The sequence below is a fragment of the Adiantum capillus-veneris genome, chromosome 2 (genome assembly GCF_014529385.1).
Source record: "Adiantum capillus-veneris isolate H3 chromosome 2, ASM1452938v2, whole genome shotgun sequence".
In the NCBI taxonomy this organism is placed as follows: Eukaryota; Viridiplantae; Streptophyta; class Polypodiopsida; order Polypodiales; family Pteridaceae; genus Adiantum; species Adiantum capillus-veneris.
The window spans coordinates 166,307,924-166,380,012 of NC_140932.1; the positions used below are offsets into that span (position 1 = coordinate 166,307,924).

The following is a 72,089-nucleotide window of genomic DNA, read 5'->3' on the forward strand; positions in this document are numbered from 1 at the left end:
ATGGTCATACTCCTATAGTATTAGAGAAGATAATTTGGTGATGTTCCATACAAACTATTTTAATAATAATAACTTTGGACATTAACCCGAATAGTCATGTGAATGAATTGTATATGGGAGTAGAATATCATAATGTTGGCTTGAAAGTTTTTGGTAGAATTCACAAACGCACTCTCTTTTTTACATGTGTCAAAGTATATGTTGTGTTACCAAGATTAGCATATATACATAATGTCTATAGAGAACCTATTGTTAAGTGAAACCGCAAGACCATACAAAGCTTCTATCCAAGTTCATCCCAAGAAAGTACTTGATAGCTATCCATAAATATTTTCTTCAACAAAGAAAATAACGTCCTGGAGGGGAGGTTTTATGTAATCATGTTAATGTATAATGTGAGTTTGAAAGGAGGGGCTTTGAAATGTAAAAAATTCAGGTAATTTAACAGAGATACATTAAAATAATGGGTTTTATTCAATTTTGAAAAAAAAATCTAAAATAAAAATCATTTTATTCATTCAAACATATTAAAGAGAGATTATTTTAATACCCCATGAACGCACATTATATAGGGGGTATTGAATGATGAACCTCCGGAGATGACGTCATAGCCACATTAGAGCTAGGTGTAGACATACCAAATGTAAGTATGCTTTTAAGGTGACTTTGATTCACCAAGGGATCTAGGAAAGGGTTGAGACAAAGGAGACAATGGAGATGGCCTAGTTTAATTAAGCATTAGGTATGAAGGCTACCTTGTAAATTATCTCAACATAAAAATCACTCCTTAAATTAGCCTATATCACATATGTTCAAGAGATTATTAATACCTTTGAATCATGCTTAATTTACACGATGGGTGCACTCTTTCAAGAAACCTTACCAATTTGATACATACACAAATAAAATAGATACAATCCTTTCCCATTAACCCACTTGATTTAGTACAAATTTGTGGAAATGATACCCTGATATTAAAGCTCTACATGATGAAAAACAACTATATCTTATAGAGTCTTCCTCTTTCAGAAAGATTACAATGAAGTCATAGCTTGATAATTTAAGGCTTACCCAAAGATAACTTTTAAGGTATATTCTATCTTCAAAATTTAATTAATAAATATATCTATTCACCCATTTTAAATAATTACAAGTCCTAAAAAGTATCGTATAAAAATACCAATTTTCAATTTTGATTCTTATCTGATATAAAGGGGAGATCAGATTGAATCTTTCATGGATGCTTTGATTCTAGAATAGTAACTTATAAATTGCATGGTGTACAATGAACAATTAGAAGCACTAAGATGACTAAAAAAGCCACAATTCATAGTATCGAAGATAACTACAATTTACATTCATAGTCATAGGAATCATGTGGTTGAATTAGCTTGGAATGGTAGTTTATCAAACCAAAAAAAGAAACATATCTCAAAAAATGCAAAATAACATAGCATGGAAACTTAGAAAAAAATAAACTCTTACTAAAATAAATTTTCTTATCATTAACTTGAAAATAGAAAAGGTAACAAATTTTGAAATGTACAGTGCTTAAAATCCAAGAAATTAATTACTTTAAAATACTACAAGCAAGTCAACTTGACGATCTCAATTGTGGGAGAAAAAGAGAATCAAATGTCAAGTTTATTTATGCTTTAACTTTGTTTAAGAGCAACAGTGAAACCATTTTGAAAGAGCCACATGTCATTCAAAAATTTAATTTTCCTAGATTCAATTTTTGTTTCTAGCGTGTTTACTTCATTCACATTTTCTTTAGTATTCAATAACTTATCATTTATTTATTTGATGGTTCATGAGTCAAAATTTGTGTGTGTGTGTGTGTGTGTGTGTGTGTGTGAGAGAGAGAGAGAGAGAGGACCTAACACCAATTGAGGGCTACCCTTCCAAAAGAAACTATATTTATGACTCTTCTATATAAGACTAGAATTGAGTTCTCCAAGCTTGAAAGAGCATCAAATTCCTCTAGCATCTCATACTAATTATATTTAGAGTTTGATGACTCAATTGGGAAGCATCTCTCTCAAGGTGGATGAGGACATTACCACACTAATGCGGGAACTTTGCATGCTGGGTTCTCGTTTTCCATGTTTTTGAAGCTTCTTTAGACCGAAGGCTAGCCATTGATGATACAACTTTTGGAGGCACGCAGAGACACATTGAAGCTTTATGGTCTCTCAAAAGTCTTCATCTTCAAAAGCATAATTAAAGTGGCATAAAATTGAGGACCTTGCCAATGTCACCAAAGTCCTATCATGGGAGAAAAGGGTATTTGCCTTCCTCCATCCTTGAAATTCTTTAGATGACGAGCTCTCTTCCAAGCAATGTAAGAATGACGATGCCCTCTACACTTTCTTTGAAAGACAATTTACATATGTATGAATCACCGTCTGAGCTTTACCTTGGATGTCATGGAACTATCCTTGTCATCTACAAGAGAGAGTGCCAATCTTGCTCAAAAGAATTTCCTTGTTTAGTAATTGGAGGATAATTTAATGATTCAAGGAGTCTCTTCCTACCACTGGATCACTAGAATTGACCGTGAGTCTCTTCCTACCACTGGATCACTAGAATTGACCGTGATTCTTGTAGATGTGGACTTATTTGCATCCCAAAGCACACAAAATCTATTGGAATTAGTGCCCAAGTTGGGGGGACATATCACTTATCCTAAATGAACAACCAAAGAGGTAGGAAGTGTTTCCATGTGCGTGAAGATCCCATTATTTGCATCCAAACTGGACACCTATGGCGAATCAAACTATGGTAATCTTTAGTAAGTGCTCATGGCAATACATGTGTCAGTCTCTCTCTCTCTCTCTCTCTCTCTCTCTCTCTCACACACACACACACACACTTTTTTGTAAATCAATTTGATTTAACTTTCTGTGGGAAACCACAAAGAGAGGAAAACCCACCAAAAAGATGTACAAGGAAAGTCTCTCTCTCTCTCTCTCACACACACACACACACACATTCAAGCCAGTTTTTCACCATCCGCACTCCTTTAGGTACAATTTCTTTAAGGGCCAAGAGGAGAAATGTACACACACACACACACACACAAATTTATCAGAGCGCTTGAGCCTTGCATTCACCACTCGAAGCAAGCACGCTCCCTTAGCTGATTGCTCTCACAAAAGTAAGCATAGTTGTGACACAAAGCTGTAATTCTTTGAAACGAATTGGCACTGCAAGCTACATTTTCCATAGCTGAGCTGAATGGTTTATTGGCATGTGCCAGTAGCGCTATTAGGCCGAGAACTTTGGAAGACATTAACGTATTTTGTCCTTCAATGTAGCAGATATGAAACTTAGAAGCCATCTATTGTAAACCAATAAGATGCAGGGCTTGCACAAGTACTGTAGGCGATGGGGGGGAGAGGAGAGAGAGAGAGAGAGAGATTGATTGATTGCACAAACAACAAGGTGCATTGTTGAGATAAGAGAAATTCTCATCGGTTTCTCTACAATCAGCTCTTTTCCCGCATACTCTCACTTTGATTACTTACAAGAGTAGACTGATATTAAGTGCTCATAGGACTGCTGAGAGAAAGGGCTGCTTTTTTTGATGAAAATGCGGCAGGTGCATGATAATGGGGCGTCGTCATGGTATCACAGCCTTAAATCTGGATCGATACGACACTATACATGTGAAGAAACCTGCATCAACATGACAATGTTTAGAAACTATATCAAAAAGCAAAGAAAAAGTCGACCAAAACCAGTGAAGCCACCTTGTAAAGTGAAACTCGGCTTGGTGAGGGCCCCTGAAGTCAGGCTAGTTTGGATAACCAGCCGATCATCAAACTCATTCTACAGCATTGTATCGAAGCTCACAGCTTCCTTAATTGACATCTGGAAGCAGAATCTGCGCACCTCTCCAAGACTCTCCCTTATCTAATGTTATTGGAGAAAGAACTGTGCTGTAAGCGACTGATATGAAGGGCTTGTCTCCATCCGTGACTGGACTGGACACCACCAGGTTCTCAAACCCACGATTTTCAAAGAGTAAGGACCTTCGCAAACCCTGCAAAATTGTAAACAGCTGGGACATGGGCCTTATTCATTCATAACAGGCATTTCTTTAGAAACGCAGAACCAAACAAAGGAAAGAAACCTTAAAGCAAAGCAGCTCAGAGACAGCTCTCCATATTGATATCTTTCAATTCTCCAGAGACACTACTTGCTGGCCTGCCTGAGGCTTTTGTTAAGAGAGAAAATTTTTGCTACCCCTTCACAAGCTGCAGCAACCAATGATTGCCTTGCTTTGCATTGCAAGCTGTTGTCTCTTTCCTTATCAGCTAGACACAACTTTAGAACCACAGCATAAAGGGGTTTTTATATGCCATCATCATGACACAGACTTTTACTAAGGTTTCTGCCATGTAAGCCTCAGATGTATATATTATATAAAGGAGCATGCAAACGCCCACAAACACATACATTATTATCACTGATGAAATGAAGTTAGCCTCTGTCCCGTTTCTGATGAAGCCTTGGCCCTGTTGTCAAAGAAAATCAGAGCCTCTTGATCTCGTACTTTGCCCTACGCTTGGAAGAGCTCAGTACTCTCGTCCTCTTTATCCTGTGGTATCCCCTTAAAATCTGAGATCAATCCTCCTTTAGTCTAACCCTTCTCTTCTTGTCTCTCCTCTACTGCCTTCGCTGTCTCCACCTTGTCCACTGGACTTTCTTCCTTTATCAAGCACTTCGCTGCAATATGATTGGTCTCTCTACAAGTGTAGCACTTTCACCACTTACTGATCCCACTCTGCCTTCTCTTCTGATGTCAAACAAGGAACTTCTTCACCTTCTTCCTACACTTCCTCAACTCTATCCAACGGCTTCTCCTTACTCCTCATCTACAAAAGCCAATGATCCCATGAGCAAAGCATAGCCGTCCTGTGCATGGGCCATCATCCCTTGTATGCTCGCGACCTTCTACTTCAAGCAATACCTTTCCGACTCCAGAAGCAGACCGCAACAGTATAGCTCCATCTCGAGAGAGACCATCTAAAATGAAGCGAGGGGAAGAAAAGAACTCCAAAACCTCTGGTTGTACAATAAAAGAGCGTCGGTCTTCTTCATCCCTGGGCGCTTCCAAACTGTGAGAGTATGTGCCTCATAAGCAGGTGCCAACCATAGGACAGGCTGACGCAAACAACTGTTTGAATCCCACCCAAGTACCTGGTGCATGTCCATGAAGCAATAAAGTCAGCCACCACTGCCTCTCATTCCCCTTCGGAAAGAGGTAGCGTTTCTGATTTTGGAAGCTTCCCTGAAGTTGCCTCCTGAGAAAGCTGTGCCAAAGCTTTCGTTTCATCTCAAAAGTCCTAAAAAAGTATCCAACTTTACGTTCTGGCCTCCTTCCTTGAAATCTTTCTATGTCCCCCAAACCGTCAACTAATTGTACATGTTCGGTCTCAAAAGAAGGTCGCCTTCAAGGTTCAGTGGCAAAAGTAGCCCCAAAGGTTGGAGACATAACTCCTTATGCATCCTAGTACTCCCTAATCCCTCATGTGGGATATCCATAAGGGTATCCATGCATCTTGACATACCTCCATACATCCTTCCCATGGGTCTTGGCATCCCTGCTCCATCAGCACCAAACATCCCTGTGTTGTAAGGCCCAGAACCACTCTACCCATGCCATATGGTCCAAAGAGCACCAACACCAGTGTCATATGGTCCATATGCACCTCTACCTGCACCGTAAGCCCAGAAGCACAGGGAGATGTCGCAAGGTAACTCTTGATCGCCATATCAAAAAACGTTGTATTCCTGTCCACAAAGCCTGCATGTTTGCATGTGCACATATGCATCATCTGCTGTTGCATTTGTTGCTGAATCTCCTCATGTATCTTCCTCTAACTAACAATTGAGTTGGATCCCTTCTTATTGCTGGAATACTTGGATGCTTTTACCTTCATCTTGGTCTATGACTTGGGGTTTACGAATCCTCTCCATTGCCAATAAAAACGACACCCCAAACTACTACCCATGAAAATCGACCTAATGGTACATTTAGCTATTGTAGAAGACATGGACATAAAGTGGTAGATGTTATTGGAGATGGCATGGTCGTCAAAAGAAGCAGATCGTGATGGCTCACCTCAAACTAGGATAACGTCTAACCTTGCCGCTCCCAATGCCTAGGCCGAGATCTTAGCGCTAGCACTGCCCTTTAGCCTCTTCATTTGCCCCTTTAGCACCTCCTATGTCAGTTCCTTTTGACTTGGAGTGTTGCCGGTTTCTTGTCAACCTAGGCAACCTTTCTCATTTGGTTGGAGTGTTATGCTTCAAAGGGTGGTAGCTCTTCTCCACCTCTCTCCGCCGGCTTCATAAGTAGCCAATGGGTATGATACGCTCATCTTTTGCACTTCCATTATCTACTTCCGCAATTTATTTTGCTATTTGGCCGTTATTTTCAGCTTCAACCTCCACTACGGTCATCTTCACTTGGTGTTGGACGGTCGGTCGTTTTTGAGCACCGGGTCCTTTCTAGCTTGGCGCTCATTTTGGTTCTCTAGATTTGTTAGGACTTTTTTGTTTTGTTTTCGGAGTCGGGTAGGGCATGCCCGACCGCTCCCCTCATACACCAAAAAAATATAGAAGAAGAACGACCAGGACTATGCACCCGGAAACCAAAGGTAGACACTTTTGTCACTAGTTTCCTCTGGACTACGAGAGGCCAGAATTATCTACACTCTTAGGGCCATGACTAATCCCTTGAGAGACCCATTTCGCCAACTTGATTTGGGCGTGACAACAACCAAGTACCTCTGTTCAGAGGCCCAGGTACTGCGAGACTTGCTTTGGTCTTCCCTTTGGAGTTGCCTCCTCCAGGTAACTTATCGCTCACCTCACTAAACTACTTTTGAAACCCGACGGTTTTCCCCTAGGAAATGCCATACCCGTTGTTAGGTGCAGCGGAATGATTGTTTGCGCTTTGCTCAAGATGAGTGCTCCGAATTGTGCTCAAGGTTCCTTTTGTTCTTATGGAAGGTAGAGCCTTCCGTTCTTAGTGAGAGAATGCTATGATCACAACAAAGTGAATGGACACTGTACATACAAATGTATGAGACTGAGAGATAGAGAGAGAAGAGAGATATGACACCAAAGACGTAAAACCCTCCTCCAAAGGCCCCACTCTCGTCGGCGAGAGTGGTCTACTTATTGATTGCACAATCTGGTACAAATGGTATGCATGTGACTGATGCAAGTCTAGGCTATGTCGACGATGACGACGGTGATGACAAAATCGACCTAAGGGCTGAAATCTGCAATCTTTCTACTACTGTCCAAAAACGCTATGGGCTGAAATCTGCAAATCTTCTATTTGCTGAATTTCGACTCTATGTCGGTGACAATGTTGATGGCGACGATGCGACGACGACGCGCTGAAAAATGAAAACGCTGATCCTAGGGCTGATTCTGTCGCGATAGATCTGCAAAACGCTGAGGTTGCTGGCAGATGCAAAAACGCTAGGGCTTAAAATGAAGTCAGCTTTTCATGAAAAATCCGCATACATTCGTGCTCATTCATGAGCGAAACGTGCTAAACATACAATATGTCATGCCTAGGAAAAGGGATCACATAAGGACGTTGACTAAAATACAGGAAACGATCATGAATGAAACATTCGAACAATGCGTGCGTATCAATCATGCGAACACAAAATACTTCCTGTGATGGTTCTTTGGACCTAGGCTCGGGAGCCAAGATCAGTTCTTCCTGAATGATCGAATCCTCCTGTGGGGGTTCTTTGGACCTCGACTCGAAAGCCAAGATCGGTTCTTCGTGATTGATCAAATCTACAACGAGGTTAGCTTCGCTAGAAAAAGCATCCACAAACACATCATCCTTGTGAACAATCACATCATCTTCATGCAACTCATCATGCTTGTGAGAAATCACATCTTTATCATTCAAATCATCATGCAAATCATGTCTATCATGCTTTGGAGAAGAAGAGACTGAGAGAGTCTCCTTTTCCTGATTCTCTTACATCTGTGCAAAGATCAGAGCAGCTAGAGAGGAGGGATACAAGGCATATCACTAGGAAAGGTATTCTAAGTGATCAAGCAGGTTGTCCTAACTTATGGCTAAGTGACGAGGGGACCCCTAAGGACACAAGGAACTTAAAGCAAATGGCTGGCGTACAGAATCCCACATATAGCGCTGACTGTATGGATCTCCGCAATTCGCGCTGACTGTTCGTACGGCCTGCCGGAAATTGCACTGACAGCTTTTTGCAGACTTTGACGCCAAGTTGCTTTTGAACACTAACTGCTTTTGAGTTAGTGCTTTTGGGGCTTTGCTTTTGGGCATCCCTTACCTTCAAATAAGTGGGCAAGGCCTCACTTCTCAGAGCATTTGGACGCAAAGTCTGAGAGTGAGCACCTACCCACTCTCTTGTACTTTGAACACAGATTAATACAAAAAGAAATATGGAAAGGGGGTCTTTGGGACCAATACCTCTTGGCACGGAACTACGCCGGGCCGTGTCGACCTAATTGTGGATTGTAAATTGTCTCGAAGTGATCTCTGTTATGTCGAGGTAGAATCTTGACTTGATGTGTCCAAGTTTGTTACAGTGGTATTAGAGCGCGGCCAATTTCTCTTCTACCGGAAAATCCGATCCTTTACTTGCGGCACTTGTGGATTCCAACAGAAATCAATCGACTTCTTCTGCATCTGCGAATGCGGGAGGAGATCACGGAGAAGATTCTATGAGCAATCAGAGGAAGAGTACGGCCCACCTCGGCCTACTCAGTTCGAGATTGAAGAGATGGGACATCGACAATTGGTTGACGAGGCAACAAAGCAGATGATTAAAATTGCGAAGGATCCAAAATTTGCAAAATTTTGCCCCAGCAATCCCTCGCAGAAGTACACACCCAGTGGTGGCAGAAGGCCACAAAGCCACCCATCAAACCGGCACTCAAGAAACCTCCTTCTCCAAGGATGTTTACAAAGCAAGAATTAGAAGAGGTGGTTCACACACAGATTAGCCGACTTTTGGACGCAAACAAAAAATCCAAAAAGCACGATAAAAAGCATAAGAAAGGAATGGACTTCCCGGGTTGTTTGGGTCATCAATCTTCTTTTGCATCGGCGAGAAAGTAGAAGAAGCATGTACGATTTGAAGGACTACCCAGGTTCTTCTTCTTCTGACAGTCCTAGCTCTCCTGACTTGAGCGAAGAAGACAGAAAAGGCAAAAAGCGAAGCAAAAAGCAAAGCTTTGAAAAGGGCAAGAAAAAGGCGAAGAAGCGTAAATTTCGCCCAGTTTCTGACAGTCCTATAGGGGACTCGTCCTCAGACAGTTTGGACTCCGACGATCACATGTTTTATGCAAAGAAGAAGCATTTCCATAAAGCCAACCAATATGACTTCCTCGAAGATAAAAGCAAGAAAGTAAGAGAATTCAAAGAAGGTGGACAATCAATTAAGTTTGACTCTTTTTCTGGATTTCGAGATGCTCCCAAGGGCTTTGGCCTTCATACAGCAGTTTGACATAGCTTTCTCTAGAGGGCATTACTCAGAGAACTCCAAGATTCGGAGGGCTACATCTTTCTTCAAGGGAAATGCTCGAACATGGTGGTCCACCCTTCTATTGAGAAAGGAAGCTCCAGTTAAATGGTTGAAGTTTAAGAGGCTTTTAATTTCTTCTTGGCTGACTCGGGAGTATGAACGAGATATACAAACTGCTTGAAATCATCTTCGAATGACCAAGGGAGATTCTTTGGACACTTATTGCGATAGATTTCGGAGCTCTTTTCTACCAGCCTCTTCATTTAAGAAGGTCTCGTTCAAAGAACAGATTGAGCGGTTTTGCTGCGAACTTCCTACACAGATCCGAGACTACTGCTTGGAACAAAAGTCAAATTCTATTCAAGAATTGATGGGTCATGCGAAACGGGGTTTTGCCACACATTCGAGCAATCTGACTTACCCCACTGATGAGATCGGAGAACCCAACAGACTTCTAATAATGTAAGTAGAAAGAGGAAGAGTTCCCAAGAAAAGAAAGACAAGGATTCACGACCCCGACTCACTCTTCGAGAGAGGGCCAACTACATCAAAGAGGGGAAGTGTTTTGGATGCGGGGAACATGGGCACGTCTCCACGAAGTGCCCTAAAAAGGCACAGCAAGAACAGAATGAAGACAGGTCAGAGAGTTCAAGAGCAACTGAGGAACATGGCAGAAAAGGCAAGATGAAAGCAGGACTGGTTCCAAATTGCATGGATACTCACCCAAGCATGATTGATGAAAGTAAAGAACTTTGCCGAGCTTGGGGCAAAGTGAAAGATCAAGAAGCTGTCACGAACTGCTGACGTGTCAAAGCCCTGAAGAATGGAGCCAACTTGCAGATGCCGGCCAAGGGGCCTATACCCTAAGAAGAACAAGTAACAGAAGAAGAAGTCCTACCAACTTATGGGGACCCCGTCCGAGGGGGCCCCAAGTGACATAACGGATTAAAATAAAGCAGGACCTACACACAAAGGCTTGCGCATGAGCTGATGACGTGGCAGTTGTACGAACACTGCAGATTTTTTGATGGCTGATGACGTGGCAGACTGTACGGATCTCCGCGTTTTGCGCTGACTGTTGACGTGGCAATTGTACGGATTTTCGTGATTTACGATGGCAGCTTTTTGGCATTGCTTTTGAACCAGAAGCTTTTTGAGTTTGAAGGCTTTTCATGTAAACTGCTTTTCATAGGCCAAAGGCCTTTAAATATGTGCTAAGGGCTCATTCTTTGGCATGCCTCCTAGAGAAGGTGCAGAGTCTGGAGTACCGGCTTGTACTGAGTTGATGTGATATAAAGAAATACTGAAAGGGGCACCAAGGTTTGGGGCCAATACTCTCTGGGGTGGAATTCCGCCACTCCATGTCGCGTGTCGTCTCTCTTTTTTTGTTCAGTTGTTATTTGTAGTGCTTAAAGTTGTTCAATCTGTTCTTTTCTATTGGCACACACGGTGGTCGTCTTGTGACAACGGTATTAGAGCATCAGTCGTGTGCTTCTCTGAAAGCATCCCGGTCCTACCAAAGAGGAGACAAAGAAAACCAAAGACTGATGGAATTTTATTTTAAGTATCTTCGGCCCCCGACCCCGGGCTTATTTTATTTGAAGTATCTTCGGCCCTCGACCCCGCACTTATTCGCCACTCCCACCCTTCATAAATCGCACATCAGGCGCGCTTCCGTCTTCACCGCTCATGTCTTACAGGGCATAAGCCAAAAACATCACTTGCAAGAGGACTTAAGATTTGTTTCGAGTCACTATTTTTCTCAAAAGCAGTGCCAAGCAGATGTTGATGTCTATGGCTACCAAGCTGCACACTTCCAAGGACTTGGCAAGCTTTCAAGAAAAACTTTGCCCAAAGTTATATGGTTTCTGACATCTTCCTTTGGAGTGCAACTTCTGGCAGAGTGGGATATCCTGAAATGCTTGCCATGGAAACCCTAGCAGATTATAACTTAAAATTCCTCCACATCTCTTTGTAGATGTCTCTTCACGAGCAGATGACCTTGGAGGTCCAATGTGATTGCTATCTTGGGACTACCATCGCCGCCAAAGAAAACACTGTCTGTCCAAGAGCTGATGGACCATGCTGTGCTCGGCTACGACCTTATGGAATGAACCTAACCCTAATTTTTGGTGCAGGTTTTAGGATGGAAAGTCATTCGACTTTTTGAGCTCGACTGATGTTGAGAATGCTTTTTAAGTTTGAAAAATGTTTGAGAACTTGTTTGGTGATCTTGTTGGAATTTGTTTGAAATGGATGGTATCGGTTTTGAACCTGTTTTGGTGCCAATTTGAAATGTTCGACTTTGGTTTTACTACCATTGATTCATGATTTTACTCCCGGGTGGAGAAGTGAAAATACTGTTTTGGTATTGTTTGAACCTCGGAACGACGTAGGCCGATGCCTGGGGAGCGTTTCGTTCTATGTTTGAAAACCTCGGAACAACGTAGGCCGTTGTCTGGGGCAGCGTTCCGTTGTATGCTAGAAAACCTTCGAACCACGCACGCTGGTGCCTGGGGAACGTGATGGGAACCATGAAACCGGCCTGTAACCTTACTAAAGGGCGGTAAAATTAGGCTTTCACCCAATCTATACGTGTTTAACTTTACCTGTACTTTATGACACAAAGTAATTTATTCACGAATAGCGTGACTGGAATCCACAACTTGGTAGCTATAGTGCTCCTAAGTAGACAATGACACCTTGTTGGCCCCAAAGCTTGGCCCCTTTTGGTATTTCTTTATTCCAATTGAAACTTGGAGGAAAACCTGTAATCTTCTACAAGCTGTCCCACTTTTATTGGGCTGCAGATTTTCCTACTCTAGTCAAATTTCGGCAGCATAACGACAATAGAAGGCTTCAGAGACAAAATCGCCATGTAGCAGGTGCCTTTCTACGCACATTAGAGCGCTTTTACAAACCTGGCGAGAAAATACAGCACGCTGAATTCTCTGTTTTAGCCTTTGAAATGCACTAGAACACCTATTTAGCAGTTCCCTAGCTTCCCCGAAGCTCCTTGGACTTTTAGGCAAAAAAAGGGTCAAAACCCTAAGCCTGCAAAAATTACAGCAACCTATAATTCTCTGTTTTGAGCTACGTTTTGCGTGCCGAACGCACCTGTAGGTAGCCATTGAGATCCTGCAGGTGTAGGGCTACTTGCTCTTTGATTTAAATGAGATTTCTTGCGAGAAATCTCTCTAAATCAACTTGTACTTGCTCTAGATTAACAGTTAGCTAATCCGATACCTGTGCAAGAGGCTCTTGCCTCGGTAATCAAGCATAAATTTCGCCAGATGAATAGCCCTTGAGCTCGGCATCACGATTCTGTATTCAAAACGGGGAGGGTGCACGAGAGCGGAATCGTTTGTGCTACATAAGACAGAGGAGAAGCCAACCTTTCCATTAAAGTTGTGATCACCTGCACACTCTACTCACACATACACAATAGCTCACAATGAACTTAAATCAACCTCTTCTCTTGTTGAAATCGATTTTGGGCGCTCCCTTGCTGAGGTGTCCGTGCAATGGCTCACAGACTACCAAGTGTCCATTTTGTCCATTTGGTTTAAATCCTAGTACCCACCAACTTACGAAGTCTCGCCAAGGGGCCCAAATGACTAACTGAGCCTAGCCTCCCTTTTACTAGTCAGATTTCAGTGTTGATCGGCCCAGTCGTCTCGTAGCTGCCTAGCCTTGACTCTTGCGGGTGAAACTCTCGGCCATCAATCGTTTCACACTGGCCATGCAATGTTCGGGTATAGTGATTTCAAAAAGAGTCCCAAAAATTAAATAAAAATCAAAGGAAGGAAACCAACATATAAGGTTAGTGTTTGTCACAATCTCGTGAAATCCCGTGCTGGGACTTTGCTTTTCTTCATCTCCCTAAAGACTAAGAGTTAGAGGAGTGTTGTCTCTATCGGATTCATTGCAAGAACCCATGTGCTGCAGAAAAGGATCAGATCCTTCGGAGAAGAAGAATCGTCTGAGCTTTGATATCACTGTTACAGGCTTGGACACTCCAAGCGAGAAATCAGTCGCAACACACAAATAAAAATTGCAAATAACAGAACTTGGATAGAGAGAGACAGAAGAGGAGAGTCCACATGGAACATCGGAGTTCCATCCCTAGAGCCTTACTTGTGCCCCACAATTCAGCAAAAGGCAGACTAAGCATCTTTAAAATACTATTTTGCCTATAAAGCCGAGCCAAGATGTCAAAGAGCAATGAAGTCCAAGAGAAAATGCCCCAATAGGGGTGATGGAAACACAGATAAGGTGGCTAGCAATGAATTACACTACTATTCTAACTCCATTTCTAGGGGATGGGCGATACACCCACAAGAAACAGGACCCTAGAACTCTAGCACACCACATTGCCATGAGTAAAATCACTTATACAACAATTCTGTCTCTTCAAGGTGTTCTTACATCCAATGGTATGCCCCAAATGGCATAACTGATACACTAAACAGATTTCGGTATAATAGCTGCCTGATCTGCATTGTGTACCTTGCACAAACTCACACTGGTCTAAAAAGCCTAAACTTTGTACATATCATAGCTTATGAAAGCTTGAGCTCTATTTCTGACCATCATAAACAGAAACACACAAGCTTTGATAATTAAACATACACTTCAAGCAAATGGAGATCACTGATATTGACGAGAGTTATCTACGTTGAGTGAAAACAAATTTTTCAATGCTTTGATTCAATAAAACAATGCAATAATATATCTGTTCAGGATTTTCATATGTAACATGGATACACTATCTAATAAGCAACTCTTTTGCTTTGCCCAATCTAAAGACAAAGCATAAGAATTTGCAATACATCCAACAAAAGGTACATGAGTCAATCCGTAGTGAAGCCTTGACAGTACCACAAACATCAAACTCCTAGCTTGTCCACGGACACATAGGGCTGGATGTGTCACATGACATCCTCTCCTTTTCAAAGTGAGGTACTGGTACCGAACTGTATGGCGTCGAGGGAGATCGCCAACAACATCCGGAATCCTGGAAGGGACTCTTCACCGGCCCACTCTGATGTGTGGGTCGTGCGGTACTTGAACTTCATAAAGGTCTGCAACGCTTGCTTCTTTGGGCCGCGCCGAAAGCGACACAAAGTTTTTTGAGTTTCCTTTGATGCTTCAACTTCGTCGAGAGTCATGCTTCTTTCTTCTTCAAGAATCTCCGTGGCTGAAAATCCCTGAAACCATTTCCAACACACAACCATGAACATATCTATTCCATGTAAAGTGAGTGGAAAAAATCGTGTCTTCCTCAAAGACTGTGCATGCAATGTAGATAAACAAATAGATGGAGTGACAAACCGTTCATCAAACACATGCAAACAATGAGATCGAATCTTTCTCTTTTGATCTAGAGCAATCAACGGTGCCAATTCACAACGGAAATGCCCATGCTTCGTGCTCATACTTTCATGTGCTCGTTCTACGAATGTGTCATGCCAAGGAAGAGACATGGAATGTGACTTCCTTGAATGCATACTTTTCAGCTTTTCATGAACAATCCGCATACATTCGTGCTCATTCATGAGTCAACGTGCTCAACGTACGATATGTCATGCCTAGGAAAAGGGATCACATAAAGACGCTGACTAAAATATAGGAAACGATCACGAATGAAACACTCGAACAATGCGTGCGTATCAATCATGCGAATACATAATACTTCCTGTGAGGGTTCTTTGGACCTAGGCTCGAGAGCCAAGATCGGTTCTTCCTGAATGATCGAATAGTCCTGTGGGGGTTCTTTGGACCTCGACTCGAAAGCCAAGATCGGTTCTTCGTGATTGATCGAATCTACAACGAGGTTAGCTTCGCTAGAAAAAGCATCCACTAACACATCATCCTTGTGAACAATCACATCAGCTTCATGCAACTCATCATGCTTGTGAGAAATCACATCTTGATCATGCAAATCATCATGCTTGTGAGAAATCACAACTTGATCATGCAAATCATCATGCTTATCATTGTCAATCAAATCATCATCATGCAAATCATTGTCATTCAAATCATCATGCTTCTCACAATCATGCAAATCCTGTGTGTCATGCTTTGGAGAAGAAGAGACTGAGAGAGTCTCCTTTTCTTGAATCTCTTGCATCTGTGCCTGAGCTTGAGAAACGAGTCGCAAGAACTCTTCCCTGTATTGGTTGCTCTTTCCTTTGACGGCGGCTACAATTCTTTCTTGGTGTCTCCGCTCTATTTCTGCTCTTCTTTCTGCATGTCTGCGTTCCATTTCTGCCATTCTTTCTGCATTTCTTACTTCACGTTCTAACTTCCTTTCCATAAACATCTTGTGGAAAGCCTCCATAGGAGTTAGTGCAATCCTTGACATAGATGGGGAAGGTCAGAAAAACCTCCTGGTGGGGAAAATTCTTCTTCGCCTCTCTCATGCTCATCACCTCCAAGCAAAGTATCTATTCGCTTCGAGTGATGACCATTCTGAAGTCGTCGGTTCTTGTGGGTTCTTGTGGTCTTGGGTTCTTAAGTTCACGAGGAACTTGGGTTCTTGGGGATCTTGGGTTCTTAAGTTCACGAGGAACTTGGGTTCTTGGGTTCTTGAGGGTCTTGGGTTCTTGAGGTTTTCTTTCGCTTGCAAACCGCGTTTGAGAAGGATCTTCTCTTCACCCGAGTTCTACTCCTTTCCGTGGGCGCACCCCTTTGCGGCCTTGCGCTCACACCAAGGTTGCTTTTTCCCACCTCACATCGATTGGCCGGCCGCTAAGTGCACGGTCCGCTCTCAATGAGTGAAAAGAGGCACAAGGGGAGGCTGGACAAGCCCTTCTTTCCTGGATTCCTGTCACCCTTAAAAAACACGATTAGGAATCGACACGTCCAAGAGAACTTGGGTTCGTGCGATCGCAACAAGCAAAAAAAATTCTTGTGATTCTTGTGGTTCTTTCCTTGAGTTATTCAGAACACTACCAAAGCTCTGATACCAATGTTAGGTGCAACAGAATGAATGTTTGCGCTTTGCTCAAGATGAGTACTCCGAACTGTGCTCAAGGTTCCTTTTGTTCTTATGGAAGAGAGAGCCTTCCGTTCTTAATGAGAGAATGCTATGATCACAAACAAAGTCAATGGACACTGTGCGTGCAAGTGTATGAGATTAAGAGATAGAGAAAGAAGAGAGATACGACACCAGAGACGTAAAACCCTCCTCCGAAGGCCCCACTCTCGTCGGCGAGAGTGGTCTACTTATGATTGCACAACCTGGAACAAATGGAATGCATGGAACTGATGCAAGTTTAGGCTATGTCGACGATGACAACGGGGATGACGAAGTCGACCTAATGGCTGAAATCTGCAATCTTCTTACTACTATCCAAAAACGCTATGGGCTGAAATCTGCGACTGAGCCAAAAACGTTGTTTTTGGGGCTGTTTTCTGTGGGTCTTTGACGCTGAAAATCTGCAGGTTTAGGGTTGAAAACTGAGGTCTTTCTGGGGCTGAATCTGCTACTTCTTCATGGGCTGAATCTGCTACCTTTCGGGGCTGATCTTGATGGTCTTTTAGGGCTGCAATCACTGCATGTGCCGGATCTGCAAGGCTGAGGCTGAAACCAAAAACGCTAGGCTGTTGTAAACCAAAAACGCTAGTGATGCTGGTCTTTTAAAAAACGCTAGCTTCTCTGTGACCTCCGGCGATGAAAGACGATACTGATACAAGCGCTAGTGACTGAGGATGGCTGGCGATGTTCCTTGTTGAAAAATGCTAGGACAATGGGGGATCTTGCTTGAGGGAGTCGCCCCCAAGGGTTCTTTGCTTGAGAAGTTGCTTGTTGAGCGGTGGAGCTCCTGCTGCCTCTTCTGCCATTTAGTGCTAACTTTGGTTTGCTTATATATTTTCTTACCCAATTTGCCCTACCTACTTTTGTTGGAAAGTCACTTAAATTAATAAGTGAAAAATGCCAAAAATAGGTAAAATAGGCTAAATTCCCCTGATGGAATCTGATGGATTCTGGTGGGAATACTGATGATCATGTTGTGTGCAACCAGAGGATATGCATCTATACTAAGTGACTGGGCATGCACGGTCTACGAATAGACTCACAAAAGTGCTAGATCACTTCTAATCTAGACTGATTGGACTAATTGAACCCTGATCATGTTGTAGCTTGTCACGTGACACCCGTACTCGGCAGGACCTGTAAGTTGGTGTCACGAGGACGTGGCAATTGCTAACTTGAGTTGTTGATTTCTTTCCGATGATTTTTGTTTAATTTTTGGGACCCTCTTTTTGAAGTTGCAAATGGCCGGAATTGTATGGCCAGTGTGAAACGGCTGATGGTCGAGAGTTTCACCCGCAATCAGGAAGGGCCACCACGAGTTGGTCGGGCCGATCGGCACTAGAATCCAAGCAGCAAAAGGGTGTCAAGGCTCAGTTCAAAGTTATTTAGGCCCCCGCTACACTTGTCAATGGGTACTAGGAAACTAACTCAAAAGAAGCATAAGGGACACATGGGGCTCCAGATACATCTGCCAAAAGCATCAACAAGAGGGGGCGCCCATTTCAAGAGAGGGGGCTTATTTGACTTGATTTTTGTGCTACAGTGTGCGTGAGTAGTGGGTGCAGGTGCTCACAGCTTTAATGAAAAGCTTGTCTTCTCCCTTTCTCTATGTAGCGCGACGATTTGCTCTTCTCTCTCTCCTCTCCTCCCATATGGTAATTTGCACTAGTTGGGCTTCTCAGATGAACAATGTAAATTATGGGGTTTTGTGTTGTGAAGGCAAGAGCCTTCTGTACAAGAGTGACATTAGAACCGAATGCTAATTGCTAATCCTTCAGGTACGCACAGTTCCATTGCCAAGGAATGCGAAAACAGAGAATTTTCTCGCGTGAAAACTTGTCCGATTTACAGGGGAACTGTCCCATTGCGTGCGCGAGCAACTGAGACACGTGTAAGCGTGCTCACTCCGCTCGAAACGGTCCAAAACAGATAATTACAGCCTGCTGTGTTTTTCTACAGGTGTAGGGTTTCACACCTAAACTGCAGGGAATCGCTTGGGGAGCCTCGGAAAGGCCTTGGGATGCGTGTATAAGGTAGTAGGCACCTAACAGTGGCAAAACAGAAAATCACAAGATGCTGAAATTGACCTGCAGCTCACTAGAAAGCTTCCCATAGGGGAAAGTGTCCTTGACGTGTACTTTTGACCTACAGGGAGTTTTGCGCCGTTATGCTGGCGAAATCGGATCAAAAACCTGCAATTACAACCATGGACAGGTTTGGACAGCTTGGTGAGGGTTAGATAAAAGCGTTTGGATCGTTTATTTGCCAAGAGAGCCTCTGGAAAGCATTGGGTGCCTGTACAAGAAAATTTAGAGAGATTTCGCGCGAGGAATTCGTCTAATTCAAGGGACAAGTGACCCTACAAGTGCGAGAGCTCGAGGGCTATCCACAGAAGTGATCGGCATGCAGATCGGAGCGCAAAACAGACAATTCAGAGAGCTGTAATTTCTCGACAGGTTTTGTAAAGTGCTCTAAAGTGTGTGGAAAGTCACAGTGGACTTGGGATTTTGTCCGTGGAGACTTCTATTGTGGTTATGCTGCCGAAATCGGGTTAGAGTAGAGCAATTTCAGCCCGATAAAAGTGGGACAGCTTGTAGAAGTTTACAGGTTTTTCTCAAGTATAATAAGAATAAAGAAATACCGAAAGGGGCACCAATATTTGGGGCAAACAGGGTGTCGTTGTCTACTTGGTAGAGCTCTAGCTACCAAGCCGTGGTTTGTCTTGAAGTGTTGAATTCCGGTGAGAAGCTTATTCGTGAAGTTCCTTTGTGTCGTAAAGTCTAAAGTAAAGTTACGGGTGAAAGCCAAAGTCTACCGCCCTACGGGCCGGTTTCAGTTGGTGAAAACTTCTTCTGCTTCTTCTTAGGGTTTAGGCCCCTCCACTTAGATCTGCAAGTTGGCTCCGTTCTTCAGTGGACTTGACACATCAACAGTTTGTAACATCCCCCCTTCTTGAAAGAAGAGTAATCGTTCGCGGTTACAATATATCTGCAAAACAACTCAAGTTAGCTCAAAAATTTCCGAGAGACAATCAATTTTCTCATTCCAGAACAGAGCACTTGATATCCTGGGTCATTGGCTTCCCTGAAAAATCTCATCCAATAAGGAGTATGTTCTCATTCCAGATTGGAGCTCTTGATATTCTCGCATAGCAAAATTAGCCATCACACCCAATCTCAAACAGGTGTGTCGATGCACTAAAATTACATAGCTAGGCAATCTCACCCAATTAGGAATATTCAATGGTTGGTAAATCACAATGCAACACAAATGCTCACATATGCATGTTACAAGATTTTGAATAACACCCCCCGAGACAAACGGTCTACGATATGAAGCTACTCAATGACTACCTCATCAGTCCCCCCGCAAATAACATAAAAAAGGTCCGGGCCATGAGCTCAAAGGATTGATACAACCAAACGCTCCCCAGAACGTAGCTTGTATAATCGACCTGTACAACGTAGAGGACGGTACTATTTCAAATACCTGTTAACACAGAACACAATTGCGTCCAGCAACTAGAATGTCACTGTGCACACGAGACCGACACCTTTTAGGGCCCAAAATTGGCGCCCCTTCTTTATTAATCAACAGTTGACGATCCGTACACTTAGGCCAAACTCTCACAAAGCTGTCCAAACCTGGCAAGGGCTGAAAACGTAGGTTTTTGACTTGATTGTCGCAACACAACGGCCCAAAAACCCTTGTAGGTCAAAAAACACCTGTCTAGGACGGATTCCCTCGCAATTTAGGAGCTTTTTTGTGAGCTCACAGAAATTCAGTGTGCTGTAATTCTCTCCTTTTCTGCTGTCGGGTGCCCAAAACCCTGTATACGCATCCCAAGGCTCTCACAAAGCTCCCCTGGTGTTCCCTTGCAATGTAGGTGCGAAACCCTAAACCTGCAGAAAAACAAGCAGGCTGTAATTCTCTATTTTGGATCATTTTTAGCGGAGCGGCCTACACGTATCCCAAGGGCTCCCGCACACAATGGGACAATTCCCTTGTGAATTGGACGAGTTTTCACGCGAGAGAACTCTCCAAACTCGCAATCTTCGCGATGGAACTGTGCATACCTGTGGGGGGTTACTAGTTAGCTAATCCGGTTCCTGTTCAAAAGGCTCTTGCCTTGGCAAACGCGCATAAACCCCCAGAACTATACATATTCATCTGAGTAGCCTAACTAGTGAGGCATTACCATATGTGCCAAAGGGGGGAGAGAGATGCACGAGAGCAAATCATCGCGCTACATGAGACAGAGGAGAAGGCAAGCTTTCCATTAAAGCTGTCAACCTGCACCCACTACTCACACACACACTTTAGGTCACTGAATGAACAAAAATCAGCCCCCTCTCTCTCTTGGGCGCCCCCTCCAGCTGAGGTGCCCTGCAGGTTGCTCTACAACTGCCAAGTGTCCAATTTGCCCCTTTGAGTTAATTCCTTAGTTCCCACTCACTTATAAAGTTGTAGGTGACTTTCCAAGTGGCCCAGATTTCATTTGGGGCACACAGAGTTCCATACTCATCAGAATTCAGTGCTAACAGATCCGACCAGTCCCAAACTAACCGACCTAGACTCCCGATGTGAGAAACCTGTTCGGCCGCAATCGTTTCACACTGGCCATGCAATGTCCACTTGCACCTTTTCAAGGGTTTCGGGAAAACAGGTAAAAATATAAATAAATAAAAAATAAGTAGCACATATTTAGAGAAGGAAACAGGAAAAATACACCTCCTGTTGACAGCCTGTGTCGCTTGGAGATTTCAGCATACAACCAAAAGCTCCCCAGACATCCCGTCTTCGTCATTTCGAGGTTATCAAGCATACAACGAAACACTCCCCAAACATCCCCTTTGCGTCGTTCCAAGGTTTAGACAATACCAAAACAACATTTTTCACTACTCCAATTGGGAGTAAATCACCAAGCATTGAACAATTGAAATCATCACCAAGACACGTTTAAAATAGATACCATTTATTTCAAACAAAATCACCAAATAAGTTCTCAAACAAAATTCAAAAAACTGCTAAATCAAAATGAAAACGCATTCTCAATGCCAATCGAACTCGAAAAGACGACTGGCTTTCCATTTTGAGACTTGCACCAAAAATTAGAGCTAGGTTTGTTAGGTGCAGCGGAATGAATGTTTGAACTTTGCTCAAGATGAGTGCTCCGAACTGTGCTCAAGGATTCCTTTTACTTACGGAAGGGAGAGCCTTCCGTTCCTTTAGTGAGAGAGTGCAATGATCACAAACAAAGTGAATGGACACTGTGCGTGAAAGTGTATGAGACTGAGAGATAGAGAGAGAAGAGAAATACGACACCAGGGACGTTGTAAAACCCTCCTCCAAAGGCCCCACTCTCTATGGCGAGAGCGGTCTACTTATGATTGCACAAATCTCTACAATGCTTTGACTTGCTGACGATGTCGACGACGAGACAGGCTGAAATCTGAAAACGCTAAGGGCTGAAATCTGCAAATCTTCTATCTGCTGAATTCTGACTCTGTGTTGGTGACGATGTCGATGGGCGACGATGCAACGACCAAGCGCTGAAAACGCAGATGCTAAAATCTACGTTTCCGGGCTGAAACTGACCGTGCAGCGAGTGTCACGTGACACATCCCAACCCTATGTGTCCGTGGACAAAAAGCTACACCATAAACAGGGTTTCGTCAAAGTCCAGTCAAGTTAGATTAGAAGTGATCTGGCACTTTTGTGAGTCTATCGTAGACTGTGCATGCCGAGTCACTTCAGAGTAGATGCATATCCTTGATTGCATAAAGCATAAGCATAAGATTCCATCAGTTTCATCAAAGTCAGTTTGGGGATTTTTCAGATGACTTTAGCCTATTTTTCCCTATATTTAACATTTTTCACTTATTTATTAAGTGACTTTTGTTGGGTACTCAGTAGGGAAATTGGGTAAGTTAATTTATAAGCAAAACCCAAGTTAGCACAAAATTGACAGATGAGCAAGGAGCACAGCATGCTACCAAGCAACACGTGTTCCTCCCTCTCTCAGCAAAACCCTCTCCAAGCATCTTGTTGTGAGACCCATTTCCCCGCATCATCCTCAATTGGGATGCCCATTTCTCTGGTTGCCTTAGCGTTTTTCCTCCCATGCAGAGATCGCCAGCAAGCAGTGAGAGCTAGCGTTTTTCGCCTTGGTCAGATCAGCGTTTTTAGCAACTACTAACGCCAGACAAACCTCAGCCAATTCAGCGTTTTCATCAAGCAATTGCAGCAGATCACCATGCCGGGTAAGGAGTTATTAAGCACTTGAAAACCTGCAATTTCAGCAAGAAAAACTCTGCTGTCCCAGCGTTTTTCAGCAAGGAACTTTCCCCCAAAAACGCAGCTAAAGAGCAGATGACAGCAGCGTTTTTCATCATCTTTTCAACCCCGACAAAACAGTCATTTTTTAGCCATTAAACAGCGAGAAACAGTCATTTTCAGCCACCAAGAAAGTCACAGATTTCAGCCTAAGTCGCCGTCGTCGTCATCGACATAGTCCCATTGCATCAATCCATTGCATTCGCATTGTACGTTTTTGGACAATCAAGTAGACACTCTCGCCGACGAGAGTGGGCCTTCGGAGGAGGGTTTTACAACTCTCCGTGTCGTATCTCTTCTCTCTCTTCTCTAAGTCTCATTCACTTGCACGCACAATATCCACTCACTTTGTTGGTGATCATAGCACTCTCCATAAGACAGAAAGCTCTCTCTTTCCCTAAGAACTAAAAGGAACCTCGAGCAATAAAGATCACTAATCTTGAGAAAATACAACATTCATCGCTGCACCTTACATTGGTATGAGAGCTTTAGTAGTGTGTTCTGCATTACTCAAGGAAAAGAACCACAATAATTTTTTTGCTTGTTGCGATCGCACGAACCCAAGTTTCACTTGGGCATGGCGATTCCTAATCGTTTGTTTTGTTGAAGAGTGACAGGAATCCCAAGAAAGAAGGGCTTGTCCAGCCTCCCTTGTGTCTCTATTCACTCATTGAGAGCGGACCGTGCACTTAGCAGCCGGCCAATCGACTGTGAGGTGGGAAAAATCAACCTTGGCGTGAGCGCAAGCCGCCAAGGGGTGCGCCTGCAGAAAGAAAAGGGTAGAACTGGGTGAAGAGAAGATCCTTCTTTCAACCGATTTGCAAGCTCAAGACCCCTCAAGAACCTCAAGATCCTCAAGAACCCAGATTCTCCGAATCAAGGACCTCAAGAACCTCAAGACCCTCAAGAACAAGTTCCTCGAGAGCTTAAGACCCCAAGATCATAGTGCATGGCGTCACCCGAAGCGGCATGGATACTTCTCATTCAGGTGATGAGTACGAGAGAGGCGACGAAGGATTCTCCCACCAGGAGATTTTTCCAACCCTCCCCTTCGCCATCTACACCAGACCCTATGGAGGCAATGGTCAAGCAGATGATGGCCATGATGGATAGACAGGAAGACAAGCGCCTTGCTTAGAGAACGCGAGCGCCTTGCTCAGGACCGTGGCGCGATGACAAAATTGCAAGAATGACCACAGATCAAGCAGCCAAGGACCGCGAGCGCGACGAAAGAAACGCAAGATTTGCCGCACAACAAGAAGAAAATCGGCTTGCTCTCAAACGAGAACGCGCTGAATGAAATGAACGAAAAGCAGAAAAGGAGGCCGAGCGTAAAGCTCAAAGGGAGCTTCGCAATCAAGAATTTATTGCCCAACTCCTCGCTCGAAGACTGAACCACCCAAAGATCGTGGGAGTTCGTCAAGTGGCACAAGCCACGATGCGGATTCACACAATCCAGTCACAGAGAAGTTGACTTTCAGTTAGTATGACGGTAAGATGGATGCTACTGTTATTCATTCTTGGTTGCATCAATTTAATGCTTATTTGCGACAACTAAGAAAACAAGCAATAGCAAGTTTTGACGGCAGCTATGTACCTTGTCGCTGATGCCATAAATTGGTACCAGGCATGGCAAGAGGCACAGCTAGCCGCGCACCTAGGGCAGCCGACGATCTCACGCCCCTCTTTTAGTTGGGTTGATTTCCAAGACAAGCTCAAGGCGCGGTTTATGCCACTCAGTATCTTGCACGATTGAAGGACGATTGGCGAGCTCTCAAGCAAAATGGTATGCCGGTTATGTCTTTCTCTAATCGTGTTTTGCAGCTTGGCACTCAATTACGCAAATCAGATGCGAAACGCAAGGAGGCATTTCTTTTACGGATTGGACGAGTATCAAGTATGATGTCGAGGTACTCGATCCCATCGATCTCAACAAAGCGGTAGCAATTGCTCTCGCCCACGAGATGAAGCACAACAAAGGAAAGCCTAAGGAAAACAAGATCTCAATGAACCCCGCAGAAGTCTCAGAACACACAGAATGGTAAGAACAAAAAGAACGGTAAGAATGGTAAATCTTCTAGCCCTTCTTCCTCTAATTCCTCGGAAAAGAACTTTAACAATGAATCTAAGGGTAAAGCTAAAGCACCTGCAAAAACCTAAGCAACACCATGATGAAAAAGCTTCACAAGGAATTATAGGAGGATACATCACAGCTGAAGAACAAGTGATTTATGCTAAAGAAGGTAGATGTTTTCAATGTCACATTAAGGGTCACATTAAGAAAAACTGTCCTAGACAGTCCCACCTAAAGAACCAAAGGCACCCGCAACTACCACAAACTTATCACAACACAACCTGCATCTTTCATGACTCTGACACACACATTGATGAATCTCTCATGAAGTGTTATGGTCATGTAAAAGGACAGCGTTTTACCATATTGTTTGATCCAGGCAGTATGCATGATGTCCCCCTCTTGTTGAGAGAGCCCGCCTAGAGGTTAGTCAGAAATCTCCTATCGAGGTTTCTGGCTTCGCTCCTGGTATGGACTCTCTCATCACGAAGGAGTGCCTTGATGTGATGTTTACCGTTCAACAAGCTTTTTTCGTAGGAAATTTCTTGTGTCTCCTCTCTCAGGATGTGATATGATTTTAGGCATGAAATGGTTTCGTGAACTGAACCCTCTCGTTGATTGGGAGGCTCTAACTCTCACTTTGCATGCCAAAACAGATTCCCCCTCATCATTCGTGCTAAGGAGGGCTTGCATTCTTTGCCTCTCATCTCGCATGTGCAGGTAAAGCGTGAATTACGACGAGGAGCACAAGCGGCATTCATATATGCCGCCCCAGATTTCCCAGAGCATTCAGGCTCCAGGTAAGTATTCGGAGTTGTTTACGAAATTTAAACATCTCTTTTGCCAGATGATCTTCCACCTCGTCTCCCACCAAAGCGGCGGAGGACCACCGCATCGAGCTTATGGAGGGAGCGTAGCCGGTCAGTAAGACTCCCTACCGTTTGAACAAGTCACAGGAGGAAGAGTTAGAGCGACAACTCACGGAGTTGGTGGCTAGAGGATTCATACGTCCTAGTGTAAGTCTTTGCTGCCCCTATTTTGTTCGTTCGCAAGAAGGAAGGTTCGTCTCGTTTGTGTGTTGATTACAGCGCATTAAACAAGATGACCGTCAAGAACAAGTTTCCGATGCCTCGCATTGAGTATATCTTGGATAGGCTCAATGGGGCAAAGGTTTTCAGCAAGGTCGATCTCAAAAGTGGGTACCATCAAGTACGGGTATTCAAAGGCGACATTTTCAAGACCGCCTTTCGCACCGAGCGAGGGCAATGGGAGTATATTGTTATGCCTTTTTGATTGACAGGAGCCGTGGGTACATTCAATCGTCTCATGGTAGGTCATTTCGGCGACATGGTAGGTGTATGTGTGTTCATCTTTTTAGATGATATTCTCATTTTTTCTGTATGCGAGGAACTACTGCGGGAAGGTGAGGTCTACGAGGTTCGGGACTTGATCTGCGGTGTCTAAGGGCTAAAAACTGAAAATGCTTATGGTTCTTGATGTTCCGTCGCGGTAAATCTGCAAAACGCTGGGACTGATCTGCAAATAAAAAACGCTAGGGCTGAAAATGGCTCTGTTGTCGCCGGATGGCCTGCAACTGCAAAACGCTAGGTCTCTTGTTGAGTCTTCTGTCGCCAGGGATCTGCAAGTGCAAAAACGCTGGCTGATCTGGTCCAAAACGCTAGGTGGTTGCTGTGGAGCAAAAACGCTAGACTTGGGGTTCTGCTGAGAAGCTGCCTATTGAGCGTGTGCTCATGCTGCCTCTTCTTCCAAAAAGTGCTAGTCTAGGTTTGCTTATATACAAACTTACTCGATTTTCCCTACCTACTTTCCAACAAAAGTCACTTAAAAATAATAAGTGAAAAATGTCAAAAATAGGTAAAATAGGCTAAAATCACTTCCCCCGATGGATTCTGATGGGAATGCTTGTGATCATGCTGTGTGCAACCAGAGGATATGCATCTACACTAAGTGACTGGACATGCACAGTCCGCGAACAAACTCACAAAAGTGCCAGATCACTTGCTAATCTCGACTGACTGGACTGAACTGAACTCTTGCTATGTTGTAGCTTGTCCACGGACACAGGGTTGGATGTGTCACGTGACATCCCCTCCTTTTCAAAGTGAGGTACTGGTACCGAACTGTATGGCATCGAGGGAGATTGCCAATAGTATTCGGAATCCTGGAAGAGACTCTTCGCAAGCCCACTCTGATGTGTGGGTCATGCGGTACTTGAACTTCATAAAGGTCTGCAACGCTTGCTTCTTTGGGCCGCGCCGAAAGCGACAAAGTCTTTTGTGGCTCCTTCGATGCTTCAACTTCGTCGAGTGTCATGCTTCTTTCTTCTTCAAGAATCTCCATGGCTGAAAATTCTTGAACCCATTTCCAACACAAAACCATGAACATACCTATTCCATGTAAAGTGAGTGGAAAAAATCTTGTCTTCCTCAAAGACTGTGCATGCAATGTAGATAAACAAATAGACGGAGTGCCAAACCGTTCACCACACACACGCAAACAATGAGATCGAATCTGTCTCTTTTGATCTAAAGCAATCAACTGTGGCAATTCACAACGGAAATGCCCATGCTTGGTGCTCATACTTTTATGTGCTCTTTCTATGAATGTGTCATGCCAAGGAAGAGACATGGAATGTGACTTCCTTACATACATACGTTTCAGCTTTTCATGAAAAATCTGCATACATCCTTGCTCATCCATGAGTGAAACGTGCTCAACATACAATATGTCATACCTAGGAAAAGGGATCACATAAAGATGCTGACGAAAATATAGGAAACGATCGCGAATGAAACACTCGAACAATGCATGTTGACCAATCATGCGAACACATAGTACTTCCTGTGAGGGTTCTTTGGACCTAGGCTCGAGAGCCAAGATCGGTTCTTCGTGACTGATCGAATTTGCAACGAGGTTAGCTTCGCTAGAAACAGTATCAACTAACACATCATCCTTGTGAACAATCACATCATCTTCATGCAAATCATCATGCTTGTCATTGTCATCCAAATCATCATGCTTATCATTGTCATTCAAATCATCATCATGCAAATCATGTGTGTCATGGTTTGGAGAAGAAGAGACTGAGAGAGTCTCCTTCTCCTGATTCTGTGCAAAGTGCGCCTGCACTTGAGAAAATAGTCGCAACATCTCTTCCATGTGTCGGTCATTCGTTGCCTTTCTTGCTTTCTTCTCGCGATCAAATTCGGCTTGTCTTTCTTTGTTTTCTGCTTGTCTTCCGTCGCACTCACGATCCAATTTGGTTTGCTTACTTTGGCTTCCAAGCGTGCTTGCTCGCGCTCACGCGCTATGGCTGCCATTCTTTCTTCGTGTTCGCGCTTCATTTCTGCTTTTCTTTCTGCTCTTCTTGCTTCACGTTCTAACTTCCTGTCCATAAACATCTGCTCCAACTCCTCCATAGGAGTTAGTGCAATCCTTGGTGTAGATGGGGAAGAGGGAGGGTCGGAAACAACCCTCCTAGAGGGAAAAAATTCTTCTTCGCCTCTTCATGCTCATCACCTCCAGCGAAGTATCCATTCCGCTTCGAGTGATGACCATCCACTGAAGTCTTGGGTTCTTGTGGGTTCTTGTGGTCTTGGGTTCTTAAGTTCACGGGGAACTTGGGTTCTTGGGAGTCTTGGGTGCTTGGGTGCTTGAGTGTCTTGAGGTTCTTGCGGTTCTTGAGGTTCTTGGGTGCTTCTTTCGCATGCAATCTGTGTTAGAGAAGGATCTTCTCTTCACCCGAGTTCTGCTCTTTTCCGCGGGGCGCACCCCTTGGCGGCCTTGCGCTCACACCAAGGTTGCTTTTTCCAACCTTATATCGATTGGCCGGCCGCTAAGTGCACGGTCCGCTCTCGATGAGTGAAAAGAGGCACAAGGGGAGGCTGGACAAGCCCTTCTTTCTTGGGATTCTTGTCACTCTTCAAAAACACGATTAGGAATCGACACGCCCAAGCGAACTTGGGTTCGTGCGACCGCAACAAGCAAAAAAAAAATTCTTGTGATTCTTGTGGTTCTTTCCTTGAGTGATACATAACACTGTCAAAGCTCTGATACCAATGTTAGGTATAGCGGAATGAATGTTTGAACTTTGCTCAATATGAGTGCTCCGAACTGTGCTTATAGATTCCTTTTACTTACGGAAGGAGAGCCTTCCGTTCCTTTAGTGAGAGAGTGCAATGATCACAAACAAAGTGAATGGACACTGTGCGTGAAAGTGTATGAGACTGAGAGATAGAGAGCGAAGAGAAATACGACACTAGGGATTGTAAAACCCTCCTCCGAAGGCCCCACTCTCTATGGCGAGAGCGGTCTACTTATGATTGCACAAATCTCTACAATGCTTGGACTTGCCGACGATGAGGACGACGACGAGACGGGCTGAAATCTGAAAACGCTAAGGGCTGAAATCTGCAAATCTTCTATCTGTTGAATTCTGACTCTATGTTGGTGATGATGTCGATGGCGACGATGCAACAACGACGTTGTGAAAACGCAGATGCTGAAATCTGCATTTTCCGGGCTGACACTGTAAACCTTGCGGAAACTGACCGTGCGGCAAGGAACTGATGCGGGAAGGTGAGATCTGCGAGGTTCGGGACTTGATCTGCGGTGTCTAAGGGCTAAAAACTGAAAACGCTTATGGTTCTTGATGTTCCGTCGCAGTAAATCTGCAAAACGCTGGGGCTGATCTACAAATAAAAAATGCTAGGGCTGAAAATGGCTCTGCTGTCACCGGATGGCCTGCAACTGCAAAACGCTAGGTCTCTTGTTGAGTCTTCTATCGCCAGGGATCTGGAAGTGCAAAAACGCTGGCTGATCCGGTCCAAAACACTAGGTGGTTGCTGTGGAGCAAAAACGCTAGGCTTGGGGTTCTGCTGAGAAGTTGCCTGTTGAGCGTGTGCTCCTGCTGCCTCTTTTGCCAGAAAGTGCTAGTCTAGGTTTGCTTATATACAAACTTACTCGATTTGCCCTACCTACTTTCCAACAAAAGTCACTTAAAAATAATAAGTGAAAAATGTCAAAAATAGGTAAAATAGGCTAAAATCACTAGAAAATTCCCCTGAAGGATTCTAACGGATTCTGATGGGAATGCTTATGATCATGCTGTGTGCAACCAGAGGATATGCATCTACACTAAGTGACTGGACATGCACGGTCTGCGAACAAACTCACAAAAGTGCCAGATCACTCGCTAATCTAGACTGACTGGACTGAACTGAACCTTGCTATGCTGTAGCTTGTCCACGGACACATAGGGTTGGATGTGTCACGTGACAAGGTTTCTTCCTAAATTTATAGCCAACTGTAACAAACTGCTGAGGTGTCGACCTACTGAAGAACGGAGCTACCGCCGAGGGGCCTAAACCCTAAGAAGAACAAGTAACAGAAGAAGTCCTACCGACTTATGGGGACGCCATTCGATGGAGCCCCAAGTGACAGGATTAAAATAAAGCAGGACCTGCACACACATACACGCAAAAATTGATGACGTGGCATATTTTTGAAGATTGCGCTGGCATGATGACGTGGCAAGCTGTACGGATTTCCGCGTTTTGCGCTAGCTGATGACGTGCCAGGCTGTACGGATTTCCGTGATTTACGCTCTTTTTGGCTTTGCTTTTGGACCAGATGCTTTTGAGTTTGAAGGCTTTTTACTATAAACTGCTTTTGGGCCTAGGGCCTTTAAATATGAGGTTAGGGCTCATTCTCTTGCATGCTTCCTGGAGAAGGTGCAGAGTCTGGAGTACGGCTTGTACTTTGATGATGCAATATAAAGAAATACCGAAAGGGGCGCCAAGGTTTGGGGCCAATACTCTCTGGGGTGGAATTTCGCCACTCCGTGTCGCGTGTCGTCTCTCTTTCAGTTCAGTTGTTATTGAAGTGCTAAAAGTCTGTTCAGTCTGCTCTTTTCTATTGGCACGTGGTGCCCGTCTTGTGACACCAACCGCAGCATGGTCCAAAAGCTCTTGAATGATCGAAACTAGCTTGATCAGACAATGTTCTTGTAGCGGTGATGATAGTCCCAAGATATAGCAATCACACTAGGCCTCCAAGGTTATCGGCTTGAGAAGAGCACCTGCTGAGAGATGTCAAGAAATTTCAAGTTGTAATCTGCTAGGGTTTTCGTGGCAAGCATTTCAGGCTACCCCACTCTGCTAGAAGCTGCACTCCGAAGGAAAATGTTTGAAGGCATGTAACTTCGGCCAAAAGTTTTCTTGAAGCTTGCCAAGTCCTTGAAGTGTGCGGCTTGGTAGCTATAGATATCCACCACTTCATGGCACTGCCTCTAAGAAAAACAGTGGCTCAAAACAAAAATCTTTGATCCTTCTCTTGCAAGTGATCTTGGGTTCTTCATGGCTTATGCCCCATAAGCCAGAGCCATGAAGACGGAACTGCGCCTGATGCACGATGGACTACGGAACCGGCTCGGATCTACATTCGCTAGCCTCTCCGTTGCAGTCCGGTACTTCGGCAGCCCATCGAGCCTCTCCTCGGCCATTTCCTCGCCGGCATCGAGTGCTTCCATTGCTGTCCATCATCGGCATCGTCAAGATCTGCGTTTTCAGCCCTTCATTTCTGTCACATCGGGAGCACAAATCAGCCCCAGATCTACCCCTTGGTGGCCATCAGCAATTCTACATCGAGACGGATCGAAAGGTGCACCAAATCAACCCCGGAGGTGCTTCATCTTGAAGAGTTACTGAGGCGACATTCTCCATTCGAGTCAGTAGAGTCTGCACTTGAGGTATGCATGTGTGTACATTCCATTTACGCAATCTAAAGCAAATACCACATTGACAGCCGTGTGGGGGGCCCTTAAGAGGGTTGGTTGGGACCCAAGTGGGTCTCTCTCTCTCTCTCTCTCTCTCTCTCTCTCTCTCTCTCTCTCTCTCTCTCTTCAGGGAAAGAGGAAGGAAACATCATTCTAGCTAAAAGCAATCACTAACGCAAGCAAAAGAAGTAAAAGATAGGTGGAGGTGTAAAACCTAGATCTTCATCATTTCAATTCCGCTGCACCTGACATTTAAGTTGCAAGAGGTTTTTCTCTTTTAAAACTCTAACCCCTTAGGCTCCATCGGCCATCTTCTAGGTTCAATTTCTCTTGTCCCCTTGGCCATTCCTTTCCAGTTGGATATGCCACATCATCACTTTGTGACAGGAACAATAAAAAGTGTTTAATATGTATTTTCGGGGACAGGCAAATAGTTCAAGTATAATACAGAATGTATTTATCGGTTATTTACTATACACGGTTGTACCATTCAAATGATGGTAGTAAGTTTTGGTGTCATTGGCCTTTTGGTATATCGATAGAATATTCATTCTCTCTCTCTCTCTCTCTCTCTCTCTCTCTCTCTCTCTCTCTCTCTCTCTCTCTCTCTCTCTCTCTCTCGTCCAGCTGCTACGGAGAGACAAGCCCAGATGATGGCTGACATCTACCACATTTTATATCCCCTATTAGCACAGGATGGAGCTAGCCAGCTTGATGCATCTACATTAATGCACTACCCTCAAGCATATAGACATGCACATATCCCTAGTACTAGCTCCATCCCCATCCACATAGATCCCATCATACACCAGGGACCAGTTTGGACTGTTTTGTCTTTCCCGATAGATGGAGGACACACACATATATACTTGATTTGACTAATAGGCCGACTTTGCCTCATATAGACGATAAAAATATCTCTCTCTCTCTCTCTCTCTTCTCTCTCTCTCTCTCTCTCTCTCTCATACACAATGTACACCTGAACGTGCTCCTTTGGATCGACTGCCACCGACTGTACTGACCAATTGTTATTGCAAAGGCTAATGTGAGGATCAAGAGAGTGAGCTAAAGAGGGAGCCATGCCACCAGTTACAAAAAACTGCTGAGGAGTACCCCATGTACACTTCTATCAATGCCGTTGACGGAGCTTTCTGACACATCAGTATACAACATTTCTTCGCAGCTACCATGCCAAAGGCGGCAGCTGTAAGATGTGATCCGTGCCTCTGCCAATAGTAGGCGTACTGAGGTACCTGATGCCATTTGAGCTCTGCCACAGTCCTACCAGCAACATCCGAAAATTGCAGATTCTCTGAGCCAAATTTGTCCTGCAACTTTGAGCTTGAAGTGGCTTCACCTCTTCGAGCCCCTTGCGGAGCAATCGACCTGTAAACATATCCTGCTTGGCCTTGACTGAAGACCAAAAGGCTGATGCATAATGATTTTGCATAGAGCTTGCTCTGTCTGCTTTCTAATCTTCGAGTAACCTTCACAAACGAGCAGGCAGGCGGCTTTAACGAGGACGCCATTGCCTCCATGCAAGCTTCAAAGTATCTGATCACCAAAACGTTGTACAAGAAAGGCAGAGTGTAATTGGTTCATATTCTTAGCAAGAAAACTTTGCAGAGTGGATCTTATGTCAGTATGGTGGACAAAAAATTGAGCTCCGTGCTCGGAGTGCTCAGTGAAAAATTAAGCTAAAAATATTAAAGTTTAGCTTTGAAATTACCCAACATTGAGTCTGAGTCTTTTCAAAAGCCCCAGTAGTCTAGTAGAGCTTGAGTGTCAAAGGCATCTTCTAGAATAGCCTCTAATCATAAGCTTGATTGGCACTCTCGTCTGTGACAATCTTGGTTGATGATTCGCCAGAACCAAGAAAAATATACTTTTTTGACTTTGGTCCTAGGCCAAGCTAACGTCTCATCGACTTTGGAGCACCGCAAAACAATTTATAGCGAGAAGAATTCAACATGCACATAATAATGCTCACCAAGCTTTTTGAAAAGTGAATCTAATTTTTAGAATAGACAACCAAAGTGATGGTGTGTAAATGAGCAATTTAATTTCAAAATCAAGGTATTGATGTGTTTCTTGAAAATCATAGTTATGAAAATTGAGTAAACTTATTGCAAAGACAAGTTATAAAAAATTGAGTAAACTTACAAGTTATTATTGATAGATTAGGATGGATTAGTGAGAGCAGCACAATGATTAGAAATGCATCACCGCGGAACACTTGAGACCCAAAGTTTTTTGAGTTGGACTATTCTAAAAACCATGTATAGCCAAGTAAGAATGACTCTTTTTATACCAAGCATGTGGAGCTTGCTTTGAGCCATACAAAACTTTCTTAAGCATGCACACCTTGTTTTGTTCCTTTTTGAACAAAACCTCGAGGCTATGCTACTTGCACTTCCTCATGCAAATCATCATTCAAAAATGTAGTCTTTATGTCTATTTGTGTACATTTCAACCATTATGACCGCCAATGCTCAAATGCTACTAATGGTTGTCATACGACAAGTGAGCAAAAAGTCTCATCAAAATCAATGCTCCCTTGAGCACACCCTTTTGTCATGATTTAGCCTTATAGTGATCAACACTACCATCATGCTTACTTTTTTACTTAAAGATCCACTTATAGCAATGGCTTTTTTGCTAGGGGTAAGTCACACAAAGACCATGTGCCATTCTTCACAATAGCATCATACTCAAATTGCATTGCATCCAACCAATTTTCCATTTTTTGTGCTTCGTCAAATGACAGGTTCTTCCTCCCTCTAGCCTACTCATTTTTATCCCTATCATCATCAATTACATCTTGTAAATATGCATTGAAAACTGGCTGATTTGTAACATCATTTACAACCTACATAGCTCCACATGTGCTTCATTAGGACTTATATTCATACTCCACCATTGAATAGATGCAACAACGTATGGTATGCATTTTGTGAGCTCATATATGTCTCCTTGGTACATGCTAACAACGATTGAACTGCATTGTCCACAAAAAATAGATTTCAACTAATCACGTTATGCTTTGTTTGTGAATGATATAACCTGTAACTTTTGCTTTCTGGACTATAACCAACAAAAATACATTTCCAAGCCTTATCATCCAATTTTTAGCATTGTTCCTGATCACCAAAGCATAAGCCAAGTAAACAAAGACACGCAAGTGTCCAATAGATGATTTCTTGCATGCCAGGCATGGAGTGATCGATGGCAATGCTTTAGTGGGACTCCTGTGTAGTACATAAATAGTGCACATGATAGCCTCAAGCCAAAATAGATTGGCAAAGCTTGGCTCTTGATTATGCATCATGTCATCTCCATAAATGAAATGTTTTCCCTCTTATCAACACCATTTTGTTGAGGAGCATAATGCTTTGTACATAGGCGTTTATCCCATGACTTGCAAGAAATGCATTGAATTTTTTAGCATATATTCTCCCCTCGATCAAGACGAAGGATGCCCACACTACAATAAAATACATTTACAGCCATAAACAAAAATTTATTTAAGCATGCAAACACTTTTGCCTTTTCCTTAAGCAAATACATCCATGCATGTATGGAGTAATCATCAATAAAACTCATGAAATAAAAATGATTTGTAAAAGACGAACTATGCATCGGGCCAAAAATGTCATTATGGACAAGCTAAAATTTGTGAGTAGCCCGCACAAAACTATCCTTAGGAAGGATTGCTCATACATGTTTCAATGGTGCTCCAGAGGGGGCAGCAAAGCAACCATCTCATATTTTTTGCAAACGCAAACTTCCAACTTTCATATGTAAGCATTGAGCTTGTAGAACATAGAAAATAAAGTACTAGATACACAATAGTATCACCAAAATTGGGATCATGCACATTACATTGGTCATTCACAAAATTGACAACAAGACCAAGTTTTCCAAGTGTAGATTCAGACAAAAGGGTCTTTTTTATCCCAGATGCATACAAACTCATCCAAGAGCTACCACCTGCATTAGTAAGCACAATATTCCCAACTCCCTTGATGGGATAAGAGGCATTATTGCACACATGACAATATTTTTCACCGAAAACTGTCGCAAGAGAAGTGAACAAATCACGATGAGGTTTAATGTGCTTACTTACACCATTGCAGAGTAAAGTATATAATCCATAATTTTGCGATACATGCATCATAAACACATAGGTCATATTAACATTGCACACAAAAAAGCCCGTTTTACATCTTGCAAAAGATTTTCTAAATCTGCATTGGAAGAAGCGCTTGCCTTTTTCTTTCAAACCTTTGTAGCCTTATGCTTTAAAACATTGCTTGATGAAATGATCATTTATCCTACGGTAATGTTTCAACTTCTTCTTGCCTCTATTGCCAAACTTCTCATACCTATTTCTGTTTGAAGAAACAACATATGTGGGGGCAGGCTATTACAGTAGAAGCTTTGGAAGTGGAAACAACAACATTTTCTTATGGTGTGCAGACACAAATGACTATTAAATAATACGTTGCTTAGTCATATTTTAATTGAATTGGGCCCCTTGCATCAACATAGAGACAAGGACATCGAATTCACATCATCAAGTTTTCCTCTCTATCACAAGCCTAAAGGTAAGGCAAAAGTCTGATAAGAATCTGACAAAGCATCAAGAATTGTATGCACAAGAGAACTATCAGGAACACATGTCACCAATGGAAATTAAGTTTCATTGGGAGCTTTAGTCTCTACAAGAAATACATCCATGTCATCCTCCTCATACATAACCTTGGACTACATGTCTTTATGTAGGTAATCCATTTTGGTCAAATTTGACCCTGCATATAGAAAAGCTAGTCTATCCCATGCTTGCTTTTTTGTTTATGATGAAAAAATGTATAGAGTAATGAAGTTGAAAGAACATGCAATAAATGCACAAGAATTGCACATCCTTATCATCTCAATGTCCTTTTTAGCATTAAACAACACAACTAAGTAGAAGAACTTCTAGAACCCGCACGATCATTTGTAGAATGTGTATCCATAGAACCTGGTCTACATCATAACCTTGCACAATGTTCCAAACACCCTTTGCAATAGAACAACGTTTCATCATGCATGCCAAAAGTGGGTAGTTGTCTCCATTTGATTTTTCCTAGCAAAAAGCATGCGAAAAACATCATTGTTGTTAGCCCCCTTTAAACATGGCTAGTGTGTTGCGTGTAGAGGAAAAACTACACAAAAATAAACATGTGCTATATAGCACAACCCACTGAAGACTATAAAGTTCTATTTTTGGAGGAATGTGAATTGTTAAAACCTTCACAAAGAATGTGCTATATAGCACAACCCACTGAAGACTATAAAGTTCTAGTTTTGGAGGAATGTGAATTGTTAAAACCTCACAAAAGAATGAAATTGCATGCACAATATTGCCAATAGTGGAAATGAAGGCAGAAATGACTCAAATCAAAATTGTGACAAGATCAAAGAATTTCCCAAAGATTATGTCACCCTGTAACACACACTCAAAATCACCAATTGGAGAACATCAATGGAAAGGGTGTTGAAAATCCTCCCTTGAATGTTGAAGCCCATTTTGATACCAATCTTTGTTAATATGGTTGCACAAATGCATGCAAAGATGGACAAATGAAGTAGAAGTTCAAGAGCACACGTCACAATAAGTAGTATTATTGAGTGTGCTAATACAAAGATAAAGCTTACCCTATAATGATGGGCATATAATAGAAGATGGGGATGAGACCTCCTAATGAGGAAAAAAATGCCTTGTTGATCCTAAGTGTGTTCATGCATATTACTATGATTGACTAAGGATGGTACACACACCAAGATACAATATAGAGCACACGAAGGTAGTGTTTTCATGTAGATGTCAGTGTATAGGACAAACCCCACATCCCCAACAACCCTTCCCTTAGGGTTTTTATTGAACTAGATGGAACCACTTCTACCAAGCTTAAAGCCTTTTTCTTTCAAGTTTTTATAGGTTTTGGGGGTAATACTTTGAAAATGACATGCCTTCTACCACAATCTTGATAGTAAATCATAGGAGCATTTGTTCTTTCAATGGTTGTGAGCTTGATAGGTATGAAAACCCACTAGCCTTCTATTTAGGCTGTGGTTTTGCAACTAGAGCTCTCGCTCCACCATTTGCTATGAAATGGATTGGACTTACCACTTAGCCTTACATAGCAAGGTTGGTCCTTAGTAGGTGCTAGTATGTACCATCCTTCCTCCATAGGCATTGAAGAGCTACCATCATTGTAGGGAGTAATTGGAACTATTTCTTGCTCCTCTCCTTGCTCTTTGGGTTGCGTCAACTTTATAGGAATAAAATTTCCACTCAAAGAAGGAGGTTGATGTCCTAAAATAGCTTGAGGTCTCTTTATCCCTGCAATAGGCTTTGGCATTTGATAAAATAGTAGGTGGATACCTATATGCCAATTGTCCTTGTGGTCTCATGGAAAATATTGCACATTCCTATCATATTTAGGCCTATATTAGCTCTCATGCATATCATGACTAGTCCATTTTCCCTTATTGTCTCTAAAGACTTGCTATCATCTGATTTCTCTTCTTGATCATCTCCTTGTAGTTAGCCATGGGAGGGGTTATTGTCGGCCCCTTTTGGTAGGTATGGAAATTATCATTCTATTCATTCTCATCTCTATTTCTTTGTCATCCTCTCCATAAATCTCACAATTGTCTCCCAAATCCACCACGTCAAGCATACATGCTTCTAATGCAGTGTGTTTCATGATACAAAAACTTGTGTAAAGCTTCTTGTTTAGACGGCATTTTTTGTGTGTGCATAAAAGTCATACACTCTTTTTGCTATTAATACTTGGTTAAAACCATTTAGATGATCGTAAAGATCCCAAGTCCCATTGTATTTCTTTAACCCTCAGGGGATTCACTCTATATACAAAAATGGGTGCCACCTGCGAGCGGACAACTTTGATAAAACCCCTATATATGACTCATATTAGGGAATATGACCCCCCTTTTTATGCTTATACGACAATCAATGAATACATTATCATACCTCTATCTTACATATAAAATTTAGGTCTCGCATGATCTAACTAAGTAAAATTAGTCAAAGATTGTGTAGCATAGTGACTGGCAACGTACTAAGAAACCACTTCTGTTGATAACTAGATGTACCCTCAACATGTCTTAGTTTGACTTTCAATCTATGTGCCCGATCAGCATGCATTCTGGCTACTCCTCCAATTATGACCCATCCAAAGCTGGTGAAGATCAACCCTTGACCTGCTACAAATTAGCCCTTATCTAGACCAGCTTGATGCAAAATTGATGTGTGACTTGAAAAAAAAACTTCCCTTAAATTCATATGAGTTCTAGTGCACAACGGTGACCAATCGTTACCAGTCATTAACCCGGGTCAGGTCCCCCCCCCCCAGAATGAATATGATACCCCCTCCCTATTTTTTAAGCTTGGGAGATAAAGTATTGGGACCTGCCCCTAACTTATACGCTTATGTAACTTGTATTAAAAAAAAACCTCCCCTGCACTTACGTGGTGTGGTAAGTTTTCCATGGTGAATCCCCTAGGCTTTCACCATTTTAAATATTTGCAAGTTTAACTCTTCTTGCATGGTCTAGTTTGATTCTCTAATGGTTTAAAGTTCACATCCCCATATCTTTGAATAAGGTGGTATTGAGTTGTGAGATTTGTGTGACCCTTGGTTGGTTTGATTGTCACCTTGTTTTTTTCTTATTGAAGTTATTTTTTCCTCCATCAATCTAGTATTTTGGGATAAAATCCCCACTTTCATCTATTTTCATAAAATTTTGGGTGATCCCCTTTCATTGTTCATGCTCCCAAACGATGAGTTTGTTTTGAATCCACTTCCTTTTTCTTGTTTGACATCTAGTGCTTAATAGAGTAGACCTTATATTTAGTATGTTTAACCTCATCCTCTACCATCTTGATGAAGTTGTTGTAAAACTTATCAAACTACAATAACATATGTATCTCCTTTTGTTTAAAGACATAAACACTTGATATCTTGAAGTGACCCTAATTTGGGATGTGTGGTCCATAAATATCAATTGTTTTAGCCTGCTCCCATCCCAATAGTAAAACTAAATGTTTTGGTCATTAGTCTTAAGCCTTACCATGATTCTAGATTTGGTTAAGACCAACTCTCAACTTTCAAGCTCCAACTAAGATGTCTTCTCTAGTATTTTCTCCAAGGAAACTACCTTATTATCCATGACCACCAACAAACACTATGTCATGATCATCGATTCTAGCACAATATTCTCCAATTAGATATAGATAGATTTGAGCTCCATGCTCATTTTTCATATAGTGGGCGAGTATAAAGCTCATACTAATGCTCCCGTGGTGCTGGGATTGAGAAGATGTAGAGGCCATCTCCAAATAGAGTCGAGATACCTCTTTAGGAATAGGGTAAAGTCTGACTTCTCGGGTGATATACTCTTCCTTGGATGCGGTACTTTCCAAATCCTTATTTGAAGCTCAATGACCCAATACTTACTAAATCTAAGGTTCATCAATGTAACACAATAGAATGGATTTATTCCTAACTTGATGTTTGTGTTTAACTTGGTTTGCAATTAGTTTAGGCCTTGATGTTCTCCTTGGACCAGAAATGAATCCAATTCTTGTTTGGTGTTCCAGCTATTCCTCTCCTAGCTTTCAATTTTCTCCTTCCTATTGGTGGAAAAATCTACAAACCAACAATTTTCTCAATAGTCTCTAACCTCTATTCAATGTTGCCCATGTTCACGTGCAGCTATACTTGCAATGAATTTTTGTTGAAACTTAATAGCATCAAATTTAACTTCTAGCTACATCCAACCAAAAACTTGTAGATGATAGATTTTTGAGGTGTGATTTAAGCAATACTTCTCCAGAGATGAATGACATTTTTTGGAGTATTGCTTTGAGGCGAGCTTTAAAAAAAAAAAACTACCTACATGCTTCACGGAGAGAGAGAGAGAGAGAGAGAGAGAGAGAGAGAGAGAGAGAGAGAGAGAGAGAGAGAGAGAGAGAGAGAGAGAGAGAGAGAGAGTACAATCAAAAAGACTATATGCTTGTGCATGCAAAACATGATTACAATCCAATGGTCTTGTGATGCTCCCCAAAAGACCTATTCACCACCTCTACTCCTCTCTACGAAAAAGCACTTGGGATGTTGACCCCTCCTTTCGGAGGCTCCTTGAATTGAGCTTGAATACTCATAGCTTGTATCCTCTCGCTCTAAGGACCTAAAAATCTATAGGACGCTTCAAAAATTCAGCTTGTTGACATGAAAATCATAGTTGGGTGCTCCTAGGAGTTCATGCACAAAGTTTTGAAGAGTAACCATAAGAATCTTAATGGTGTCCAATGACAAATAATCTGGTGTTATCCACATCATGTGATTCTTTGTTTGTAATGCCAAGGGAAAACATAGGGGGTCACGGACCCAGACCAAGGGGCGACTGCTAGGTGTGAAGGGGATTCTAAACCTGATGGCCAAGGGCCTATAAAAAAGGGTGATAGGGTGGAGAATCTTGATGGTAGTTCCCTGGGTTCTCACACTGGTATCAGAGCTCAGGGGAAAGGGGAGCTATGGAGGAGGGGGAAATTTAATAGGGAGTAGCCTTGCATGAGTTCTTTTTTCATTTTTTCTCACATTTTCACATACAAAAGGGTGCTATAAAATGGAATTGGGGAAAAAATTTACAAATTGAATAGGAAAAGGGGTGTATTTTATTTGTCAAAAAATTCACAGATTAGGAGTTTTATAAATAGTCCTCGAACGCACGTCATATATAGAATTTATACATAATGACCCCTCCCGATTCAATATGACAAGGCAATTGTCAATATGGCAAGGCATGTTACTAGACCTTTTGCTAGGTACAAAGGTGTTTGGCATGGCCGTCTCTTTGTACTTCAAGAAGCCACGTATGGCAACCATAAGCCAACCATACCATGGGGAATACGAACTCCAATGGTGCCAACGATAGAGATTACAAAAAAATGGTAAGTATGTTAAACTTAAGTTTTAACTCTTTTAGGATTACTTTACCATGCCAATTGGGGGAAATTTTTAAGCACAAAATGTTTCAAAGACAGCAACAACTAGGCTACTTACAAGATGAACATCCATTATAATAGAAACCATTACATTCCATATTACTTGCACTACATAAAGCATCACTTTATATGGTGCGCTGCTACATTTCATTCCATAGTACTTGCAGTACATAAGGCATTACTTTATATGGTGAAGCTACAACATTGCATAGGCTATTACTTGAAGTACATAAGGCAACACTTTATATGGTGCAGCCGCACATTCTTCTGGAAGGCCCGGTGTTTGTAGTATACTGCCCTCTATAGGCAAGAGAGAGTTCACCAGGCATCCTAGCTACTCCTTGAGTCTCCCCTCATCTTCTTCTATGATAATTCCAACTTTCTTCCAACAGTTGATAGCAAATTGCTCCCTCTTGTTCAAGTTTAGCAACAAGCGCATGTTGATTTTATTGTGGCATCGATAAAGGCGATATAGATATGTCGTTGCCTTGAGAGTCGCTAGAAACCATTCTTTTCCATATGTGGCCCCTCCATTGGGAATGGACTCCTTTGCATCCCAAGATGACTTGATGCTGTTCTCAAGATCGTCAGACATTGTGGGACTAGTAGACAAGCCCTATGATAGCTTTTGGGAGATTGCACAAAAAACCTGAAGCGAATACCAATTTTATAGCATTTGGGAGACCATTAATTTAATATTCAATAAATTATTATTGAAGTGACACCTAAACAGCAAGTTACCCTTTGTCACATCAACAAAACAATTGCAAAAGTGTGCACCATGATGTGTTAATTGAATGGGCATATCTAAAACTAGTAGTAGGGTCGCCTTCCTAATCTTGCTTGCCAAAAATTAGAAACGAAAAATGCTACATATCTATGGCTGGATAGGTTCTGGCCCGGCTAAGTGCATTAAATATATTAGCATCAGATAGAAAAAGCTGATGGATAAACATGTTCTCATTTTGACTAAGCCCTAGTACAAAAAAAAGACGTGTTTGCATGCAAGATATGATTTGTGGTTTCTCACCCGATCCATGAGTCCGGGCATGTGCACGATGGCTCCTTGCAAACACTGTACAATCCAACATGACCATCTTCGTCGTGGGACTCTACTTTGAAGACCTCATGAAAACCATCTACCCCACACATCTCCTCTACCACCTTTGCCTTCATCGCTAGCGCACGACTGATCTTGCAAGCATCATCTCTAGAAATGTTTGACCAATACCATACGTGCACACCATCCCACATTGTGTCTCATGCACTACCTTGAGGAGTGGCTGTAACATGTGACCTGATAGGTGTGTTCCTCTGGTTTTGAGCAGCAGCAACTGGCGTATGGGTATAGTTTCCTTCATTGCTAAACTCCACTTGACACCCCCCTTCAAACAATAGTTGAACCTCTCTTGAACCTCTGCATTGATTAGGTTGGTTCCAACATGCACGTGCCAAATTTGTGGTGGCCATTGAGATTTTGGATCTGTGTTTTGATCCACTATGTAGCAATGTAACACATGATCTGGACAAAACCAAAACCACTGGTGCACCACACCTTGGGGATGCTTTTGGTATCCCTCAAAAGATGGGGCCGGTATAGCAAGATTTGAACCTGCAATATTCTGCCCACACCTACGTCCTCCTCTTGGTGTGCCATTACATGTGACTGCTACCTTGTGGCGTTTGACGTATAGGGCACATTCATTAGGGAAAGTTTGAGGGCTTGAATTTTCCTTGTAAGAAATGGTAGAGAGAGAATACTTTTCATTTTTGAAAAATTGAGCAAGGAATTTTAAATCTCAAAATTTGGGGGAAACTTTTATAATTTTAGTGGATGCACGTGATGTACTTTTTGGGGCCCCAATGTAGTGTCATTTTCAAATCTCTTGGGAATGTGTGCCTTCCCCAAAATTCTCCCTCCCAATGCATCATTTTTCTCTTTTGGTCCAAATTTCAAATTTCCCTCTATTCATTCAGTCCTTTCTCTACACTTTTCTTTGCATCTTTCCTTGCACCATATCCAAATCATCATCTTGCCCACATTTCCATGAATCCTGCTAAAAAGGTATCTATCATCTCCATGTCGAGTTGGAAGATGAATATTGCTCTCTGCAAAAAAGAAATAGGCTTTGTGAAACTCCTTCTTCTTCCACAGAAGCATTGAGTTTAGAATAAAAGAAGCACATTGATCTATGGACATATGGTAGTTTGTATCCCATAGAAAGAAGATTTAGGGTTTCTAGGAAGAAATGCATCAATGGTTTTTTTGCAAAGCTCTACTTTTGGACAAAGATGAAGTTCAAGTTTAGAACAAAACAAGCACATTGATCTATGGACAGATGGTAGATTGTATCCCACATAAAGAAGATTTAGGGTTTCTAGGAAGAAATGCATCAATGGTTTTTTGCAAAGCTCTACGTTGGACAAAGTCGGAATCAGTAGGGTAGGTTATCCAAATCTATTCAAACTCATCAATAAAAACCTGAAGCAATCAAGAGTAAGGGGGTCCTTGCTTCCAAAGCCATCAATTATTCAAGAGGCCATGCTGAGAGTTAATTCCAAGGTCATGAGATGCTTGGGGATCCATTCCACATCAATGACATATATCCTGGTAAGAGGAAAGACCTCAAGTTTAACTTTTTCAACAATCTTTTCTTTGACTTGAGAACTTTGCAAAGGGCTATGATAAAATTCTATGATCTTCAACATACTGGGGTGAATGGGTAAGCCATTTTTATCTCTTCATACCACATAGGTGAAAAAAATACCCTAAAAATTTTAGTGTGTAGTCAGAGAAGAACATTTGGTGGTTGGGTGCTTTTGAGGTTGTGAAGATTTCAATGTGTTGAATTGGGGGGTATTCTAGCACACTAGTATCCCTGCTATAAACAAAGCTCAACAGGGTGGGGAAGAGCTGGATGTTGAGGGCTTTGGTAGGTAGAAGGTGTAATGGCACATTTGGGGGGGGGGGGACCTAAAGACACTAAAGTGTATGTACATTTTTCCGGCAAGAACCAAGTTTTTCAAACACACTAGACATGGTGGAAGAGGCTAATAACTTGCTTGAAGTATTCGATTGTTTTTCCAGACAAGTGTGGCATGGAATAAGATTACAAGATACCAAAAAGTTATTAGACAATTTTGATATTGTTGCAGCTATACATAGGAGTATACAAAAAAAGGAGGATGCATACAGTAGATCATCTACAAGTGAAAGGTTTTTACAATGGCTTTCTACTAGAGAGAGGCAAGGAAGCAAATGGGGAATAATACAAGGATCAGTTTTTGTTGTTTGATCCAACATCAAGATTTTCATTTTTCCCCTCCACTTCAAGTACTCCTCCTTCTTTTAACCCTACAACTGCTTCTCAAGTCACCAGAAGAGGCAAGGATATAACTAGCCATTGTGCCAAAGTATGCACTTCTTGAGCCCATAAATCCTGGAGCAAGTCCAAAAACTCTAATGGCTTATTGATTCTCAAGAAGTACGATCTTTTCCACTCCAACTCTTATTGGATGTGAACCTACCACCCTTGATAGAGCCACTAGTGCAAGTATGGGGAGAGTGGGAAATTGGGAAAGCTTCTTGTGGTAGATAGGTATTGTCTCCTTGTTGAGCTTCCCAATGTAATGGCCCAAACTCTGATCCCTCTTTAGATCCAACAGCCTGGAGCTCTTCCCTCTCCCCATAAACTTGTCACGATCTACAATATCAATTTGTGCAAGAAAAACATATCAAATCAGTTAGTAGAAATGAAGTTTCAATGAAGTATCAATATCCTAACTAATGTACCATTTTACCTTAGGGTTTTCATCATCTTCAAAAATGTTCTCTTTCCAAAGGTCAATGGAAAAGCTTGGTTTATTTTTTGTGTTCTCCCTTGCAACTTCTTTGCCCATGTGTTCAATCCTCAATCTTTTTTGAATTTGTTGGAACTCCTCATGTGTGGGAAGCCCTTGCTCTTCACAGCTTTGAACATTACCTAGTGCATGCTCCCTAGCATGGGACTGATCAATAAAATTCTCAGATTCTGTATCAAGTAATGATAATGGGCATGGTGTACTATGGTCACAAAGCCTTTATCATGCTATTCCCACTCTGCCAAAATAGCAAGGCAATAGTCCTCTCTTAGATCAAAGAGGTTTTGTATATCCTATAATATCAAATACTCCTTATTGTTTATCTTGTAGGTGGGCATGGTTGCTGTGCAGAGCAAGGGATCAAGCTCTTCCTCTGGAATGTGGATGGGTTCCTCCACCTTGGAGAGGTTCCCCCCGGGTGTCCACTAGAAATTATGTAAGATAGTACGTGCGAACAAAATAAGGGATATATATTTAGGTACATTTTCAAAAAAATATACTTACATAAAGGGTTTTTAATTGAGAAAGTGAAAAATTTCATACTTAAGGCTAGTTTTTTTAACAAAGAACATACACAAGGGGTACATATAATACTTGAAAATATACAGGTAAGAGATTATTTAAATACCTCTTGTTCGCACGGATTCATGCAACTTGATGATATGAAGCACGTCTGTACTATATTCAATTTTTACATAGTGGACTCCCCAGAGGTTCCTGCCTTGAACCTGAAAACATCCATCTCTTTGCTTTCAAGCCTCTCCATTTCCTCTCTAAAATCTTTAGGTGTCTCCTCTACATCTTGAACATTCACAGTTGTTGTATTGTGCAGAGATTTAGACTCTCCTTCCTATGATGGAATAAGAGTAAAAAGAGCAAAAAGGAACTATGTTCAACCACAAGCTTGCATCCATAATTCCATGCCACTGACAGGGGTTTAGGACCTTCTTCCAATCACCTTGAAGTAATGCCAGATTTTTTGAGCATGTGCTTGGTGTTAAGTTGCCTGCTTTAAAAATATCATTTGAAGTGCACAAAATTGTCAATCTTGTGCTCACTGGTAAGGTCAACAAAAATCTATTGATAGTCAATAATGTCATTGTTGAAGCCTTGCAAAAAACCTTCCAGATCAAAAGGCACATTGAACATTTCTTTCACATAGGAAAACTTGGACAATTGCTTCACCTAGTATAGAAAGTCCATCAACCTATCGTCATATGTTTCTTCAACTTCTTCAATATCAAGACCCTCCAAACTTTTCCTTGAAGCCTTTTTTGCAATAGGGACAAAATAAAATAAAATAAAACATAGCATACTTGGAAAACAGGTTGATAATATTGAGTCGCTTTATATTAATATGATGATATGTATCATCTATGAGAAAATAGAGTATTTGAAAATCTATCTGCTTGCACTGTTTTTGCATAGAGGCGACACAACATGCTTCATCGATATATTATTTATATACAACATATCTTGTCCTCTCTATGGAAAAATAGAGCACTCGGATGTATGCCCATGTGCTCTATTTTTGCATAGAGGCGACACAACACCTGGACATTTCATATATAATGTCTTCAATTAAAACACATTTCTTATATCTTGTAGTGTCACTTCTATGAAAAAAAGCACTTGTAAAAACGTTTGAGTGCTCGAATTTTGCATGGAACGACATGAAGACATTGATATATCTTGTCGTGTTGCCACTATGTGAAAACAGAGTACTCGGATAGTCGGCTACTCTATTTTTGCATAGGAATGACATGAAGATGAAAAAATAATTTTTTTATAAAATTCTTATCTAAGATACATACCATTGTGCTTCCTTAGGAGCATATTGAGATCTTAAGCGTAAAAATCCAACTCTTTGGCTTTAATATGAAGTCAAAATAACTCTTAAAATGCCAAGGGTTGATCAAAAACATTTATATACGATCAAAGAGCTATAAATAGTATGCCAATCTCGAGACACGTGCCCAATGGTCACATACATGCCCAACTCTCAATACATGTGTCGTCCAGTCATATCTGAGCATCGAAAAACGTGTAATTGCATGCAAAACGATCATATCTAAGCACCAAAAAGCGTGTAAATTCAAATTAAACCTAGATATTTGTGCACCACTATACATAGAGGCACTTACACTCAAACTAGTTTTTTTGCAAATTTTTTTTCATTAGCTCCACCCATTCATTCACGAAGGCGATTCAAGGTATTCGGACTCTAAAGGAAGTGAATTTCAACCAAACCCCTTCTTTTTATCCAAAACTCTTAACTCTCCTAATACTGAGGTCACCTCGCGTAATGTCATTGGTTTTTCCTTATTTTGTCAAATGGTTTCTATGTGTTGTGTTGTCTACCTTGTGCTACTTATTGGTCTACCATGGTGTGTTGTCCCTTTGCAGAAACAGTATACCTGGATAGAGGTCCGGCTACACAGTTTTCGCATAGAGACGACAGAACCGTAATATTTGAGTGTGTACCTTAATTATTTGAACCAACAAATTACTTTCGGTAAATTTTTCTTAAATGTGTCATCCTTGTGTGAAAACAGTGTAGTCGGACTCCTATCTGGCTACACTATTTTTGCACAGGAATGACACAACTAGTTTTAGTTTGCCTTTTTTGATGATGTCGTCCTTGTGCAAAAATAGTGTAGCCGGACATCTATTCGGCTACATTGTTTTTGCACAGGGATGACACAACTCTTAGAGTGACTCCTTTGAGCTTAATATAGAGTGACTCCTTTAAGCCTTATATAGCGAAGGATGTGATATAGTGGAATGAAACAAGGTTACTCTATTTAATTTAGTAGACCTACCTTAATTTATTGAACCAACAAAGAATTTTTAGTTAGTGTCTTTTGATGGTGTCGTCGCTATGCAAAAACAATGTAGCCGGACAGATGTCTGGCTACACTGTTTTTGCACAGGGACAACACAATCATTAATGTGTATGGAGAGTGTCTCCTTTTGAGTAATAAAGATAAGTGATATATTGTTGGATGAAATAGAGGTATTTCTTTGTATTTTTTGTTAGGAACACTTTGATAACTTTTTTTGAATGTGTTTTTATATTCTCCTTCAAGGTCTATAGATATGGCAAGGATGAAGAAACTACAAGGAAAGTTCCCAGAGAAAAGTCAAGCCAAGAGATGTGAATAGAACACTAGCTGATAGTAAACTAGCAGACACAGGTGAAAGCTCACAAGGAGATAAGGGAGCTGCATCTCCCAAGCAACATGCCATTGATATGAAACTCCCACCTGAAAAGACAAGGAGATTCTCTTAGAAAGTTAGATGCTTAAGAGAGATAAGGAAAGCACAGAAGGATCTTAAACTTGCAGTGCCAAGGCTTCCTTTTCAAAGGCTCTGTAGGCAAGTAACAGATAAATTTAAGATTGAAATGAGATGGACAAGGGATGCTTTGGCATGCATAGAGGAAGCTGTGAAGACTTTTTAATTGAGGTCTTCCAAGATGCATACATATGTGCAACCCACTCTCACAAGGTAACACTTATGGACAAAGATATGATTATCTTCAGGAGATTAAGATACAAATTCAACAAAATTCTTGAGCCAATACCTCTACAAGATGAAAAGACCTTCAATATTCTCAACATACCTCCATCAAGAAAAGAAAAAGAGCCTAAAATGGTGATTGAGGAGATCACAGAGGAGGATGTTCAGGATCCCAAAGTTGACAAAGAGGAGATAGAAACAAAGGACCTTAGGGAGATTGAAGCTCAACTTCCTTGAATGCTGAGAGCTATCAATCCCACAGGCTTCTTGGTGGCCGCTTTCTTAGAGGGCGACTTCTTCAAAGAACAAATTATATTACCCTAGATGCTGCGTCTGTTAATATCCTTAAAGACTGGTAGAGAGAGATCAATGATTGTATTATTATTGCATCCTTGAGGTTAGCCTAATCATCAACATTCTATATGGCTTTTTAAGATTGGTTATAACTAATAAGTGTTCTTTGAATTTCTTTGTAGAGTAATGATGCATGACTTCAAGCTAAATGCCCATAAAAAAGTGGACATGGTTGACCCAACCATCTCTCACTATTTGAGATTTGATTCTGACATAAGGATATGGCTCACCAACATAGATTTTGAGACTTATGAATTGCTTCTCTGCTCCTACCATGAGAGGTATGTTCTATTGTAATCCTATGTTATTGTCTCATTTTCTCCTTTGAGACCTTAACACAGTCATCACTGGAGTTGTCTTGCCACAACTCTCACTGAAGTCTTATAGCAACTGATATTAGTGATAAAACATGTTTCATATTGAGCTCTCATCTGGGCCATCATGGAATGGTTAGGCTGTAAGTGTAACTATCCAATACTTTAGCTGGCAGTGCTCCCATTTTTAGTTATTTTGTAACAATGATTTGGATATTTCTAAATAGGGATGCCTCAAGGTTGGTAGAGGCAATTGAGCAATGTCCTCCTATACAAAGCTATTGGATGACATGCAAATCTTAAATCTGAAGGTAGATTGATCTTCAAATTGTAAGTAGATTGAGCTTCAGATTGTGTATTTATTTTTTCCTATTTTGTTGTGTAGCCACTTTTGCAGGAGGAGTCTTTCTCATGTGGATGGAGAGTGATAGTGATTGACTACACCTATTGCAATCCACAACCGGCTATTAGGGTAAGAATTTGACCATATAAATAGCTATTGCTATTAGGGTAAGATAACACACTAATTTTTCTTTGCTAGATCAATAGGAATTGCTACATTGACAACCATGTTTGGTGGGTAAGGGAAAATCTAATTAAATATATAGTTAGTGTCCAGATACCACTAGTCAAAGAAGCACCCAAACCTCCAATGGGCCAGAGAAGCCAAAGGAAGAGGCCAAGCACCACACAAGGAAAGTAGGATACACAAAAAAGAGCAAAGGAAGATAAGCCAAAGGAGACGAGGCCCAAGTAGGAGAAGCAAAGGAAAAGAAGCCCACGACAAAGAATCCAAAGGAGGTTTTAAAGGAAGAGAAGACAAAGGAGAGAGGCCAAGAGAACCCAAGGAGGTTCCAAAGGAAGAGAGGCCAAAGAAGGAGGTTCCAAAGAAGCATGGTGCACCCAGAAAGACCACCATATTAAAACAAACACATGCCAAAGAGGAGCAAAAGAAGCAGACATTTGAAGAGGTAGAGCCCAAACACCCCCAAAATAGAGAAAAATAGAGGAAGCTAGCGCAAGAAAGAGTCCTAGAACCCCCAAAGTGTTCTACAAAGCAAATTTTGTAAATACATAGATTACATAATTGAGAACATCTACTTGAGAAAATTACATACTCTCTACTTGAGAGAACCTTTGTAAAGAGACATATTACATACTCACATTTTCTTGCAATGAGAAAAGTATACAAATTCTCTCCTTGAGAGTTTTCAATTTTCACTTGCTCCATTTCTCATGAAGCTCCCAATACAGTCTTTCCGTTTTTGTTGCAACTGTGGCAGCCCTTGCATTTGTCTGTGCATGTTTTTCATAGTCCAACTGTGCTGACAACAACATGTCAAGGCTCAATCCATAATCCATGCCATCCTCCAACCCTACCCCAGAGGGGCCTAAGAAATCTGCCAATTATGGTGGGATCCCTTTCAAGTATGTGAAGATAATGAAGAGTGGCTTAGGGTCTTCCATTTCTTCCACCTATTCCCTCTATTCCTTCTGTCCATGGACTTTTCTCTTCTTCTTGCCCACAGGAAATGAGGAGGAGGAGGAGGCAGAATCCCTACCCATATCTCTTCACCTATTGCTCACAGAAAGAAAAGGTGATAAATCTAAACCGGGCTCTCCTCTTTATTGAAAGAACTAAAAACAATACTGATTACATCAAACTAGACATCTGAACAATAAAAATAAATAAATTAAACAAGACATTAACATTAAACAAGGCTTTTGAACCAAAATGTCATTTGTCATTTTGATATGGAAATGTACAAAATGTCAGTCTGCTACAAGAAGTGACAACTAGCATTTGTGAAAAATGCAAGTTTGATACAATTTGCATAGGCTTTAGCTTGGAAGAAGATGTACTATCCCTTCTAGCACATCCTGGCATAAAATATTCTTCTCAATTCTCCTCAAGACCTGCAATCACATAGAAAAAGTAAGAATAAGTCACACAAAAATTTCTCCATAAAAAAGGACACTATTATTTACATACCTTCCTTCCTGCTGTCTGAAAAGAAAAAGTTGAGGGTAAATCTATCTCCTCATTGTGTAAGTCCTACCTCACTTGGTGCAATGAGCACTTGGTCCTAATCCTCAATGTTGCCAAGTGTTCATTGTGCATCCACACATCAATGTCCTGAATGGGATTCTCATTGAAATCAATCATGTTTTGATCTAAAGGAACCAAGCCCCCCCCACATGATGCCATCAACTATAAAAGGGAGAAATAATAAAGTTTTGGGTATGGATCATGTATTTACAGGTAATGGATCCAGATTGCACTTTGAAAAGAACCCCATCCACTGTTTTTTGACTCCAACCCTCATCCACAAATTCTAACATATCTTCACTTTTTCTAAGCACTTGACTCATGTCATTGTTCTAGAGACTTTCACATCAAGCTTTGCAAAGACAATGATGGGCATAAACATTGAAACTCTGCTTAGCTTGCTTGCAATGTTGGCCTTCAGACATTTTTGGATCTTAGAGAAGATCTTGCACCTATAGCTTTCACTTGTTATAGAGCTTTGCAATGGCCATTCTCCACTTCTGAAACTAGGTAGTGAAACCTTGGTAACAGTGCCCCAATCCCCCTCATAGATTTTGAGGGGACATAAAAATGATCATAAAAGGATATCCCTCTTTCTGTCAGAGAGCCATCATGTGTTCAACATCTGTAAAGCTCTTCACTAATGGACGCATGCTAGACATCTAAAATATCTATGACACACTCCATTGGTTGCCATTCCTCTAAGCTTGAGGGATATAGGTCTGTAATAGCATAGTAGAGAAACACAAACCACAAAGTATGTACATAAGACAAGCATAGTGTAGAGCCACAAACCACAATCATGTAGAGAACAACAAACAAGAAGTGAAGTGTGAAATACTTAGAGTTAGCTCTTTGTAGAGGAAGATTTGAGCTTTCGGGTTGTAGAGGAAGCTCCTTGTGCATGTAAACGTGCTGCACCAAAATCTCTTTCACTGTTTTCTTGGCTCCAACTAGTCGAAAGTCCTTCACTCTCCCTTTCTAGCATGGCTAAAATGGGTTTTTGGATGAGACTTTTCTTCTCCTCTGCTGCATCATAATCCAACTACCTTTGGATATAGATATTGGAATCCAATGATTGTGCTCATCTAATGTGGCATAAGTTGTGATGGATTCAATGGATGTGCTAGGGTGTTTTGGATTGGGTGGAATCCATTGCTAGAGGAGAATAAGATGGAGCAGATGAAGGTGAATTGAGGACAGGAAGAAGAGGAGGGAGAGGGAAGTGAGACAAAGAGGGGTGGGAAAAGGAGGGAAAAGAAGACTTCAAGAAGATTCAAAATCTTTTGGGCGCGTGAAAGAGACCTTTTTGAGGTAAAAGGAACATGTATTTAAAAGTTACCTCATATTTAGCCTCAAAGAAAATTCATTTTAAGAAAGCAAATGCAATTCAAAAAGAAGATTCCGTAACAGAAGCCCTCCCCTCATTGGCTTACAGCACTCTCTCTCTAAACGTTAGAAGGCCAAAAAGAGACCTCAGACTTTCCCCAATAGCCTCATTTACCTTGTGTTCCATTATAGACTTTCCACCTAAATCTGTCATACATTTTGGGGTTTGTGACATGCTTTCCTACACAAAGTCAATCTTACAGGCCCTCCCACACTTCTTACTATCTTTGCTAACAAAGTTGTACTCTGGCTTGTGTGGTGATTCATCCTCCACATTAATAACTTTATTGGGTCTTCGCTTTCGCCGTGACATCTCCTTATCCCTTGTCAGTGGAGTGCTTGCTTTGTACATTGGAGTGCCTGAAGTAGCTTTGTTCACTATCCTTCTTACTTGATTGGGATGACTTCCATGGAGTTTGGTGAGCTTTTGTATCGATGGACCCTTCCCAATGTGTTTTCCATGGCTGTACAAAATGGCCTTCGTGCTCTATAGAATAGAATTTTCTAGGTTGGTTGTACATGCATTACACAAGGAGATGGGTCTTTAAAAATCCTCCTCTGCAAGCCAGCTACCATGCTTGCTCTCCACCATGAGGTTTGTGCATGGAGTGTTTGGTCCATGAGAGCTTCTCTCCACACTTGTCATAATGCCACCCCAATTTGCAATAATAATTTTCCACCAGCTGAGCCATGAATCCATGTATGTTGCAGTCTACATAGTGACCATTCTGCCACCATTGGCATATACAAGCCTTTACTATAGCACGCGCCTATCTCCACTTTTCACACATTTCTTTGTGTACGTGTTGAGAGACTTGCACCACATACTTTCTTGTATGTTGATTCAAGTTTTGCTTCCAATGGAAAAGGCAAGAACACTCTCGTTTGGTCATCACATTATTCTTATCACCCCCATTGAAGACAATTCAGATTGCATTCCAATTTTCTTGAGATTTGTCTGCCATGAATCCAAAGAAGTTAGCTCTTTCACACCCATGTGATATCATTACCTCATTGAGGCACTCCAAAAACAAACTTTGAGACTCCACATCTTCCTCCTTCATTTCACAAGTTGCAATAGTGAGAAGGTCCTACATGCTACAAACAAATAGTTAGATGATGTGTCATGTGTGACCTAAATTGTTGCCAAGGCTGCCCACATACCTTGGATCATAGACATGACAAGCCATGGTGACCCAATCGTTAACGCGTATGGTGTGATTGAATTGAATCCACGTGCATTGAATATTGCCGTCCATACCTTGTCTCATTCAGTTCACAAGGTCCACACTGGATGTTGGACCTACTGTGGATATTTTGAAGACAAAACATTTCTCTCCTTCCGTTCCCTGACCAGGAAACCTACTTCCGTGAAAAAAATCATATGTGCAGACTCCCTTTAGTTTGAGGAGTGCATCAATATCAAAAGAATCTTTACCATTACCCTCTGTGCAACGAACGTTGACCTTCAAAACCTATCAAGGTCAGAGTGTTGGGACTAAATATAATTAATACTTTAATTTTGCATTCAAACAAGATAATGAAAAATGCACATACCAATTATCTTGCACCAAGGGTCTCAACACCTTCTTGGCTCTTGTGTGTGGGTCAATGGTCAAAATCCTTTGTACATCATTTTGGTGCTATCCGTCAGTGTCTTGGATGCACCGCTACGCACATCATGTATATGTGTGCCACGATGAGTCATGAGTTAGGTGGTTGTCTCATCCGCTATCATGACATAGTACACTACACACTCACATGATGCAATACAAAAAGCAATTGCCTTACAAAAGAGGCATGTAAGGCTCTTATCTATTATCTCACAACATTGCCCAGGTATAGGGGGCTTTTGTAGGTGGCCATTGAAATGGCTTGTATTGGCAATTAACCAAGCAGGTACAATGTTCATATGTGCACTTCAAAGATCCCAGACAAGGGCTGAGACGTACCAATCCAAGGAAAACTATATTGGATGTTTGAGGATATGACCACAAATGAGGATCATACTTATGCTCCATTGCATCCATATGGTGCACCTTCCCCAAGGTAGGAGGAAATTTCATAACAAAGGTCTCCATTGCATGCTCTTGGAATCTTTGAAACCTACTCCACCGCTTGTATTTGCATTAAAAGCTTTGTTAACGTACCCGTTTTCTTAGTTTGGAATTTTTTTTGCCAAGCACTCCTTTTGAAGCTATTAGAAAGCAAACCTTGGGTAGAACTACTCATATTGACAATCTCCTTTTGGTCCTCTTACTTGCTCGGAGGACTATCTATTATTGCAATGGGAGTTGTTGCGAGCGAACTTGTAGGGTGCTTTTCGTAGCTTGCATTAACTTTGTATTTACATGAAGCTGCTCATCTAACACATAGGTACATCAACCCAAGTGATTTAATGTCCTTTCAAGAGGCACATGCAATTTTATATCTCCTACTTCTATCATCACATCTTGTGATGTAAATTGCAAAGGATAAAGCTTCTCCATTAAGGAAGATTCATATATATAATTAATTAAGCATTATGAAAATGATAGTTTAGCTCTCCATTAAGAAGCATTAAAGAACAAGTCTTAAGAAAGGTGAACAAAAAGATCAAAAGAGATTAAGATTAATTAGAGAAAACATTGAATTATCATTACTTTAAATTGTTTATATACCAATGCATAATAAACTAGCCGTTATGTTGGAATTAGGGTTGCAAGAAAACACACAGAGCTTGGAGAAGACCAAGGAAGCTCAAAGCACACAACAGAGAGTACATTACTTAATGTGAAATGGAAAGATAAGTTAGCCCTAGAGTGATGGGCATATATACAATGCACGGGGGAAAAACCTCCTAGTGAGGGAAAAAATGCCCCGCCGTCCTAAGTGTGTTCACACACATCACTACCACATGTATATGATGGTAAAAAACTCCCCCTGGAGTGATGCGATGAACGAGAGTTGGCACATAGAGTAAAGGGAAGTTCCATACATGAGGACATGATCAATCCACAAAGAAGAGTAAGCCCAAAGCTTTGCAAAAAGCTTTGAACTTCTCACCAGACAATGCCTTTGTGAAAAGATCTACAAGGTTGTCCTGTGTTGGCACATAAGCCAAGATGATCTCTCCTGCTAAGAGCCTCTCCTTGACATAGTGTTAATGCACCTCAATGTGCTTTGTGCGAGCATGAAAAACTAGGTTCCTTGCAACTGCCAATGGGCTCTGACTATCAGTGTTGATAGTGTTGGTAGTGTCATATCCAACACCCAAATCAACCATAAGGCGTCTGAGCCATACACACTCAACTATAGCTGTGAACTGCGCCCTGTACTCAACCTCACAATTGGAAGTGGCCACAATAGGTTGCTTCTTGCTCAACCATGATATGCATGAGATGCCAAGTATGAAACAATAACCACTTGTGGCAAGGGCATGATGGAACAAGTATTTTAGGCCGTAGTGTCCAATGTACATTATGGTGTTATGAACCCACTTGTCGGATTCGATTTGGCACAAGTTGTCACATGGGATACAACATGGTCTAGGGACTCAAGGAGTTCGGTTTAGCCAGTGTGGAGCAAGGCTAATTAGGGTCCCTCTCACTCCCGTTGTAGAGTGTTTGCAGTTACCTCCACACACAAGTATATCTTGTACTTGTAGGATGTTCTTTTTTCAACCATCCTTAGTTGAGACATATTCCACATGTGGCGAATATGAGTCTCTGGGACTAACACTGGCGCCCACTATTTCAAATATGTGTCATGACAAGGTCCCTAGGTGCTGCTCACATCTGTTTTCTAGACCATTTCAGCACAACGTATCAGGAGCAATTTTGGTGGCTAGAAATTGTCGGATACTTAGAATGACTTGTTTAGGTACAAGTACTACTAAACAACATTATAGATGGTTGTTATACATATGGCAAGGCTCTGAGTTATTAAAGAAAAAGTTTCATTCTTTGTTCTTAGAAGAGATTAATGTTTCATCTTCTATTATGGTTCAAACATTTCAGCAAGGCTTGAAAATGATTGCCACTGAAAGTATTTAGTTTCTTTCCAGAACTATTTACATTCCTCTTTACTGTGTGCTACGCACATCACATTCGCCATAAGTATTGGTAAGGATGATCATGGATATACAGGTTCGGATTTGTTTTTTGCTAAACGCATGCACACTAGGTGTTATGGGCCCTTGTGTTTAGCAAAGGCTCTTTGAGCAGCATGCATATTCATAACATTAGTGGCTTATGAAGCATTTTGCACTCCATGTGCAGTATCTCGCTGAGTTTACTTTTCGGTCTATCAATCACCAATAGAGGTCATGGCTCGATTTGGGTGCTTGTGGATCTTTCAAGTTAACCACGATGGTTATTTAACCAATTGTTGATTCTCAGCAATGTTGTACGATATTGTGATCCCCATTTACCAGCCATCTGGAAAGACTGTCTGTAAATCATGGGGGAAACAGATCTCAGTACTGTCAGTTATCCAAGGGGATATGCAGATTACAAAGTGTAATCTTGTGCTAAAGGATATGCAATGTGCTAATCATGTCGTTCCTATTTTCTTGATAGCAAGGCTATGCCTCCTTCTTATTCATAGAAAGAAAAAATTGTATTTCCAACACCTTGTGCATAGAAATTGCATGCCACTATAATCATATACAACGACCACAAGCAAATATACCAGCCTAATTTGTTTTCAAATAGAGTTGCTGGTGTTATAGCAAAAGCATAAACCATGCTTTAGTGGAATGAGTTTACAATACTAGCATGTCATGCATGCATATCAAAAAATAGTGTGATAAGCCCTTGGCTTCAAAGATAGTCTCCACAATGTGAGAAAATACCACACGTGCCTTGCACGATGCGTACTAGCATGGATACATCACAATTGGTAACTGCAAACCATAACTATGAGCTTATATCCTCTTATTGTCAAACTTGTGTGTTATTATCCTTGGTCCTAAATCAATGAATAGTACTGTGGCACGGAATAGAAGCCTTGCTTTACAGTAAGTTTGTCAAGGCACTTTGCTTTGCACAACAAAGAAATCTTCTTCAAATGAAAATTGAAAGACAAAAATACAAGTAGAACGTGAAATTGTTTAGCTTTGTCACCCCTCTAAGAGCAGCTGCCTTTGCTTGAATGTGGCTCATAGCCATGTATGGTGAGAAATTTAGCATTGTTGGACGTACCTTGTATGCCCCTGGTTCGGATGTCTCTTGACTTGGTTCATACTGACCTTCAATAAAAAACGGGTAGACATGTTGCCAAGTTTCCCAAAGTCTGTATGCTACCAACATATTTCAAACTTTGGAAGCTTCTAGGTAATATGTCCTAAAGTGAAGCCTTGCTTCACATAAGGTCATAGAGGAGAGAAGAGAGAACGAGGCCTAAATTCTCTTCGCTAGCAGGTGCTCATGTTGACATAGAGATGTCAAAGTAAAAGAAATTGGCCTTGTTGAGCTTGCATGGAGAATTAGCCTTGCCGAAGCATACATCTTATTGACCAATCTAGAAATAAATCGCTCAGCAAGCTTAGCTATCAAATTTGATCTTATTGCCAAACTCGACTTGACCAAAGCAATTTTTGCTTATCAAGTTGGCATGGGCGTAATTTTCGGGTAAGCACTTCTTGGCAAGTGCTTTTTGAAATCGGGCAAGCAGATTCCAAAAAGATTCCTCATGGAGTCTTACTTTCAAAAATATTCATCATCTTCTCTCTCTCCCCCCCCCCTCTCTCTCTCTCTCTCTCTCTCTCTATGAATTTTTTGTTTCACTCACCTACCAAAATACATTATTTTCAAATATCATGATCTACGTTGAGCAATAAGTTTAGCAACCAAGCGGACAATGATACATACACCATAATCATTTTCAAGAAGACAATTTAAAGGGTTTACATTATAGATAATAGAACTAAACTTGGACCTTTCAAATCAATTGATGAATAACATTGAAATATTGTTGGAGCACCTCATGTAAACTAATATGTAAAGGCATCAAAATAAGTACATGTGAGTCAATGAATAAATCATAGGTGAGGGGGGCAATAGAAGGATGGTGGAGCAAGAAAGGCTCCCGCTGGAAACAAGGGTTGTGCCAATGGTGGTCGTCCAGAAGCTGCATCCACGGCTAAGGGAGGTCAAAAAAATGGGACAGGGGCTACACCAAAAGAATGGGAGGTGCTCCAAATGGAGGAAGAAGTGTATATTAGCACCAATCAATCCAATTAATAAGCATTTATGGCTCTACTTGGAGTTTGTTACCATAAATTAAAGCATGTTTGCGACTAGGTGTAGCCTCTTCATGTATAAATCAAGTTCTCAACCTTGAACACTAGTTATGGTGGGGTTGTTTACTGCTGAAATTGGAAAACAAGTCAAGGACTTAAACTTGGCTGATGAGTTATGTTAGCAAGTTACTTTCACGGAAAGTGAAAAGAGGTACTCTTTAGGGTACATCTTTGTGTAATAACTCATTTTGCATACTCATGTGTGTTCTAAATGGAGTCTACACACTATGATTGGATAGGAATCGGTAACACAAGATGGTTGCAAATGGACAACAATGTGAAAAATCAAGATGTTACTCTTGGTTTCATTGAACCTCCTGCTGAACCGTGTTATGGTCAACCAAACAGCTGGATCCATGAAGGATGCCACTATAGAAAACATTAGTGTATCATCACTCTTGTTTTCGAGGACGAAAACGCTTCACCAAGGGCCAGGACGGACATGCAGTCAAGGGGGTGGGTGGTGATGAGCGTGTTCCAGTTCCTATGCCTTTCATTGCACATCTTTTACATCCCACAAGCTTGTTCTGTCGTAGGAAAAAACAACTCTAGTAGTAGCAGTACTTGCAGCAAGACTTGCAACCCTCAACATCGCATGTATCCTCAAAATGAGGACGTACATCAAATCCCACACACATGTTCCAAACGCCCTTGGAAACAAGAACATGTTGCATCATATAAGCCCACATAGGGTAATTGTCCCAATCCAATCTGTCCTCAACATCAAAAATCTTGAGCACATCTGTGTTGTTGTCGGCCATGACGAATTCCCGCACCTGATATGCAAATTGCCCGAAAAGAGGAGAAACAAAGCGGGAACAACACGTGCTATACAACACAAACCGTAGAAGACTATAAGAGACCTTTTATGCAAAAAATGGCATTGACAAAAATTCTACACAAAATGAAGAAATAGCCTGTGCAATACTGATTGCCTGTAGTGGAAACGGAGGCCGCAATGAGCCCAACTCAAATTCTGAGCAGACCAAGCTCTTCGAGCCCTCCCAAAATTTTTGTCAACTTGCGAACGCTCTCCAAAGCTCACAAAAATTGAAGAAAGTGAGGAGGCGTGTGCTGGAGCTGCTGGCGACCAGAGGACGTAACTTGCTCTGATACCAATTGTTGGAATTAGGGCTGTAAGAAAACACACACAGCTTGGAGAAGATGAAGGAAGCTCAAAGCACACAACAGAGAGTGTATTACTTATTGTGCAATGGAAAGATAAGTTAGCCCTAGAGTGATGGGCGTATATACAATGCACGGGGGAGGGGGGGAAACCTCCTAGTGAGGGAAAAAATACCCTGGCAATCCTAAGTGTGTTCACACACATCACTACCACATGTATATGGTAACACGTTATACATTTTATATTTTCTTTTCAAAAAAAAAAAAATTTAAAAAAATAAATAAAAAACATATATAAAAATACTTCAAAATTTATCACAAATCATATCGTATAAATTTAAAAATGATTATCAAATATGTGTTAAGTCAAAATATGTGTTTGTGTGAATAAGCATGTGTATGTGTGTGTGCTCACGCCCTTGGGGGGGTCACTTAATTATTATGTGATTATCACATGAGTGCAACAAAAGGGGTTATTAAATTTGACACACAAAGGGTGCCGTAAAATGGAATTAACAAAACAATTTCGAGATTGAATAGGAAAAGGGTGTATTTTACTTTTCAAAAATTCACAGATAAGGGGTTTTACAAATAGTCTTTGAACGCACATGATATACACAATTTATACATAGTGACCCCCTCCGAGCTCACGCCTTAGCACATGGCTTGAGAGGCATGTGGCCATGTTGCCACGTGTGGTGGTGGCCACGTGCAATCACACTTACTGCCATGTGCCTCTCAAGATCAAGACCAAGATCTCAGTCATCGACGATACACATGGCTGCTGACATGGGTTAATAATGCCACATCAGCGACCACATGTATCGCCAACCATCGATGGTACATGTGGTATTTGCCACATGGCCTCTAGCCATGGCTACGTGGCCTTGTGGCCCATGGGAGAGCGTGGCTATAGGGCCTCGTGGCCCTTAGTTGCCACGGACACACGTGAAAACCGTGATTGGCGGCCCAACGTGGCCACACAGAGTGGTCACGTAGGCTGCCCGTGTGACCATGGACCCTTGGCATGCCTACTTAGTGGCCACTTGGGCTGCCACATGTACTGTCGACCATCGACGGTACGTGTGGCAGCTTACATGGCCACTGCACGTGGCCACACATGCTCGCCAAGTGGGTGGCCCGTACAATTTCTGCATGCCCCTCATGAATGTGGCGCGTCCCTTCCACCTTTATGGGATGGTGTGTGGCAGGCCAAGTGCCACTTGTCCTGCCACACGCCACCACATAAAGGTGGCATGGACAACCTACCATCACCATGTCCCCCTTGTATGCACGCGCGCGCGCGCACACACACACACACACACACACACACACACACACACACACACACACACACACACACAACACAACACACAACACAACACACATACACAAATATAAATAAAATATTATTAAATATTATTTATAAAATTAATTCTCAAATTAAAATTATATGGAAAGCTTATAAATAGGGGCACATAGTCCATTTCTTCTTCATCTCTTTCTCATTCTTTAGTTCCAGGTTTCAATCTGTCTACTCATATCTTCATTTTCCTTCAAGTTCTATCTCTCAATTTACTGTCAACCTTAATCTCTCTCTCTCTCTCTCTCTCTCTCTCTCTCTCTCTCTCTTAATATAATAAGTTCACATAAGCTCTTTACTTTTCCTCTTCCTCTAAAGCTTTGTTTATCTACCGAGATCTTTATCCTTCACTATGAGGACTCAAAATCAATCCAAAAATGGTGTTACAGATGAGATTCCTATTGGTGGCACACAAGAATTGCCTACATAAACCACCCAAGAAAGCAATCAACTCAAGCGGCTAGTTCTCTAGACCGTGTCATGTCCGTTGTGACAGATGGAGTTAGAATTGAACGATCAAGTGAAGGGTTGGATCTTGGGGTGGTCACTATATATAAATTGTGTACTATATCGTGTGCGTTCAAGGACTATTCATGAAACTCCTTATCTGTGAATTTTTGACAAATAAAATACATCCTTTTCCTACGTAATTTGTAATATTTTTTCTCAATTTCCTTTTATGATAGCCTTCTACATGTGAAATTGTGAGATTTTTTTTTTTAATAACCCCTTCTGATGCACTCACATGATAGTCAAATAGTTATTAGGCCACCTCCTCGAGGTTGGATACCCAAGGGGAACTTGCATCCAAAGTAGATGACACCGGCAATGAGTTCTTTGTAGGTGGTCGATAAGCACATTTCTTTGGGTTGGATAGATTCTCATAGAGCTTCTTACCATAGCAAATTGCCATGCTTACCTCTTTGTTGCCTTCTTTCAAACCCTGCCATCTGCATGCATGATGATCATGTAATGGATTTGTAGCGCTCCATTGCAGATATATTTTACCAACTGACCATGCCAAGGTTCATTGTGAGTGAGCAAATTCCTGAGGAAGATTACAACCACTTTGTTCATCACAGCCATTCCGATAGAGATCTTGCGATGTCATATGATTTAGATGCGGAGCTTCATCTCATCCCAAGCTTGGTCATAAAGAGATATTTTGTGGTTTGGGACGGGAATCATATGTTGGAGGCATGGATGCATTGGATGAATGAAAACAACATCCCTATGGAAGAGCCCCCTCGTGTGAAGTGTGTGCTTGTAGAGTTCAAATCAGAGGAAAAAGAAAAATTCCTACTTGTTTTAGCCATGATAAACATGTAAAATTTGAGTGGAATTTATGAATTTGTTTGCAACTCAACCCATCAATCATCTTGTCTTACTTTCAAGTGTTTGATAGGGCTACGAGGATATCAATTCCTCACACTACATTGATTTTTTTTTAAAAGAGCGAGATTGGCGGCGAAAAGGGCTTTGCACTTTTGGGGGCCAACTAAATCAAAATGCTTCAAGTTGCCCATGGCTCTGCTTGCTCAACTAATTTGGAAGGTATGTGTTGAAAGATATGCAAAAAGGGAATGTGTGGATCTTGGGCATGTTATGAGTGCATGTTTTTCAATTGACAGGAAGAGTTTGATGCTTTTTACCACAACAAGATAGAAGGCCTACCACGAAAAGGGAGCTTGGATTACAATTTGGCACCAGAAGCATATGACGAGAGTATTGCTTTATTGCTTTCTCAAACGGAGCAACATTTCTCTCGAAGAGGCCTTGAACTAGTGACAAGTGCAAATCCGGAGAATGGAAACAAGTTCTTTTAAAATTGCATATCATTTATCGACTGGGGCGATAAGAACACAAAAATGACACCATCTAGAGTGACCAAAGTCACACGCACAGGAATCAACACTGAAGAGTAAGTTAAGTGTTTTTCATTGCTCGTTTGTGGAGTGACAAAGATTATGACCTCATAAACATCGTTTGATTATTTGTTTTTCCAAAAAGTATTGTTTAATTGACATGCTTCAAGGTGGTGATTCAACCTTAAAGGAGAATGGCATAGTGTCGATGGAGAAGGGTTGGATCCAGTGGCTTCGGTCCCATGTGTACTAGTGGCAACTAGAGAGGTGGGAGGTGGTGATTATGTTTAAATGAGGGTGTGTGTAGGTCCCTCCATTCAATATGAAAATCCTTGGGCTCTCTATCAGAGACAAGACGATTGGATTTAGGGAGTAGCTTGGGTGGTGTACATTTGATATATATGGACTTTTCCACACACACTAGGCCATACATGGCTGGGACAAGTGGAGTTCCTTTATGAACCAATGGGATAGCGATCTTGTGTAAGCAACATTTTGTCTTGCAATCGAGTTCCTCTTGGAAGATGGCGAGATTGTGGCAACATATCGTACGGATCAACTTTCCATTGTTACTATCGACGATAGATGTATCTAGATATTGTCTGCTGAGGATACTACACATATGGCTCCCAGAGACTAGTTACATGATCGTCGAGGACTATGTAGAGGGGGTAAGTTCATCCATATAATTGTGTTGAGGCACATCAATTGGTTCTACATTGCAAATTATATACTTATTCATGTTCTTTGTAGGTTGGTACTTTGTTGTTGGCCATTTTTGCACCCCCTAGAGGTGCTGGGAGTCAACTTTCAAGGTATGATCGGGCATATGGAGAGATTGCAACCAATGTACAGGGTTTCTCTTTAGATGATGACATCTTGTGGAGAAGCTACCATGCACTGAGTTTGCACAGTGGATGCTTGATCACAGTGGTAGACCGTTTTGTAGAGGCATTAAGAGAAGTCCACCATTTACCAGGTACTTGAAACCTACTCACAGTTTAGACTTTGTTACTCCACAAGAAAATGCTTGAAATTTGTGTGGGTGTGCAGGTGGCTACTAGGTACCTTTACCAACATGAGAGATGCTGTGCTGGATTGTTTTTCCAGAGTGGGGACATTGGCCTTATAATGTCTAGCGCTGCACAGACATTGCATCAACTGTGAGATAGACTTGACCATTTTTAGTGAATGTCTTGCACCAGCTCAGTGTCTCCTGTAGAGCTAGGCACATCATTTTGGGGAGAGCAGATTCATTCCCAGTGCAAGGGAGAGCAGATTTGTCCACAATGCGAGGGGAGAAGATTTGTCCTCTAGAGCCACCCTTGCGTACATCTCATAATAGTCAGGTTCCCACGACATGAGCTACACCTATCTCTTTCTTTGCCCCGATCGTAGTGTGGCCCGTACATGGAGCAACCACTCCCACATTCGCCTCAAACCAAAGTGTCCCCCAGGATTTGATGCAAGTATGACCACATCCACTCCAGCCCTCGAGGGTCCCCTTGGAGTGGATGCAATCCCACCCACACACCCCGCGAGCATCCCCACATTCGCTTTGTATCATCACCCATATATAGGACAAAATTAGATTAAGAGAGTCTTAAAGTAGGTACTCTCTTGTTTTGCAAACCCAAGAAAATCTAGTATGCCTACTTTGTTTGGGAGTTAACAATCATTCTCTCATGTTCGTAGAGAGATATGATTATTTTGAGATCTAGTTGCGAATAAGATTTCTACTTGAAAAGAGTTGTTGCTTAGTTCTAGCACTGATTATGTCTCTAGGAGTGGTATTTTCAGAGGTATGACCTAGCTAATACACAATCACTCCATCGTTGTTGAGAGTTACATTTTGATCCCATCATAGTTGTACTTTCAAGGAAAGAATTCTATAATCCACCAAGGATAGTGAAAAAATTCAACTTTCCAAATTATTCCAATCAGTATTAGACACGGTAGACTATGTTGGTTATCGTTGGTGGCTGCTAATTTGAGCAGTTTTTATGTAGAGTTCAACAACGGGGTTTGACATTAGAGATTTTAACAAGGGGTTTAAATTGCAAAGGCAACACCCAGAGTTATCAATGCAGTACTACTTGCTTTTCACGCTTTTAATTAGTGTTACTAGGCCCTTTTCACCTAGGAGATTTGGACATGTGCATATGACTATGGGTAAGTGAACACTATGTTCAACCTCCAGGTACACATATGTTTTGGTTTTATTTCATTATGAATACTTCTTCATTGACCTTTTCTAAGTAGGATATATGAGCTTCAATGCTTTCATCTAATTTTCTCTTCAGAGACACGACAAGGCATCATAAAGTCTAATATCTAACCAACCCAAATGATTTTCTCATATTAAACTGATCATTTAATGTGGATAATAAACGGAAACAAGGGTTAGAATATAGACATGTGCTTACACATCTATCTCAACACGGGGCCAATGGTAAAGGGGTCCAAATGAGAGATGGTATGTTAAATAGCAAGGCTAACTAATGGAACTTAAAAGACCTTAGGGTTAGCTTCATTAAAGAATTCCAATGGTTAGTGTCAAAAGTCCTTTGACCTTAGCAAGCTAGGGCTGAGCTTGAGGTGGAACCCGACCTAAGCTTGAGGTGCTTGTCGTGCTTGATGACTAAGGTGCTTGAGGTGCTTGATGACTAAGGTGCTTGTTATGCTAAGTTGCTTGAGAAGCTTCCCATGCATGGGAGGTAAGGTGCTTGAGTAAAAAAGAGACCCTACAAAGGAGGGGAAAAGCCCCAAAGATAGGGGAATCTTTGACTTAACCTCCCACTCACCCAAAGGGCACCCCTTTTCTCAAGGGGCACATGGAACACATGTCAGACTCTTCCTATGCTTAGCCACATGGTGTGCGTGAATGCTATAGGTTGGGCCAAAGAGGGGTCCAATGAACTTCTATTCCATCCAACAAATATCTAGATATTTTCAAACTCTCTCTCTCTCTAAGATGTAAGGAGGAAACTTGTCCAAAGACTACCCATGTACTTGAAATGCATGCTGCGTGCGATTGGCTAGGGGGAGAGGGGTCCAATGAGCTTGAGGCATGAGAAAAAGGTAGAACTCATCCCAAGAAATCAAGGGGTGTGCTAGGGGGGTATACACCACATACACTCATTTTTTGAGGTATTCTCACTTGGTGAAAGTAGAGGAACTCCACCTCCTTCTCCAAGCTTGTTGAGGAGTGAGAGCCTACACCAACACTCTTGTCTATGGAATGCAAATCTAGCAAGAGACAGATTCAATGCTTAAGCTTGCCATCTTCTCCATCTTCATTACTATGCTATTATGTATACTAGCAAGAAGAGTGATGATAAGTGAGGAACTATTTTTTTCTCCTATGGAATGTTTCTTTTTCCTCTTCCCTACCCTCATTCCCTACTAGCTCTTTCCGCCTTCGAAGGTGTTTGAGGCCTTGGGACCGAGGCTTGGGATAGTTAATGCTTTCTACAAAGTTTATGTTATGCTTGTGATGCATGAAGCTTTCCATCTTCATTGCATCACCAAGGTCACAAGGAACACAGATATTGTATTGTACCAAGTCTCTCTTGATGAAGAAACTATAATACAAATGCCTATTGGAGGGGGGACCCGGCTCCGTCTGAATCCGATCCTCAAATGTTGTCATGTTCTTTTAACCCCTCTCTCTTGTAAAAAGCGTTGTTCATACCAAGTTAACTAAGAACCACGTTTATGTTTCTACCATCAATTAATTTCACCGCTATGCTCACAAAGTAATCTCACAAAAGTGCTTTATCTAATCCCTAATTCCGCTACTCTCAAAGTTCATAGGCCATTTCCATTACATTGATATCGCAGCATTTGGTTTCTCTTTTCTTGCTTAAGAAGAGAGGTCCTTAAGTAGCCTATTAATGGTTGATTTTGTTAACTATATTAGGGTAAGTGGGACTGGGATCTATTATTGGTTTTGTTGAGCCCACTATGTGGGATATGGTGCACACCTCGGGAACTTTGGTCTTAATAATGGATTCTTTTTAAACTTGCCGACGGCTTTACCATTATTGAGCCATAAGAAGTTCGAAAGGAGCTATCCCTCGGCAACTCTGCTATGTTAGATCCACTCCACTACTCTCTATAATTAATCAATTTGAGCCATGGGTGTAGATACTTAAGTGCATTTTCAAAGGCTAAGAGGAGTAGCAACTAAGGTTTTGAATGGCCAAAGCATACACTAAGTAAACACATAAGTTTAATTAACATGGCTAACAATAACCAAGACAGTAGAATGAACATTGTTAACTTTGATTTTGCACATGAAGGTGCTATAATGATGCCCCCATGTTTGTTAATTATCTTGTTACTAGGTTGCAACAAGCTATGGGAAACCCTGCTTTGCAAGCCGAAGTTACTTTGTGCTTATGGGATTTCCTTTCCTCTCCAAGATGACAGAGAGCTTTAGGAGGCCTCTTGACCAGACCGCCAAAAGAAAACTCTCTCCCATATGAGAGGAGGAATCCAAAGAACAAGAAAGTAATGAATCCCTAAGTTCCCTTGAAGACGTGGCTTTACAAAGACGGTAGACTAAACAATCGCCAACTCCTCCCAAGGGGAAACGGTTAACCCATAGTCCTTCTCCTCGTCACTCCGAAAGGGAAGAGAGGAAAAAAAGGAAGAAAAGGGCAAGAAAGAGGTCACCCTCTTCTCCTTCTCCTTCACCTTCCTCCTCTACCGATGAAAGCTATGGCTATTCTCCTAGAGAATACAAGAGGGGAGGACATTGCAAGTCTTACCCTGCATGGCGAAGGTCACAAAGCTCAAGAAGTTCAAAGAGGGAGGAAAGAGTATCTCTTTTCTCACCTATGATGGCACCTTTGGTGCTACCGACAAAGTATTTGCCTTCATCCAATGCACTTTGATACGCCTTTGGAGACAAGGGCTCCACGAAGTCCTCCAAGGTACGCCATATAGCTATGCGGTTCCAAAAATTGGCTCGTCAATGGTGGGCTAGCCTTTGGGGCAATGGCGAAGCCCCAAAGACATGGAAAACTCTACGAGTTTCCATCATGAAGCAATTCCTTACAAGCGATGCAAAGGACAAAGTGCTCACCAAATGGTGGAGTTTGAGGCTTCTCTCTCATGAGTCTATCCACAAATATGTGGATAAAGTTTTAAGATTTACATCTCAAGGATACTGTCTTTTAAAAGGTAGACTTTGCCGAGCAAAAGCAACAATTGTGTGCGAGATTACCTGAAGAGATGGCCGAGTATGTCAACTCTCAACGGCCTAGTTCTATCATCGAAGTAATCCACCACACCATGGTTGCTTCGTGCATCAATTTCCAACAAGGGGCTAGAGGGAATGTCAAGCCCATGGAAAATGAAAACAAAAGTGATGCAAAGGGAAAAACCAATGCCCAAAATTCTTGCCAAGGCCATTCCAACAACAACAACAACAATCAGTCCAAGGAGAAATGAGTTTACAAAGGTAAAAATAAATTCTCTCCTGAAGAGCTTGAAACTTTTTGCAAGGATCACAAATCCTTTAAGTGTGGGGAGCAAGGACATGGTTATTGTTCTTGTCCCAAAAGAAATGCTCGCAATGAGACTCCTAGAGCTTCCACTATCGAAGCTCCAAAAGAGGATGCTCATTGCAAAGGATCACCTCTCTCCTATGCTCGGGGAAAGGTAAGGGAGCATGATGCCTTCATCTTGTTTGACCCTGGCTCTACTCACAAATTCATATCAATAGAGTTGGCCACCAAGTTGGGCATTCAAGCTTTTGACATGGGAGATGCTATAACTGTCGATACTGCTTTCAAGGGACAGCAAGCCTCCATTATTCCTTGATTGGGAAGTTAAGGCTTCATGTCCAAAGCTATGTCGATGAAGAAGACTTCTTTATCTCTCCTCTTCAACATGAGGATGCTATCCTAGGGGCACCATGGGTCCAGGTTCAACCGCATGGCTGCCAACATGAAGTTCCCTAAAAGGAGATCTACTTCACCTACAGGGGAAAGAATATGTATATAGATGCTAATGAGTCTGGTCGTACTATACCACTTGTAAATCCTCTTGCTCTTGATAAATCAATAAAAAGCTTAGTTTTTGCGTACATGATTTTTGTCAAAGAGTCCCTAAAAGGTCCTAATGTTTCATCATTAGGACTTACCCTAAACACCGGGTTTCATGACCATCGAATTGAGCTCCTACTATTAGGAAGCTCACCGCCTAACAAACCTACTTATCGAGTTCCCAAGATCAACAAGAGGAGATCATGAGGCAAGTACAAGAATTGGTAGAAAAAGGGATGGTGAGCCTAGCTCCTCTCCCTTTTGTTCTCCAGTCCTTTTATTGCAAAATAAAGATGGTACATACCGCATGTGTGTGGACTATCGCCCACTAAACCATATCACTATCAAAAACAGATTCCTCGTACCTCATGTAGAAGGTCTGTTTGATAAGCTACAAGGCTCTACCTACTTCAATAGGATTGACCTTAAAAGTGGCTACCATCAAATAAGGATAGTGAATGAAGATATCCTAAAGACCGTGTTTCGTACAAACGTTTGGCCTTTATGAATATCTAGTCATGCCTTTTGTTTTGAATAATGCACCAGCTAAATTCAATCGATTAATGGGGAGAAATTTTTTAGACCCTACCACAAATTCACTGGATTGTTCTTTGATGATATCATCATCTACTCCAAGTCCTTGGAGGAACACAAGCAACATCTCCAAGTGATTTTTTGAGCATTGAGGGAGAACAAGCTTTTTATCAATCAAAAGCAAAGTGAATCTTTCCTTCAAGAGATTCAATACTTAGGTCATATTATCTCTTAAGATGGTATCTGTATGGATCCATCAAAGTTGAAGGTAATAAAAGCATGGCCTAATCTAAGGAATCTACATGAGCTAAGAAGTTTTATCGGTATGTGTGCATACTATAGATGCTTCATAGCAAAAGTCTCTCAAATAGCCGGACCATTACATAACTTAACAAAGAAAAATGTTAAGTACTCATGGACTGCTAAGGAGAAAAATGGTTTTGAGAAGCTCAAAGAGAAGCTTACCTCCCAACCGGTCCTTATGCTTCCGGATCTCTCAAAGCCATTTGAGGTCCAATGTGATGCTTGTGGTGAGTTCTACATGCCCTAGACACATGGAAGCACTATCTATTGGGGACTCCATTCATTTTACGAACAGACCATCAAAGTCTCCAGTACTTCATGACGCAAACAAAGCTTTTAGACAAACAAATGAGGTGGGAAAATTTTCTTTCACAATTTAATTTTCACATTGCTCACATTGCTGGTAAGCACAATCAAGTGGCCGATGCATTTTCACGAGGACCAAAAGTTAATGCTGTGTCTATAGCAACTCACAATGATCTATCTTCTATGATAGATGAGTATGCTACTGACTCTGACTTGAAAGACATATTGTCAACCCTTGCTTTGGGGAAGAAAGAGGAACCATTCACCCTTTAGGATGGTTATCTTCTCCATGGAAATAGTCTATGTGTTACCACTCCCTTCATAAGAAAGTCATGTATGAATCCCATGCTCCTCCCTATGCGGGCATAGAGGCATTCAACCTACTCTTCTAGAGTAGAGACGTACTTTTATTGGCCTACCATGAAGTGGACTTAAAGAGTATGTTTCAAAATGTGTGGTATGCCAAAAAGCAATGTTTAGGATTGGGTCACATTAGGTCATTTGTGGAAGGTTCACAAACCCGCAAAAAACTTGCATGATTCTTAGACTCTCTCTTCACTATACAAATTAAGTTAGATCAATGTTTAGGATTGATCATGTTAGTTGATTTGTGGAAGGTTCACAAACCCTCAACAAAAACCATTACACTTGTGACTTTGTATAGTCAATCATGATTAGGTTAAGTAGGATTATTAAAAGTTTGAACGTAGATAAGGTTTGTATTAGTTAGGTGCGAAGAAAATAGAGTACAAAAGATTGTCTTTTCACCTTTTTGGCATGCATTTTCTTGTTTTTTATACTTCAAATCCAAACAAGTTGTTATTTATCTTCACCAACACCATGCTCAGCCCTAGAGAGGATTTTTTACACCCAACAAGCAG

General features: G+C 41.6%; 1 pseudogene across 1 annotated transcript; it reads right to left on the reverse strand.

Annotated features, from left to right (window-relative positions):
• Positions 1-3,431: 3,431 nt before the first annotated feature.
• Positions 3,432-33,343, reverse strand: LOC147464018 (protein NDH-DEPENDENT CYCLIC ELECTRON FLOW 5-like; annotated as a pseudogene). The gene is made up of 4 exons (XR_015185557.1): positions 32,785-33,343; positions 3,898-4,048; positions 3,756-3,788; positions 3,432-3,681 (listed from the first exon to the last, which is right to left on the reverse strand). The product of XR_015185557.1 is annotated as a protein NDH-DEPENDENT CYCLIC ELECTRON FLOW 5-like (transcript).
• Between the last annotated feature and the right edge of the window lie 38,746 nt (positions 33,344-72,089).